Genomic DNA, 72,089 nt, shown 5'->3' with positions numbered 1-72,089 from the left:
GTGACTTCCAAATCAGCCATATTGCATGGGGGACATTGTGCTGGTTGTATTGTATAGGTGACTTCCAAGTCAGCCATATTGCATGGGGGACATTGTGCTGGTTGTCTTGTATAGGTGACTTCCAAGTCAGCCATATTGCTTGGGGGACATTGTGCTGGTTGTATTGTATAGGTGACTTCCAAGTCAGCCATATTGCATGGGGGACATTGTGCTGGTTGCCATGTTGTATAGGTGACTTCCAAGTCAGCCATATTGCATGGGGGATATTGTGCTGGTGGCCATGTTCTATAGGTGACTTCCAAGTCAGCCATATTGCATTTGGGACATTGTGCTGGTTGTATTGTATAGGTGACTTCCAAGTCAGCCATATTGCATGGGGGACATTGTGCTGGTTGTATTGTATAGGTGACTTCCAAGTCAGCCATATTGCATGGGGGACATTGTGCTGGTTGCCATGTTGTATAGGTGACTTCCAAGTCAGCCATATTGCTTGGGGGACATTGTGCTGGTGGCCATGTTCTATAGGTGACTTCCAAGTCAGCCATATTGCATGGGGGACATTGTGCTGGTTGCCATGTCCTATAGGTGACTTCCAAGTCAGCCATATTGCATGGGGGACATTGTGCTGGTTGTCTTGTATAGGTGACTTCCAAGTCAGCCATATTGCTTGGGGGACATTGTGCTGGTTGCCATGTTCTATAGGTGACTTCCAAGTCAGCCATATTGCTTGGGGGACATTGTGCTGGTGGCCATGTTCTATAGGTGACTTCCAAGTCAGCCATATTGCATGGGGGACATTGTGCTGGTGGCCATGTTCTATAGGTGACTTCCAAGTCATCCATATTGCATTTGGGACATTGTGCTGGTTGTCTTGAATAGGTGACTTCCAAGTCAGCCATATTGCATGGGGGACATTGTGCTGGTTGTCTTGTATAGGTGACTTCCAAGTCAGCCATATTGCTTGGGGGACATTGTGCTGGTTGCCATGTTCTATAGGTGACTTCCAAGTCAGCCATATTGCTTGGGGGACATTGTGCTGGTGGCCATGTTCTATAGGTGACTTCCAAGTCAGCCATATTGCATGGGGGACATTGTGCTGGTGGCCATGTTCTATAGGTGACTTCCAAGTCATCCATATTGCATTTGGGACATTGTGCTGGTTGTCTTGTATAGGTGACTTCCAAGTCAGCCATATTGCATGGGGGACATTGTGCTGGTTGTCTTGTATAGGTGACTTCCAAGTCAGCCATATTGCATGGCGGACATTGTGCTGGTTGTGTTGTATAGGTGACTTCCAAATCAGCCATATTGCATGGGGGACATTGTGCTGGTTGTATTGTATAGGTGACTTCCAAGTCAGCCATATTGCATGGGGGACATTGTGCTGGTTGTCTTGTATAGGTGACTTCCAAGTCAGCCATATTGCTTGGGGGACATTGTGCTGCTTGTATTGTATAGGTGACTTCCAAGTCAGCCATATTGCATGGGGGACATTGTGCTGGTTGCCATGTTGTATAGGTGACTTCCAAGTCAGCCATATTGCATGGGGGATATTGTGCTGGTGGCCATGTTCTATAGGTGACTTCCAAGTCAGCCATATTGCATTTGGGACATTGTGCTGGTTGTATTGTATAGGTGACTTCCAAGTCAGCCATATTGCATGGGGGACATTGTGCTGGTTGTATTGTATAGGTGACTTCCAAGTCAGCCATATTGCATGGGGGACATTGTGCTGGTTGCCATGTTGTATAGGTGACTTCCAAGTCAGCCATATTGCTTGGGGGACATTGTGCTGGTGGCCATGTTCTATAGGTGACTTCCAAGTCAGACATATTGCATGGGGGACATTGTGCTGGTTGCCATGTTGTATAGGTGACTTCCAAGTCAGCCATATTGCATGGGGGACATTGTGCTGGTGGCCATGTTCTATAGGTGACTTCCAAGTCAGCCAAATTGCATTTGGGACATTGTGCTGGTTGTCTTGTATAGGTGACTTCCAAGTCAGCCATATTGCTTGGGGGACATTGTGCTGGTGGCCATGTTCTATAGGTGACTTCCAAGTCAGCCATATTGCATGGGGGACATTGTGCTGGTGGCCATGTTCTATAGGTGACTTCCAAGTCATCCATATTGCATTTGGGACATTGTGCTGGTTGTCTTGTATAGGTGACTTCCAAGTCAGCCATATTGCATGGGGGACATTGTGCTGGTTGTCTTGTATAGGTGACTTCCAAGTCAGCCATATTGCTTGGGGGACATTGTGCTGGTTGCCATGTTCTATAGGTGACTTCCAAGTCAGCCATATTGCTTGGGGGACATTGTGCTGGTGGCCATGTTCTATAGGTGACTTCCAAGTCAGCCATATTGCATGGGGGACATTGTGCTGGTGGCCATGTTCTATAGGTGACTTCCAAGTCATCCATATTGCATTTGGGACATTGTGCTGGTTGTCTTGTATAGGTGACTTCCAAGTCAGCCATATTGCATGGGGGACATTGTGCTGGTTGTGTTGTATAGGTGACTTCCAAATCAGCCATATTGCATGGGGGACATTGTGCTGGTTGTTTTGTATAGGTGACTTCCAAGTCAGCCATATTGCATGGGGGACATTGTGCTGGTTGTCTTGTATAGGTGACTTCCAAGTCAGCCATATTGCTTGGGGGACATTGTGCTGGTTGTATTGTATAGGTGACTTCCAAGTCAGCCATATTGCATGGGGGACATTGTGCTGGTTGCCATGTTGTATAGTTGACTTCCAAGTCAGCCATATTGCATGGGGGACATTGTGCTGGTGGCCATGTTCTAGAGGTGACTTCCAAGTCAGCCATATTGCATTTGGGACATTGTGCTGGTTGTATTGTATAGGTGACTTCCAAGTCAGCCATATTGCATGGGGGACATTGTGCTGGTTGTATTGTATAGGTGACTTCCAAGTGAGCCATATTGCTTGGGGGACATTGTGCTGGGGGCCATGTTCTATAGGTGACTTCCAAGTCAGCCATATTGCATGGGGGACATTGTGCTGGTTGCAATGTCCTATAGGTGACTTCCAAGTCAGCCATATTGCATGGGGGACATTGTGCTGGTTGTCTTGTATAGGTGACTTCCAAGTCAGCCATATTGCTTGGGGGACAATGTGCTGGTTGCCATGTTCTATAGGTGACTTCCAAGTCAGCCATATTGCTTGGGGGACATTGTGCTGGTGGCCATGTTCTATAGGTGACTTCCAAGTCAGCCATATTGCTTGGGGGACATTGTGCTGGTTGTATTGTATAGGTGACTTCCAAGTCAGCCATATTGCATGGGGGACATTGTGCTGGTTGTATTGTATAGGTGACTTCCAAGTCAGCCATATTGCATGGGGGACATTGTGCTGGTTGCCATGTTGTATAGGTGACTTCCAAGTCAGCCAAATTGCTTGGGGGACATTGTGCTGGTGGCCATGTTCTATAGGTGACTTCCAAGTCAGCCATATTGCATGGGGGACATTGTGCTGGTTGCCATGTCCTATAGGTGACTTCCAAGTCAGCCATATTGCATGGGGGACATTGTGCTGGTTGTCTTGTATAGGTGACTTCCAAGTCAGCCATATTGCTTGGGGGACATTGTGCTGGTTGCCATGTTCTATAGGTGACTTCCAAGTCAGCCATATTGCTTGGGGGACATTGTGCTGGTGGCCATGTTCTATAGGTGACTTCCAAGTCAGCCATATTGCATGGGGGACATTGTGCTGGTGGCCATGTTCTATAGGTGACTTCCAAGTCATCCATATTGCATTTGGGACATTGTGCTGGTTGTCTTGTATAGGTGACTTCCAAGTCAGCCATATTGCATGGGGGACATTGTGCTGGTTGTGTTGTATAGGTGACTTCCAAATCAGCCATATTGCATGGGGGACATTGTGCTGGTTGTATTGTATAGGTGACTTCCAAGTCAGCCATATTGCATGGGGGACATTGTGCTGGTTGTCTTGTATAGGTGACTTCCAAGTCAGCCATATTGCTTGGGGGACATTGTGCTGGTTGTATTGTATAGGTGACTTCCAAGTCAGCCATATTGCATGGGGGACATTGTGCTGGTTGCCATGTTGTATAGTTGACTTCCAAGTCAGCCATATTGCATGGGGACATTGTGCTGGTGGCCATGTTCTAGAGGTGACTTCCAAGTCAGCCATATTGCATTTGGGACATTGTGCTGGTTGTATTGTATAGGTGACTTCCAAGTCAGCCATATTGCATGGGGGACATTGTGCTGGTTGTATTGTATAGGTGACTTCCAAGTGAGCCATATTGCTTGGGGGACATTGTGCTGGGGGCCATGTTCTATAGGTGACTTCCAAGTCAGCCATATTGCATGGGGGACATTGTGCTGGTTGCCATGTCCTATAGGTGACTTCCAAGTCAGCCATATTGCATGGGGGACATTGTGCTGGTTGTCTTGTATAGGTGACTTCCAAGTCAGCCATATTGCTTGGGGGACATTGTGCTGGTTGCCATGTTCTATAGGTGACTTCCAAGTCAGCCATATTGCTTGGGGGACATTGTGCTGGTGGCCATGTTCTATAGGTGACTTCCAAGTCAGCCATATTGCTTGGGGGACATTGTGCTGGTTGTATTGTATAGGTGACTTCCAAGTCAGCCATATTGCATGGGGGACATTGTGCTGGTTGTATTGTATAGGTGACTTCCAAGTCAGCCATATTGCATGGGGGACATTGTGCTGGTGGCCATGTCCTATAGGTGACTTCCAAGTCAGCCATATTGCATGGGTGACATTGTGCTGGTTGTCTTATATAGGTGACTTCCAAGTCAGCCATATTGCTTGGGGGACATTGTGCTGGTTGTATTGTATAGGTGACTTCCAAGTCAGCCATATTGCCTGGGGGAAATTTTGCTGGTTGCCATGTTGTATAGGTGACTTCCAAGTCAGCCATATTGCATGGGGGACATTGTGCTGGTGGCCATGTTCTATAGGTGACTTCCAAGTCAGCCATATTGCATTTGGGACATTGTGCTGGTTGTCTTGTATAGGTGACTTCCAAGTCAGCCATATTGCATGGGGGACATTGTGCTGGTTGTGTTGTATAGGTGACTTCCAAATCAGCCATATTGCATGGGGGACATTGTGCTGGTTGTATTGTATAGGTGACTTCCAAGTCAGCCATATTGCATGGGGGACATTGTGCTGGTTGTCTTGTATAGGTGACTTCCAAGTCAGCCATATTGCTTGGGGGACATTGTGCTGGTTGTATTGTATAGGTGACTACCAAGTCAGCCGTATTGCATGGGGGACATTGTGCTGGTTGCCATGTTGTATAGGTGACTTCCAAGTCAGCCATATTGCATGGGGGACATTGTGCTAAATGCCATGTTGTATAGGTGACTTCCAAGTGAGCCATATTGCATGGGGGACATTGTGCTGGTTGTGTTGTATAGGTGACTTCCAAGTCAGCCATATTGCATGGGGGACATTGTGCTGGTTGTGCTGTATAGGTGACTTCCAAGTCAGCCATATTGCATGGGGGACATTGTGCTGGTTGTATATTATAGGTGACTTCCAAGTCAGCCATATTGCATGGGGGACATTGTGCTGGTTGTATTGTATAGGTGACTTCCAAGTGAGCCATATTGCTTGGGGGACATTGTGCTGGTGGCCATGTTCTATAGGTGAATTCCAAGTCAGCCATATTGCATGGGGGACATTGTGCTGGTTGCCATGTCCTATAGGTGACTTCCAAGTCAGCCATATTGCATGGGGGACATTGTGCTGGTTGCCATGTTGTATAGGTGACTTCCAAGTGAGCCATATTGCTTGGGGGACATTGTGCTGGTTGTGTTGTATAGGTGACTTCCAAGTCAGCCATATTGCATGGGGGACATTGTGCTGGTTGTCTTGTATAGGTGACTTCCAAGTCAGCCGTGTTGCATGGGGGACATTGTGCTGGTTGTATTGTATAGGTGACTTCCAAGTTAGCCATATTGCATGGGAGGACATTGTGCTGGTGGCCATGTTGTAAAGGTGACTTCCAAGTCAGCCATATTGCATGGGGGACATTGTGCTGGTTGCCATGTTGTATAGGTGACTTCCAAGTCAGCCATATTGCATGGGGGACATTGTACTGGTTGCCATGTTGTATAGGTGATTTCCAAGTCAGCCATATTGCATGGGGGAAATTGTGCTGGTTGTCTTGTATAGGTGACTTCCAAGTCAGCCATATTGCATGGGGGACATTGTGCTGGTTGTATTGTATAGGTGACATCCAAGTCAGCCATATTGCATGGGGGACATTGTGCTGGTTGTATTGTATAGGTGACTTCCAAGTGAGCCATATTGCTTGGGGGACATTGTGCTGGTGGCCATGTTGTATAGGTGACTTCCAAGTCAGCCATATTGCTTGGGGGACATTGTACTGGTTGCCATGTTCTATAGGTGACTTCCAAGTCAGCCATATTGCATGGGGGACATTGTGCTGGTTGTGTTGTATAGGTGACTTCCAAGTCAGCCATATTGCATGGGGGACATTGTGCTGGTTGTGTTGTATAGGTGACTTCCAAGTCAGCCATATTTCATGGGGGACATTGTGCTGGTTGTATTGCATAGGTGACTTCCAAGTCAGCCATATTGCATGGGGGACATTGTGCTGGTTGCCATGTTGTATAGGTGACTTCCAAGTCAGCCATATTGCATGGGGGACATTGTGCTGGTGGCCATGTTCTATAGGTGACTTCCAAGTCAGCCATATTGCATGGGGGACATTGTGCTGGTTGTCTTGTATAGGTGACTTTCAAGTCAGCCATATTGCATGGGGGACATTGTGCTGGTTGTGTTGTATAGGTGACTTACAAATCAGCCATATTGCATGGGGGACATTGTGCTGGTTGTATTGTATAGGTGACTTCCAAGTCAGCCATATTGCACGGGGGACATTGTGCTGGTTGTCTTGTATAGGTGACTTCCAAGTCAGCCGTGTTGCATGGGGGACATTGTGCTGGTGGCCATGTTCTATAGGTGACTTCCAAGTCAGCCATATTGCATGGGGGACATTGTGCTGGTTGCCATGTTGTATAGGTGACTTCCAAGTCAGCCATATTGCATGGGGGACATTGTGCTGGAGGCCATGTTCTATAGGTGACTTCCAAGTCAGCCATATTGCATGGGGACATTGTGCTGGTTGTCTTGTATAGGTGACTTCCAAGTCAGCCATATTGCATGGGGGACATTGTGCTGGTTGCCATGTTGTATAGGTGACTTCCAAGTCAGCCATATTGCATGGGGGACATTGTGCTGGTTGTGTTGTATAGGTGACTTCCAAGTCAGCCATATTGCATGGGGGACATTGTGCTGGTTGTATTGTATAGGTGAGTTCCAAGTCAGCCATATTGCATGGGGGACATTGTGCTGGTTGTATTGTATAGGTGACTTCCAAGTGAGCCATATTGCTTGGGGGACATTGTGCTGGTGGCCATGTTGTATAGGTGACTTCCAAGTCAGCCATATTGCTTGGGGGACATTGTGCTGGTTGCAATGTTCTATAGGTGACTTCCAAGTCAGCCATATTGCATGGGGGACATTGTGCTGGTTGTGTTGTATAGGTGACTTCCAAGTCAGCCATATTGCATGGGGGACATTGTGCTGGTTGTGTTGTATAGGTGACTTCCAAGTCAGCCATATTGCATGGGGGACATTGTGCTGGTTGTATTGCATAGGTGACTTCCAAGTCAGCCATATTGCATGGGGGACATTGTGCTGGTTGCCATGTTGTATAGGTGACTTCCAAGTCAGCCATATTGCATTGGGGACATTGTGCTGGTGGCCATGTTCTATAGGTGACTTCCAAGTCAGCCATATTGCATTTGGGACATTGTGCTGGTTGTCTTGTATAGGTGACTTCCAAGTCAGCCATATTGCATGGGGGACATTGTGCTGGTTGTGTTGTATAGGTGACTTCCAAATCAGCCATATTGCATGGGGGACATTGTGCTGGTTGTATTGTATAGGTGACTTCCAAGTCAGCCATATTGCATGGGGGACATTGTGCTGGTTGTCTTGTATAGGTGACTTCCAAGTCAGCCATAATGCTTGGGGGACATTGTGCTGGTTGTATTGTATAGGTGACTTCCAAGTCAGCCATATTGCATGGGGGACATTGTGCTGGTTGCCATGTTGTATAGGTGACTTCCAAGTCAGCCATATTGCATGGGGGACATTGTGCTGGTGGCCATGTTCTATAGGTGACTTCCAAGTCAGCCATATTGCATTTGGGACATTGTGCTGGTTGTCTTGTATAGGTGACTTCCAAGTCAGCCATATTGCTTGGGGGACATTGTGCTGGTTGCCATGTCCTATAGGTGACTTCCAAGTCAGCCATATTGCATGGGGGACATTGTGCTGGTTGTCTTGTATAGGTGACTTCCAAGTCAGTTATATTGCATGGGGGACATTGTGCTGGTTGCCATGTTGTATAGGTGACTTCCAAGTCAGCCATATTGCATGGGGGACATTGTGCTGGTTGCCATGTTGTATAGGTGACTTCCAAGTGAGCCATATTGCTTGGGGGACATTGTGCTGGTTGTGTTGTATAGGTGACTTCCAAGTCAGCCATATTGCATGGGGGACATTGTGCTGGTTGTGTTGTATAGGTGACTTTCAAGTCAGCCATATTGCATGGGGGACATTGTGCTGGTTGTATTGCATAGGTGACTTCCAAGTCAGCCATATTGCATGGGGGACATTGTGCTGGTTGCCATGTTGTATAGGTGACTTCCAAGTCAGCCATATTGCATGGGGGACATTGTGCTGGTGGCCATGTTCTATAGGTGACTTCCAAGTCAGCCATATTGCATGGGGGACATTGTGCTGGTTGTCTTGTATAGGTGACTTTCAAGTCAGCCATATTGCATGGGGGACATTGTGCTGGTTGTGTTGTATAGGTGACTTACAAATCAGCCATATTGCATGGGGGACATTGTGCTGGTTGTATTGTATAGGTGACTTCCAAGTCAGCCATATTGCATGGGGGACATTGTGCTGGTTGTCTTGTATAGGTGACTTCCAAGTCAGCCGTGTTGCATGGGGGACATTGTGCTGGTGGCCATGTTCTATAGGTGACTTCCAAGTCAGCCATATTGCATGGGGGACATTGTGCTGGTTGCCATGTTGTATAGGTGACTTCCAAGTCAGCCATATTGCATGGGGGACATTGTGCTGGAGGCCATGTTCTATAGGTGACTTCCAAGTCAGCCATATTGCATGGGGACATTGTGCTGGTTGTCTTGTATAGGTGACTTCCAAGTCAGCCATATTGCATGGGGGACATTGTGCTGGTTGCCATGTTGTATAGGTGACTTCCAAGTCAGCCATATTGCATGGGGGACATTGTGCTGGTTGCCATGTTGTATAGGTGACTTCCAAGTCAGCCATATTGCATGGGGGACATTGTGCTGGTTGTGTTGTATAGGTGACTTCCAAGTCAGCCATATTGCATGGGGGACATTGTGCTGGTTGTATTGTATAGGTGAGTTCCAAGTCAGCCATATTGCATGGGGGACATTGTGCTGGTTGTATTGTATAGGTGACTTCCAAGTGAGCCATATTGCTTGGGGAACATTGTGCTGGTGGCCATGTTGTATAGGTGACTTCCAAGTCAGCCATATTGCTTGGGGGACATTGTGCTGGTTGCCATGTTCTATAGGTGACTTCCAAGTCAGCCATATTGCATGGGGGACATTGTGCTGGTTGTGTTGTATAGGTGACTTCCAAGTCAGCCATATTGCATGGGGGACATTGTGCTGGTTGTGTTGTATAGGTGACTTCCAAGTCAGCCATATTGCATGGGGGACATTGTACTGGTTGCCATGTTGTATAGGTGACTTCCAAGTCAGCCATATTGCATGGGGGACATTGTGCAGGTTGCCATGTTGTATAGGTGACTTCCAAGTGAGCCATATTGCTTGGGGGACATTGTGCTGGTTGTGTTGTATAGGTGACTTCCAAGTCAGCCATATTGCATGGGGGACATTGTGCTGGTTGTCTTGTATAGGTGACTTCCAAGTCAGCCGTGTTGCATGGGGGACATTGTGCTGATGGCCATGTTCTATAGGTGACTTCCAAGTCAGCCATATTGCATGGGGAACATTGTGCTGGTTGCCATGTTGTATAGGTGACTTCCAAGTCAGCCATATTGCATGGGGGACATTGTGCTGGTGGCCATGTTCTATAGGTGACTTCCAAGTCAACCATATTGCATTTGGGACATTGTGCTGGTTGTATTGTATAGGTGACTTCCAAGTGAGCCATATTGCTTGGGGGACATTGTGCTGGTGGCCATGTTCTATAGGTGACTTCCAAGTCAGCCATATTGCATGGGGGACATTGTGCTGGTTGCCATGTCCTATAGGTGACTTCCAATTCAGCCATATTGCATGGGGGACATTGTGCTGGTTGTCTTGTATAGGTGACTTCCAAGTCAGCCATATTGCATGGGGGACATTGTGCTGGTTGTCTTGTATATGTGACTTCCAAGTCAGCCATATTGCTTGGGGGACATTGTGCTGGTTGCCATGTTCTATAGGTGACTTCCAAGTCAGCCATATTGCTTGGGGGACATTGTGCTGGTGGCCATGTTCTATAGGTGACTTCCAAGTCAGCCATATTGCTTGGGGGACATTGTGCTGGTTGCCATGTTGTATAGGTGACTTCCAAGTCAGCCATATTGCATGTGGGACATTCTGCTGGAGGCCATGTTCTATAGGTGACTTCCAAGTCAGCCATATTGCATGGGGGACATTGTGCTGGTGGCCATGTTCTATAGGTGACTTCCAAGTCAGCCATATTGCATGGGGGACATTGTGCTGGTTGCCATGTCCTATAGGTGACTTCCAAGTCAGCCATATTGCATGGGGGAAATTGTGCTGGTTGTCTTGTATAGGTGACTTCCAAGTCAGCCATATTGCTTGGGGAACATTGTGCTGGTTGCCATGTTCTATAGGTGACTTCCAAGTCAGCCATATTGCATGGGGGAAATTGTGCTGGTTGTCTTGTATAGGTGACTTCCAAGTCAGCCATATTGCTTGGGGGACATTGTCCTGGTTGCCATGTTCTATAGGTGACTTCCAAGTCAGCCATATTGCATGGGGGACATTGTGCTGGTGGCCATGTTCTATAGGTGACTTCCAAGTCAGCCATATTGCACGGGGGACATTGTGCTGGTTGTCTTGTATAGGTGACTTCCAAGTCAGCCATATTGCATGGGGGACATTGTGCTGGTGGCCAAGTTCTATAGGTGACTTCCAAGTCAGCCATATTGCTTGGGGGACATTGTGCTGGTTGTATTGTATAGGTGACTTCCAAGTCAGCCATATTGCATGGGGGACATTGTGCTGGTTGCCATGTTGTATAGGTGACTTCCAAGTGAGCCATATTGCTTGGGGGACATTGTGCTGGTTGTGTTGTATAGGTGACTTCCAAGTCAGCCATATTGCATGGGGGACATTGTGCTGGTTGTCTTGTATAGGTGACTTCCAAGTCAGCCGTGTTGCATGGGGGACATTGTGCTGGTGGTCTTGTATAGGTGACTTCCAAGTCAGCCATATTGCTTGGGGGACATTGTGCTGGTTGCCATGTTCTGTAGGTGACTTCCAAGTCAGCCATATTGCTTGGGGGACATTGTGCTGGTGGCCATGTTCTATAGGTGACTTCCAAGTCAGCCATATTGCTTGGGGGACATTGTGCTGGTTGCCATGTTGTATAGGTGACTTGCAAGTCAGCCATATTGCATGGGGGACATTGTGCTGGTGGCCATGTTCTATAGGTGACTTCCAAGTCAGCCATATTGCATTTGGGACATTCTGCTAGTTGTCTTGTATAGGTGACTTCCAAGTCAGCCATATTGCTTGGGGGACATTGTGCTGGTGGCCAAGTTCTATAGGTGACTTCCAAGTCAGCCATATTGCTTGGGGGACATTGTGCTGGTTGTATTGTATAGGTGACTTCCAAGTCAGCCATATTGCATGGGGGACATTGTGCTGGTTGCCATGTTGTATAGGTGACTTCCAAGTGAGCCATATTGCTTGGGGGACATTGTGCTGGTTGTGTTGTATAGGTGACTTCCAAGTCAGCCATATTGCATGGGGGACATTGTGCTGGTTGTCTTGTATAGGTGACTTCCAAGTCAGCCGTGTTGCATGGGGGACATTGTGCTGGTGGTCTTGTATAGGTGACTTCCAAGTCAGCCATATTGCTTGGGGGACATTGTGCTGGTTGCCATGTTCTGTAGGTGACTTCCAAGTCAGCCATATTGCTTGGGGGACATTGTGCTGGTGGCCATGTTCTATAGGTGACTTCCAAGTCAGCCATATTGCTTGGGGGACATTGTGCTGGTTGCCATGTTGTATAGGTGACTTGCAAGTCAGCCATATTGCATGGGGGACATTGTGCTGGTGGCCATGTTCTATAGGTGACTTCCAAGTCAGCCATATTGCATTTGGGACATTGTGCTAGTTGTCTTGTATAGGTGACTTCCAAGTCAGCCATATTGCTTGGGGGACATTGTGCTGGTTGCCATGTCCTATAGGTGACTTCCAAGTCAGCCATATTGCATGGGGGACATTGTGCTGGTTGTCTTGTATAGGTGACTTCCACGTCAGCCATATTGCATGGGGGACATTGTGCTGGTGGCCATGTTGTATAGGTGACTTCCAAGTCAGCCATATTGCATGGGGGACATTGTGCTGGTTGCCATGTTGTATAGGTGACTTCCAAGTCAGCCATATTGCATGGGGGACATTGTGCTGGTTGCCATGTTGTATAGGTGACTTCCAAGTCAGCCATATTGCATGGGGGACATTGTGCTGGTTGCCATGTTGTATAGGTGACTTCCAAGTCAGCCATATTGCTTGGGGGACATTGTGCTGGTTGCCATGTTGTATAGGTGACTTCCAAGTCAGCCATATTGCCTGGGGGACATTCTGCTGGTTGTATTGTATAGGTGACTTCCAAGTCAGCCATATTGCATGGGGGACATTGTGCTGGTTGCCATGTTGTATAGGTGACTTCCAAGTCAGCCATATTGCATGGGGGACATTGTGCTGGTTGCCATGTTGTATAGGTGACTTCCAAGTGAGCCATATTGATTGGGGGACATTGTGCTGGTTGTGTTGTATAGGTGACTTCCAAGTCAGCCATATTGCATGGGGGACATTGTGCTGGTTGTCTTGTATAGGTGACTTCCAAGTCAGCCGTGTTGCATGGGGGACATTGTGCTGGTGGCCATGTTCTATAGGTGACTTCCAAGTCAGCCATATTGCATGGGTGACATTGTGCTGGTGGCCATGTTGTATAGGTGACTTCCAAGTCAGCCATATTGCATGGGGACATTGTGCTGGTTGTCTTGTATAGGTGACTTCCAAGTCAGCCATATTGCATGGGGGACATTGTGCTGGTTGCCATGTTGTATAGGTGACTTCCAAGTCAGCCATGTTGCATGGGGGACATTGTGCTGGTTGCCATGTTGTATAGGTGACTTCCAAGTCAGCCATATTGCATGGGGGACATTGTGCTGGTTGTGTTGTATAGGTGACTTCCAAGTCAGCCATTTTGCATGGGGGACATTGTGCTGGTTGTATTGTATAGGTGAATTCCAAGTCAGCCATATTGCATGGGGGACATTGTGCTGGTTGTATTGTATAGGTGACTTCCAAGTGAGCCATATTGCTTGGGGGACATTGTGCTGGTGGCCATGTTGTATAGGTGACTTCCAAGTCAGCCATATTGCTTGGGGGACATTGTGCTGGTTGCCATGTTCTATAGGTGACTTCCAAGTCAGCCATATTGCATGGGGGACATTGTGCTGGTTGTGTTGTATAGGTGACTTCCAAGTCAGCCATATTGCATGGGGGACATTGTGCTGGTTGTGTTGTATAGGTGACTTCCAAGTCAGCCATATTGCATGGGGGACATTGTGCTGGTTGTATTGCATAGGTGACTTCCAAGTCAGCCATATTGCATGGGGGACATTGTGCTGGTTGCAATGTTGTATAGGTGACTTCCAAGTCAGCCATATTGCATGGGGGACATTGTGCTGGTGGCCATGTTCTATAGGTGACTTCCAAGTCAGCCATATTGCATGGGGGACATTGTGCTGGTTGTCTTGTATAGGTGACTTCCAAGTCAGCCATATTGCATGGGGGACATTGTGCTGGTTGTGTTGTATAGGTGACTTACAAATCAGCCATATTGCATGGGGGACATTGTGCTGGTTGTATTGTATAGGTGACTTCCAAGTCAGCCATATTGCATGGGGGACATTGTGCTGGTTGTCTTGTATAGGTGACTTCCAAGTCAGCCGTTAGGCATGGGGGACATTGTCCTGGTGGCCATGTTCTATAGGTGACTTCCAAGTCAGCCATATTGCATGGGGGACATTGTGCTGGTTGCCATGTTGTATAGGTGACTTCCAAGTCAGCCATATTGCATGGGGGACATTGTGCTGGAGGCCATGTTCTATAGGTGACTTCCAAGTCAGCCATATTGCATGGGGACATTGTGCTGGTTGTCTTGTATAGGTGACTTCCAAGTCAGCCATATTGCATGGGGGACATTGTGCTGGTTGCCATGTTGTATAGGTGACTTCCAAGTCAGCCATATTGCATGGGGGACATTGTGCTGGTTGCCATGTTGTATAGGTGACTTCCAAGTCAGCCATATTGCATGGGGGACATTGTGCTGGTTGTGTTGTATAGGTGACTTCCAAGTCAGCCATATTGCATGGGGGACATTGTGCTGGAGGCCATGTTCTATAGGTGACTTCCAAGTCAGCCATATTGCATGGGGGACATTGTGCTGGTTGTGTTGTATAGGTGACTTCCAAGTCAGCCATATTGCATGGGGGACATTGTGCTGGAGGCCATGTTGTATAGGTGACTTCCAAGTCAGCCATATTGCATGTGGGACATTCTGCTGGAGGCCATGTTCTATAGGTGACTTCCAAGTCAGCCATATTGCATGGGGGACATTGTGCTGGTGGCCATGTTCTATAGGTGACTTCCAAGTCAGCCATATTGCATGGGGGACATTGTGCTGGTTGCCATGTCCTATAGGTGACTTCCAAGTCAGCCATATTGCATGGGGGAAATTGTGCTGGTTGTCTTGTATAGGTGACTTCCAAGTCAGCCATATTGCTTGGGGAACATTGTGCTGGTTGCCATGTTCTATAGGTGACTTCCAAGTCAGCCATATTGCATGGGGGAAATTGTGCTGGTTGTCTTGTATAGGTGACTTCCAAGTCAGCCATATTGCTTGGGGGACATTGTGCTGGTTGCCATGTTCTATAGGTGACTTCCAAGTCAGCCATATTGCATGGGGGAAATTGTGCTGGTTGTCTTGTATAGGTGACTTCCAAGTCAGCCATATTGCTTGGGGGACATTGTGCTGGTTGCCATGTTCTATAGGTGACTTCCAAGTCAGCCATATTGCATGGGGGACATTGTGCTGGTTGCCATGTTGTATAGGTGACTTCCAAGTCAGCCATATTGCATGGGGGACATTGTGCTGGTTGCCATGTTGTATAGGTGACTTCCAAGTCAGCCATATTGCATGGGGGACATTGTGCTGGTTGTGTTGTATAGGTGACTTCCAAGTCAGCCATATTGCATGGGGGACATTGTGCTGGAGGCCATGTTCTATAGGTGACTTCCAAGTCAGCCATATTGCATGGGGGACATTGTGCTGGTTGTGTTGTATAGGTGACTTCCAAGTCAGCCATATTGCATGGGGGACATTGTGCTGGAGGCCATGTTGTATAGGTGACTTCCAAGTCAGCCATATTGCATGTGGGACATTCTGCTGGAGGCCATGTTCTATAGGTGACTTCCAAGTCAGCCATATTGCATGGGGGACATTGAGCTGGTGGCCATGTTCTATAGGTGACTTCCAAGTCAGCCATATTGCATGGGGGACATTGTGCTGGTTGCCATGTCCTATAGGTGACTTCCAAGTCAGCCATATTGCATGGGGGAAATTGTGCTGGTTGTCTTGTATAGGTGACTTCCAAGTCAGCCATATTGCTTGGGGAACATTGTGCTGGTTGCCATGTTCTATAGGTGACTTCCAAGTCAGCCATATTGCATGGGGGAAATTGTGCTGGTTGTCTTGTATAGGTGACTTCCAAGTCAGCCATATTGCTTGGGGGACATTGTGCTGGTTGCCATGTTCTATAGGTGACTTCCAAGTCAGCCGTATTGCATGGGGGACATTGTGCTGGTGGCCATGTTCTATAGGTGACTTCCAAGTCAGCCATATTGCATGGGGGACATTGTGCTGGAGGCCATGTTCTATAGGTGACTTCCAAGTCAGCCATATTGCATGGGGGACATTGTGCTGGTTGTGTTGTATAGGTGACTTCCAAGTCAGCCATATTGCATGGGGGACATTGTGCTGGAGGCCATGTTGTATAGGTGACTTCCAAGTCAGCCATATTGCATGTGGGACATTCTGCTGGAGGCCATGTTCTATAGGTGTCTTCCAAGTCAGCCATATTGCATGGGGGACATTGTGCTGGTGGCCATGTTCTATAGGTGACTTCCAAGTCAGCCATATTGCATGGGGGACATTGTGCTGGTTGCCATGTCCTATAGGTGACTTCCAAGTCAGCCATATTGCATGGGGGAAATTGTGCTGGTTGTCTTGTATAGGTGACTTCCAAGTCAGCCATATTGCTTGGGGAACATTGTGCTGGTTGCCATGTTCTATAGGTGACTTCCAAGTCAGCCATATTGCATGGGGGAAATTGTGCTGGTTGTCTTGTATAGGTGACTTCCAAGTCAGCCATATTGCTTGGGGGACATTGTGCTGGTTGCCATGTTCTATAGGTGACTTCCAAGTCAGCCATATTGCATGGGGGACATTGTGCTGGTGGCCATGTTCTATAGGTGACTTCCAAGTCAGCCATATTGCACGGGGGACATTGTGCTGGTTGTCTTGTATAGGTGACTTCCAAGTCAGCCATATTGCATGGGGGACATTGTGCTGGTGGCCAAGTTCTATAAGTGACTTCCAAGTCAGCCATATTGCTTGGGGGACATTGTGCTGGTTGTATTGTATAGGTGACTTCCAAGTCAGCCATATTGCATGGGGGACATTGTGCTGGTTGCCATGTTGTATAGGTGACTTCCAAGTGAGCCATATTGCTTGGGGGACATTGTGCTGGTTGTGTTGTATAGGTGACTTCCAAGTCAGCCATATTGCATGGGGGACATTGTGCTGGTTGTCTTGTATAGGTGACTTCCAAGTCAGCCGTGTTGCATGGGGGACATTGTGCTGGTGGTCTTGTATAGGTGACTTCCAAGTCAGCCATATTGCTTGGGGGACATTGTGCTGGTTGCCATGTTCTGTAGGTGACTTCCAAGTCAGCCATATTGCTTGGGGGACATTGTGCTGGTGGCCATGTTCTATAGGTGACTTCCAAGTCAGCCATATTGCTTGGGGGACATTGTGCTGGTTGCCATGTTGTATAGGTGACTTGCAAGTCAGCCATATTGCATGGGGGACATTGTGCTGGTGGCCATGTTCTATAGGTGACTTCCAAGTCAGCCATATTGCATTTGGGTCATTGTGCTAGTTGTCTTGTATAGGTGACTTCCAAGTCAGCCATATTGCTTGGGGGACATTGTGCTGGTGGCCAAGTTCTATAGGTGACTTCCAAGTCAGCCATATTGCTTGGGGGACATTGTGCTGGTTGTATTGTATAGGTGACTTCCAAGTCAGCCATATTGCATGGGGGACATTGTGCTGGTTGCCATGTTGTATAGGTGACTTCCAAGTCAGCCATATTGCTTGGGGGACATTGTGCTGGTTGCCATGTTCTATAGGTGACTTCCAAGTGAGCCATATTGCTTGGGGGACATTGTGCTGGTTGCCATGTTGTATAGGTGACTTCCAAGTCAGCCATAATGCATGGGGGACATTGTGCTGGTGGCCATGTTCTATAGGTGACTTCCAAGTCAGCCACATTGCATGGGGGACATTGTGCTGGTTTCTTGGATAGGTGACTTCCAAGTCAGCCATATTGCATGGGGGACATTGTGCTGGTTGCCATGTTGTATAGGTGACTTCCAAGTCAGCCATATTGCATGGGGGACATTGTGCTGGTTGCCATGTTGTATAGGTGACTTCCAAGTCAGCCATATTGCATGGGGGACATTGTGCTGGTGGCCATGTTCTATAGGTGACTTCCAAGTCAGCCATATTGCACGGGGGACATTGTGCTGGTTGTCTTGTATAGGTGACTTCCAAGTCAGCCATATTGCATGGGGGACATTGTGCTGGTGGCCAAGTTCTATAGGTGACTTCCAAGTCAGCCATATTGCTTGGGGGACATTGTGCTGGTTGCCATGTCCTATAGGTGACTTCCAAGTCAGCCATATTGCATGGGGGACATTGTGCTGGTTGTCTTGTATAGGTGACTTCCAAGTCAGCCATATTGCATGGGGGACATTGTGCTGGTTGCCATGTTGTATAGGTGACTTCCAAGTCAGCCATATTGCATGGGGGACATTGTGCTGGTTGCCATGTTGTATAGGTGACTTCCAAGTCAGCCATATTGCTTGGGGGACATTGTGCTGGTTGCCATGTCCTATAGGTGACTTCCAAGTCAGCCATATTGCATGGGGGACATTGTGCTGGTTGTCTTGTATAGGTGACTTCCAAGTCAGCCATATTGCATGGGGGACATTGTGCTGGTTGCCATGTTGTATAGGTGACTTCCAAGTCAGCCATATTGCATGGGGGACATTGTGCTGGTTGCCATGTTGTATAGGTGACTTCCAAGTGAGCCATATTGCTTGGGGGACATTGTGCTGGTTGTGTTGTATAGGTGACTTCCAAGTCAGCCATATTGCATGGGGGACATTGTGCTGGTTGTCTTGTATAGGTGACTTCCAAGTCAGCCGTGTTGCATGGGGGACATTGTGCTGGTGGCCATGTTCTATAGGTGACTTCCAAGTCAGCCATATTGCATGGGGGACATTGTGCTGGTTGCCATGTTGTATAGGTGACTTCCAAGTCAGCCATATTGCTTGGGGGACATTGTGCTGGTTGCCATGTTCTATAGGTGACTTCCAAGTGAGCCATATTGCTTGGGGGACATTGTGCTGGTTGCCATGTTGTATAGGTGACTTCCAAGTCAGCCATAATGCATGGGGGACATTGTGCTGGTGGCCATGTTCTATAGGTGACTTCCAAGTCAGCCACATTGCATGGGGGACATTGTGCTGGTTTCTTGGATAGGTGACTTCCAAGTCAGCCATATTGCATGGGGGACATTGTGCTGGTTGCCATGTTGTATAGGTGACTTCCAAGTCAGCCATATTGCATGGGGGACATTGTGCTGGTTGCCATGTTGTATAGGTGACTTCCAAGTCAGCCATATTGCATGGGGGACATTGTGCTGGTGGCCATGTTCTATAGGTGACTTCCAAGTCAGCCATATTGCACGGGGGACATTGTGCTGGTTGTCTTGTATAGGTGACTTCCAAGTCAGCCATATTGCATGGGGGACATTGTGCTGGTGGCCAAGTTCTATAGGTGACTTCCAAGTCAGCCATATTGCTTGGGGGACATTGTGCTGGTTGTATTGTATAGGTGACTTCCAAGTCAGCCATATTGCATGGGGGACATTGTGCTGGTTGCCATGTTGTATAGGTGACTTCCAAGTCAGCCATATTGCTTGGGGGACATTGTGCTGGTTGTGTTGTATAGGTGACTTCCAAGTCAGCCATATTGCATGGGGGACATTGTGCTGGTTGTCTTGTATAGGTGACTTCCAAGTCAGCCGTGTTGCATGGGGGACATTGTGCTGGTGGTCTTGTATAGGTGACTTCCAAGTCAGCCATATTGCTTGGGGGACATTGTGCTGGTTGCCATGTTCTGTAGGTGACTTCCAAGTCAGCCATATTGCTTGGGGGACATTGTGCTGGTGGCCATGTTCTATAGGTGACTTCCAAGTCAGCCATATTGCTTGGGGGACATTGTGCTGGTTGCCATGTTGTATAGGTGACTTGCAAGTCAGCCATATTGCATGGGGGACATTGTGCTGGTGGCCATGTTCTATAGGTGACTTCCAAGTCAGCCATATTGCATTTGGGTCATTGTGCTAGTTGTCTTGTATAGGTGACTTCCAAGTCAGCCATATTGCTTGGGGGACATTGTGCTGGTGGCCAAGTTCTATAGGTGACTTCCAAGTCAGCCATATTGCTTGGGGGACATTGTGCTGGTTGTATTGTATAGGTGACTTCCAAGTCAGCCATATTGCATGGGGGACATTGTGCTGGTTGCCATGTTGTATAGGTGACTTCCAAGTGAGCCATATTGCTTGGGGGACATTGTGCTGGTTGCCATGTTGTATAGGTGACTTCCAAGTGAGCCATATTGCTTGGGGGACATTGTGCTGGTTGCCATGTTGTATAGGTGACTTCCAAGTCAGCCATATTGCATGGGGGACATTGTGCTGGTTGTGTTGTATAGGTGACTTCCAAGTCAGCCATATTGCATGGGGGACATTGTGCTGGTTGTCTTGTATAGGTGACTTCCAAGTCAGCCGTGTTGCATGGGGGACATTGTGCTGGTGGCCATGTTCTATAGGTGACTTCCAAGTCAGCCATATTGCATGGGGGACATTGTGCTGGTTGCCATGTTGTATAGGTGACTTCCAAGTCAGCCATATTGCTTGGGGGACATTGTGCTGGTTGCCATGTTCTATAGGTGACTTCCAAGTGAGCCATATTGCTTGGGGGACATTGTGCTGGTTGCCATGTTGTATAGGTGACTTCCAAGTCAGCCATAATGCATGGGGGACATTGTGCTGGTGGCCATGTTCTATAGGTGACTTCCAAGTCAGCCACATTGCATGGGGGACATTGTGCTGGTTTCTTGGATAGGTGACTTCCAAGTCAGCCATATTGCATGGGGGACATTGTGCTGGTTGCCATGTTGTATAGGTGACTTCCAAGTCAGCCATATTGCATGGGGGACATTGTGCTGGTTGCCATGTTGTATAGGTGACTTCCAAGTCAGCCATATTGCATGGGGGACATTGTGCTGGTGGCCATGTTCTATAGGTGACTTCCAAGTCAGCCATATTGCACGGGGGACATTGTGCTGGTTGTCTTGTATAGGTGACTTCCAAGTCAGCCATATTGCATGGGGGACATTGTGCTGGTGGCCAAGTTCTATAGGTGACTTCCAAGTCAGCCATATTGCTTGGGGGACATTGTGCTGGTTGCCATGTCCTATAGGTGACTTCCAAGTCAGCCATATTGCATGGGGGACATTGTGCTGGTTGTCTTGTATAGGTGACTTCCAAGTCAGCCATATTGCATGGGGGACATTGTGCTGGTTGCCATGTTGTATAGGTGACTTCCAAGTCAGCCATATTGCATGGGGGACATTGTGCTGGTGGCCATGTTCTATAGGTGACTTCCAAGTCAGCCATATTGCACGGGGGACATTGTGCTGGTTGTCTTGTATAGGTGACTTCCAAGTCAGCCATATTGCATGGGGGACATTGTGCTGGTGGCCAAGTTCTATAGGTGACTTCCAAGTCAGCCATATTGCTTGGGGGACATTGTGCTGGTTGTATTGTATAGGTGACTTCCAAGTCAGCCATATTGCATGGGGGACATTGTGCTGGTTGCCATGTTGTATAGGTGACTTCCAAGTCAGCCATATTGCATGGGGGACATTGTGCTGGTGGCCAAGTTCTATAGGTGACTTCCAAGTCAGCCATATTGCTTGGGGGACATTGTGCTGGTTGTATTGTATAGGTGACTTCCAAGTCAGCCATATTGCATGGGGGACATTGTGCTGGTTGCCATGTTGTATAGGTGACTTCCAAGTCAGCCATATTGCATTTGGGACATTGTGCTGGTTGTCTTGTATAGGTGACTTCCAAGTCAGCCATATTGCATGGGGGACATTGTGCTGGTTGTGTTGTATAGGTGACTTCCAAATCAGCCATATTGCATGGGGGACATTGTGCTGGTTGTATTGTATAGGTGACTTCCAAGTCAGCCATATTGCATGGGGGACATTGTGCTGGTTGTCTTGTATAGGTGACTTCCAAGTCAGCCATAATGCTTGGGGGACATTGTGCTGGTTGTATTGTATAGGTGACTTCCAAGTCAGCCATATTGCATGGGGGACATTGTGCTGGTTGTCTTGTATAGGTGACTTCCAAGTCAGCCATATTGCTTGGGGGACATTGTGCTGGTTGCCATGTCCTATAGGTGACTTCCAAGTCAGCCATATTGCATGGGGGACATTGTGCTGGTTGTCTTGTATAGGTGACTTCCAAGTCAGCCATATTGCATGGGGGACATTGTGCTGGTTGCCATGTTGTATAGGTGACTTCCAAGTCAGCCATATTGCATGGGGGACATTGTGCTGGTTGCCATGTTGTATAGGTGACTTCCAAGTGAGCCATATTGCTTGGGGGACATTGTGCTGGTTGTGTTGTATAGGTGACTTCCAAGTCAGCCATATTGCATGGGGGACATTGTGCTGGTTGTCTTGTATAGGTGACTTCCAAGTCAGCCGTGTTGCATGGGGGACATTGTGCTGGTGGCCATGTTCTATAGGTGACTTCCAAGTCAGCCATATTGCATGGGGGACATTGTGCTGGTTGCCATGTTGTATAGGTGACTTCCAAGTCAGCCATATTGCTTGGGGGACATTGTGCTGGTTGCCATGTTCTATAGGTGACTTCCAAGTGAGCCATATTGCTTGGGGGACATTGTGCTGGTTGCCATGTTGTATAGGTGACTTCCAAGTCAGCCATAATGCATGGGGGACATTGTGCTGGTGGCCATGTTCTATAGGTGACTTCCAAGTCAGCCACATTGCATGGGGGACATTGTGCTGGTTTCTTGGATAGGTGACTTCCAAGTCAGCCATATTGCATGGGGGACATTGTGCTGGTTGCCATGTTGTATAGGTGACTTCCAAGTCAGCCATATTGCATGGGGGACATTGTGCTGGTTGCCATGTTGTATAGGTGACTTCCAAGTCAGCCATATTGCATGGGGGACATTGTGCTGGTGGCCATGTTCTATAGGTGACTTCCAAGTCAGCCATATTGCACGGGGGACATTGTGCTGGTTGTCTTGTATAGGTGACTTCCAAGTCAGCCATATTGCATGGGGGACATTGTGCTGGTGGCCAAGTTCTATAGGTGACTTCCAAGTCAGCCATATTGCTTGGGGGACATTGTGCTGGTTGCCATGTCCTATAGGTGACTTCCAAGTCAGCCATATTGCATGGGGGACATTGTGCTGGTTGTCTTGTATAGGTGACTTCCAAGTCAGCCATATTGCATGGGGGACATTGTGCTGGTTGCCATGTTGTATAGGTGACTTCCAAGTCAGCCATATTGCATGGGGGACATTGTGCTGGTTGCCATGTTGTATAGGTGACTTCCAAGTCAGCCATATTGCATGGGGGACATTGTGCTGGTTGCCATGTTGTATAGGTGACTTCCAAGTCAGCCATATTGCATGGGGGACATTGTGCTGGTGGCCATGTTCTATAGGTGACTTCCAAGTCAGCCATATTGCACGGGGGACATTGTGCTGGTTGTCTTGTATAGGTGACTTCCAAGTCAGCCATATTGCATGGGGGACATTGTGCTGGTGGCCAAGTTCTATAGGTGACTTCCAAGTCAGCCATATTGCTTGGGGGACATTGTGCTGGTTGTATTGTATAGGTGACTTCCAAGTCAGCCATATTGCATGGGGGACATTGTGCTGGTTGCCATGTTGTATAGGTGACTTCCAAGTCAGCCATATTGCATGGGGGACATTGTGCTGGTGGCCATGTTCTATAGGTGACTTCCAAGTCAGCCATATTGCACGGGGGACATTGTGCTGGTTGTCTTGTATAGGTGACTTCCAAGTCAGCCATATTGCATGGGGGACATTGTGCTGGTGGCCAAGTTCTATAGGTGACTTCCAAGTCAGCCATATTGCTTGGGGGACATTGTGCTGGTTGTATTGTATAGGTGACTTCCAAGTCAGCCATATTGCATGGGGGACATTGTGCTGGTTGCCATGTTGTATAGGTGACTTCCAAGTCAGCCATATTGCATTTGGGAAATTGTGCTGGTTGTCTTGTATAGGTGACTTCCAAGTCAGCCATATTGCATGGGGGACATTGTGCTGGTTGTGTTGTATAGGTGACTTCCAAATCAGCCATATTGCATGGGGGACATTGTGCTGGTTGTATTGTATAGGTGACTTCCAAGTCAGCCATATTGCATGGGGGACATTGTGCTGGTTGTCTTGTATAGGTGACTTCCAAGTCAGCCATAATGCTTGGGGGACATTGTGCTGGTTGTATTGTATAGGTGACTTCCAAGTCAGCCATATTGCATGGGGGACATTGTGCTGGTTGTCTTGTATAGGTGACTTCCAAGTCAGCCATATTGCTTGGGGGACATTGTGCTGGTTGCCATGTCCTATAGGTGACTTCCAAGTCAGCCATATTGCATGGGGGACATTGTGCTGGTTGTCTTGTATAGGTGACTTCCAAGTCAGCCATATTGCATGGGGGACATTGTGCTGGTTGCCATGTTGTATAGGTGACTTCCAAGTCAGCCATATTGCATGGGGGACATTGTGCTGGTTGCCATGTTGTATAGGTGACTTCCAAGTGAGCCATATTGCTTGGGGGACATTGTGCTGGTTGTGTTGTATAGGTGACTTCCAAGTCAGCCATATTGCATGGGGGACATTGTGCTGGTTGTCTTGTATAGGTGACTTCCAAGTCAGCCGTGTTGCATGGGGGACATTGTGCTGGTGGCCATGTTCTATAGGTGACTTCCAAGTCAGCCATATTGCATGGGGGACATTGTGCTGGTTGCCATGTTGTATAGGTGACTTCCAAGTCAGCCATATTGCTTGGGGGACATTGTGCTGGTTGCCATGTTCTATAGGTGACTTCCAAGTGAGCCATATTGCTTGGGGGACATTGTGCTGGTTGCCATGTTGTATAGGTGACTTCCAAGTCAGCCATAATGCATGGGGGACATTGTGCTGGTGGCCATGTTCTATAGGTGACTTCCAAGTCAGCCACATTGCATGGGGGACATTGTGCTGGTTTCTTGGATAGGTGACTTCCAAGTCAGCCATATTGCATGGGGGACATTGTGCTGGTTGCCATGTTGTATAGGTGACTTCCAAGTCAGCCATATTGCATGGGGGATATTGTGCTGGTTGCCATGTTGTATAGGTGACTTCCAAGTCAGCCATATTGCATGGGGGACATTGTGCTGGTGGCCATGTTCTATAGGTGACTTCCAAGTCAGCCATATTGCACGGGGGACATTGTGCTGGTTGTCTTGTATAGGTGACTTCCAAGTCAGCCATATTGCATGGGGGACATTGTGCTGGTGGCCAAGTTCTATAGGTGACTTCCAAGTCAGCCATATTGCTTGGGGGACATTGTGCTGGTTGCCATGTCCTATAGGTGACTTCCAAGTCAGCCATATTGCATGGGGGACATTGTGCTGGTTGTCTTGTATAGGTGACTTCCAAGTCAGCCATATTGCATGGGGGACATTGTGCTGGTTGCCATGTTGTATAGGTGACTTCCAAGTCAGCCATATTGCATGGGGGACATTGTGCTGGTTGCCATGTTGTATAGGTGACTTCCAAGTCAGCCATATTGCTTGGGGGACATTGTGCTGGTTGCCATGTCCTATAGGTGACTTCCAAGTCAGCCATATTGCATGGGGGACATTGTGCTGGTTGTCTTGTATAGGTGACTTCCAAGTCAGCCATATTGCATGGGGGACATTGTGCTGGTTGCCATGTTGTATAGGTGACTTCCAAGTCAGCCATATTGCATGGGGGACATTGTGCTGGTTGCCATGTTGTATAGGTGACTTCCAAGTGAGCCATATTGCTTGGGGGACATTGTGCTGGTTGTGTTGTATAGGTGACTTCCAAGTCAGCCATATTGCATGGGGGACATTGTGCTGGTTGTCTTGTATAGGTGACTTCCAAGTCAGCCGTGTTGCATGGGGGACATTGTGCTGGTGGCCATGTTCTATAGGTGACTTCCAAGTCAGCCATATTGCATGGGGGACATTGTGCTGGTTGCCATGTTGTATAGGTGACTTCCAAGTCAGCCATATTGCTTGGGGGACATTGTGCTGGTTGCCATGTTCTATAGGTGACTTCCAAGTGAGCCATATTGCTTGGGGGACATTGTGCTGGTTGCCATGTTGTATAGGTGACTTCCAAGTCAGCCATAATGCATGGGGGACATTGTGCTGGTGGCCATGTTCTATAGGTGACTTCCAAGTCAGCCACATTGCATGGGGGACATTGTGCTGGTTTCTTGGATAGGTGACTTCCAAGTCAGCCATATTGCATGGGGGACATTGTGCTGGTTGCCATGTTGTATAGGTGACTTCCAAGTCAGCCATATTGCATGGGGGACATTGTGCTGGTTGCCATGTTGTATAGGTGACTTCCAAGTCAGCCATATTGCATGGGGGACATTGTGCTGGTGGCCATGTTCTATAGGTGACTTCCAAGTCAGCCATATTGCACGGGGGACATTGTGCTGGTTGTCTTGTATAGGTGACTTCCAAGTCAGCCATATTGCATGGGGGACATTGTGCTGGTGGCCAAGTTCTATAGGTGACTTCCAAGTCAGCCATATTGCTTGGGGGACATTGTGCTGGTTGTATTGTATAGGTGACTTCCAAGTCAGCCATATTGCATGGGGACATTGTGCTGGTTGCCATGTTGTATAGGTGACTTCCAAGTGAGCCATATTGCTTGGGGGACATTGTGCTGGTTGTGTTGTATAGGTGACTTCCAAGTCAGCCATATTGCATGGGGGACATTGTGCTGGTTGTCTTGTATAGGTGACTTCCAAGTCAGCCGTGTTGCATGGGGGACATTGTGCTGGTGGTCTTGTATAGGTGACTTCCAAGTCAGCCATATTGCTTGGGGGACATATGTGCTGGTTGCCATGTTCTGTAGGTGACTTCCAAGTCAGCCATATTGCTTGGGGGACATTGTGCTGGTGGCCATGTTCTATAGGTGACTTCCAAGTCAGCCATATTGCTTGGGGGACATTGTGCTGGTTGCCATGTTGTATAGGTGACTTGCAAGTCAGCCATATTGCATGGGGGACATTGTGCTGGTGGCCATGTTCTATAGGTGACTTCCAAGTCAGCCATATTGCATTTGGGTCATTGTGCTAGTTGTCTTGTATAGGTGACTTCCAAGTCAGCCATATTGCTTGGGGGACATTGTGCTGGTGGCCAAGTTCTATAGGTGACTTCCAAGTCAGCCATATTGCTTGGGGGACATTGTGCTGGTTGTATTGTATAGGTGACTTCCAAGTCAGCCATATTGCATGGGGGACATTGTGCTGGTTGCCATGTTGTATAGGTGACTTCCAAGTGAGCCATATTGCTTGGGGGACATTGTGCTGGTTGTGTTGTATAGGTGACTTCCAAGTCAGCCATATTGCATGGGGGACATTGTGCTGGTTGTCTTGTATAGGTGACTTCCAAGTCAGCCGTGTTGCATGGGGGACATTGTGCTGGTGGTCTTGTATAGGTGACTTCCAAGTCAGCCATATTGCTTGGGGGACATTGTGCTGGTTGCCATGTTCTGTAGGTGACTTCCAAGTCAGCCATATTGCTTGGGGGACATTGTGCTGGTGGCCATGTTCTATAGGTGACTTCCAAGTCAGCCATATTGCTTGGGGGACATTGTGCTGGTTGCCATGTTGTATAGGTGACTTGCAAGTCAGCCATATTGCATGGGGGACATTGTGCTGGTGGCCATGTTCTATAGGTGACTTCCAAGTCAGCCATATTGCATTTGGGACATTGTGCTAGTTGTCTTGTATAGGTGACTTCCAAGTCAGCCATATTGCTTGGGGGACATTGTGCTGGTTGCCATGTCCTATAGGTGACTTCCAAGTCAGCCATATTGCATGGGGGACATTGTGCTGGTTGTCTTGTATAGGTGACTTCCACGTCAGCCATATTGCATGGGGGACATTGTGCTGGTGGCCATGTTGTATAGGTGACTTCCAAGTCAGCCATATTGCATGGGGGACATTGTGCTGGTTGCCATGTTGTATAGGTGACTTCCAAGTCAGCCATATTGCATGGGGGACATTGTGCTGGTTGCCATGTTGTATAGGTGACTTCCAAGTCAGCCATATTGCATGGGGGACATTGTGCTGGTTGCCATGTTGTATAGGTGACTTCCAAGTCAGCCATATTGCTTGGGGGACATTGTGCTGGTTGCCATGTTGTATAGGTGACTTCCAAGTCAGCCATATTGCATGGGGGACATTCTGCTGGTTGTATTGTATAGGTGACTTCCAAGTCAGCCATATTGCATGGGGGACATTGTGCTGGTTGCCATGTTGTATAGGTGACTTCCAAGTTAGCCATATTGCATGGGGGACATTGTGCTGGTTGCCATGTTGTATAGGTGACTTCCAAGTGAGCCATATTGATTGGGGGACATTGTGCTGGTTGTGTTGTATAGGTGACTTCCAAGTCAGCCATATTGCATGGGGGACATTGTGCTGGTTGTCTTGTATAGGTGACTTCCAAGTCAGCCGTGTTGCATGGGGGACATTGTGCTGGTGGCCATGTTCTATAGGTGACTTCCAAGTCAGCCATATTGCATGGGGGACATTGTGCTGGTTGCCATGTTGTATAGGTGACTTCCAATTCAGCCATATTGCATGGGTGACATTGTGCTGGTGGCCATGTTGTATAGGTGACTTCCAAGTCAGCCATATTGCATGGGGACATTGTGCTGGTTGTCTTGTATAGGTGACTTCCAAGTCAGCCATATTGCATGGGGGACATTGTGCTGGTTGCCATGTTGTATAGGTGACTTCCAAGTCAGCCATATTGCATGGGGGACATTGTGCTGGTTGCCATGTTGTATAGGTGACTTCCAAGTCAGCCATATTGCATGGGGGACATTGTGCTGGTTGTGTTGTATAGGTGACTTCCAAGTCAGCCATATTGCATGGGGGACATTGTGCTGGTTGTATTGTATAGGTGAATTCCAAGTCAGCCATATTGCATGGGGGACATTGTGCTGGTTGTATTGTATAGGTGACTTCCAAGTGAGCCATATTGCTTGGGGGACATTGTGCTGGTGGCCATGTTGTATAGGTGACTTCCAAGTCAGCCATATTGCTTGGGGGACATTGTGCTGGTTGCCATGTTCTATAGGTGACTTCCAAGTCAGCCATATTGCATGGGGGACATTGTGCTGGTTGTGTTGTATAGGTGACTTCCAAGTCAGCCATATTGCATGGGGGACATTGTGCTGGTTGTGTTGTATAGGTGACTTCCAAGTCAGCCATATTGCATGGGGGACATTGTGCTGGTTGTATTGCATAGGTGACTTCCAAGTCAGCCATATTGCATGGGGGACATTGTGCTGGTTGCCATGTTGTATAGGTGACTTCCAAGTCAGCCATATTGCATGGGGGACATTGTGCTGGTGGCCATGTTCTATAGGTGACTTCCAAGTCAGCCATATTGCATGGGGGACATTGTGCTGGTTGTCTTGTATAGGTGACTTCCAAGTCAGCCATATTGCATGGGGGACATTGTGCTGGTTGTGTTGTAAAGGTGACTTACAAATCAGCCATATTGCATGGGGGACATTGTGCTGGTTGTATTGTATAGGTGACTTCCAAGTCAGCCATATTGCATGGGGGACATTGTGCTGGTTGTCTTGTATAGGTGACTTCCAAGTCAGCCGTTAGGCATGGGGGACATTGTCCTGGTGGCCATGTTCTATAGGTGACTTCCAAGTCAGCCATATTGCATGGGGGACATTGTGCTGGTTGCCATGTTGTATAGGTGACTTCCAAGTCAGCCATATTGCATGGGGGACATTGTGCTGGAGGCCATGTTCTATAGGTGACTTCCAAGTCAGCCATATTGCATGGGGACATTGTGCTGGTTGTCTTGTATAGGTGACTTCCAAGTCAGCCATATTGCATGGGGGACATTGTGCTGGTTGCCATGTTGTATAGGTGACTTCCAAGTCAGCCATATTGCATGGGGGACATTGTGCTGGTTGCCATGTTGTATAGGTGACTTCCAAGTCAGCCATATTGCATGGGGGACATTGTGCTGGTTGTGTTGTATAGGTGACTTCCAAGTCAGCCATATTGCATGGGGGACATTGTGCTGGTTGTGTTGTATAGGTGACTTCCAAGTCAGCCATATTGCATGGGGGACATTGTGCTGGTTGTGTTGTATAGGTGACTTCCAAGTCAGCCATATTGCATGGGGGACATTGTGCTGGTTGTATTGCATAGGTGACTTCCAAGTCAGCCATATTGCATGGGGGACATTGTGCTGGTTGCCATGTTGTATAGGTGACTTCCAAGTCAGCCATATTGCATTGGGGACATTGTGCTGGTGGCCATGTTCTATAGGTGACTTCCAAGTCAGCCATATTGCATTTGGGACATTGTGCTGGTTGTCTTGTATAGGTGACTTCCAAGTCAGCCATATTGCATGGGGGACATTGTGCTGGTTGTGTTGTATAGGTGACTTCCAAATCAGCCATATTGCATGGGGGACATTGTGCTGGTTGTATTGTATAGGTGACTTCCAAGTCAGCCATATTGCATGGGGGACATTGTGCTGGTTGTCTTGTATAGGTGACTTCCAAGTCAGCCATAATGCTTGGGGGACATTGTGCTGGTTGTCTTGTATAGGTGACTTCCAAGTCAGCCATATTGCATGGGGGACATTGTGCTGGTTGCCATGTTGTATAGGTGACTTCCAAGTCAGCCATATTGCATGGGGGACATTGTGCTGGTTGCCATGTTGTATAGGTGACTTCCAAGTCAGCCATATTGCATGGGGGACATTGTGCTGGTTGTGTTGTATAGGTGACTTCCAAGTCAGCCATATTGCATGGGGGACATTGTGCTGGTTGTGTTGTATAGGTGACTTCCAAGTCAGCCATATTGCATGGGGGACATTGTGCTGGTTGTGTTGTATAGGTGACTTCCAAGTCAGCCATATTGCATGGGGGACATTGTGCTGGTTGTATTGCATAGGTGACTTCCAAGTCAGCCATATTGCATGGGGGACATTGTGCTGGTTGTCATGTTGTATAGGTGACTTCCAAGTCAGCCATATTGCATTGGGGACATTGTGCTGGTGGCCATGTTCTATAGGTGACTTCCAAGTCAGCCATATTGCATTTGGGACATTGTGCTGGTTGTCTTGTATAGGTGACTTCCAAGTCAGCCATATTGCATGGGGGACATTGTGCTGGTTGTGTTGTATAGGTGACTTCCAAATCAGCCATATTGCATGGGGGACATTGTGCTGGTTGTATTGTATAGGTGACTTCCAAGTCAGCCATATTGCATGGGGGACATTGTGCTGGTTGTCTTGTATAGGTGACTTCCAAGTCAGCCATAATGCTTGGGGGACATTGTGCTGGTTGTATTGTATAGGTGACTTCCAAGTCGGCCATATTGCATGGGGGACATTGTGCTGGTTGTCTTGTATAGGTGACTTCCAAGTCAGCCATATTGCTTGGGGGACATTGTGCTGGTTGCCATGTCCTATAGGTGACTTCCAAGTCAGCCATATTGCATGGGGGACATTGTGCTGGTTGTCTTGTATAGGTGACTTCCAAGTCAGCCATATTGCATGGGGGACATTGTGCTGGTTGCCATGTTGTATAGGTGACTTCCAAGTCAGCCATATTGCATGGGGGACATTGTGCTGGTTGCCATGTTGTATAGGTGACTTCCAAGTGAGCCATATTGCTTGGGGGACATTGTGCTGGTTGTGTTGTATAGGTGACTTCCAAGTCAGCCATATTGCATGGGGGACATTGTGCTGGTTGTCTTGTATAGGTGACTTCCAAGTCAGCCGTGTTGCATGGGGGACATTGTGCTGGTGGCCATGTTCTATAGGTGACTTCCAAGTCAGCCATATTGCATGGGGGACATTGTGCTGGTTGCCATGTTGTATAGGTGACTTCCAAGTCAGCCATATTGCTTGGGGGACATTGTGCTGGTTGCCATGTTCTATAGGTGACTTCCAAGTGAGCCATATTGCTTGGGGGACATTGTGCTGGTTGCCATGTTGTATAGGTGACTTCCAAGTCAGCCATAATGCATGGGGGACATTGTGCTGGTGGCCATGTTCTATAGGTGACTTCCAAGTCAGCCACATTGCATGGGGGACATTGTGCTGGTTTCTTGGATAGGTGACTTCCAAGTCAGCCATATTGCATGGGGGACATTGTGCTGGTTGCCATGTTGTATAGGTGACTTCCAAGTCAGCCATATTGCATGGGGGACATTGTGCTGGTTGCCATGTTGTATAGGTGACTTCCAAGTCAGCCATATTGCATGGGGGACATTGTGCTAAATGCCATGTTGTATAGGTGACTTCCAAGTGAGCCATATTGCATGGGGGACATTGTGCTGGTTGTGTTGTATAGGTGACTTCCAAGTCAGCCATATTGCATGGGGGACATTGTGCTGGTTGTGTTGTATAGGTGACTTCCAAGTCAGCCATATTGCATGGGGGACATTGTGCTGGTTGTATTGTATAGGTGACTTCCAAGTCAGCCATATTGCATGGGGGACATTGTGCTGGTTGTATTGTATAGGTGACTTCCAAGTGAGCCATATTGCTTGGGGGACATTGTGCTGGTGGCCATGTTCTATAGGTGACTTCCAAGTCAGCCATATTGCATGGGGGACATTGTGCTGGTTGCCATGTCCTATAGGTGACTTCCAAGTCAGCCATATTGCATGGGGGACATTGTGCTGGTTGCCATGTTGTATAGGTGACTTCCAAGTGAGCCATATTGCTTGGGGGACATTGTGCTGGTTGTGTTGTATAGGTGACTTCCAAGTCAGCCATATTGCATGGGGGACATTGTGCTGGTTGTCTTGTATAGGTGACTTCCAAGTCAGCCGTGTTGCATGGGGGACATTGTGCTGGTTGTATTGTATAGGTGACTTCCAAGTTAGCCATATTGCATGGGGGACATTGTGCTGGTGGCCATGTTGTAAAGGTGACTTCCAAGTCAGCCATATTGCATGGGGGACATTGTGCTGGTTGCCATGTTGTATAGGTGACTTCCAAGTCAGCCATATTGCATGGGGGACATTGTACTGGTTGCCATGTTGTATAGGTGATTTCCAAGTCAGCCATATTGCATGGGGGAAATTGTGCTGGTTGTCTTGTATAGGTGACTTCCAAGTCAGCCATATTGCATGGGGGACATTGTGCTGGTTGTATTGTATAGGTGACTTCCAAGTCAGCCATATTGCATGGGGGACATTGTGCTGGTTGTATTGTATAGGTGACTTCCAAGTGAGCCATATTGCTTGGGGGACATTGTGCTGGTGGCCATGTTGTATAGGTGACTTCCAAGTCAGCCATATTGCTTGGGGGACATTGTGCTGGTTGCCATGTTCTATAGGTGACTTCCAAGTCAGCCATATTGCATGGGGGACATTGTGCTGGTTGTCTTGTATAGGTGACTTCCAAGTCAGCCATATTGCATGGGGGACATTGTGCTGGTTGCCATGTTGTATAGGTGACTTCCAAGTCAGCCATATTGCATGGGGGACATTGTGCTGGTTGCCATGTTGTATAGGTGACTTCCAAGTGAGCCATATTGCTTGGGGGACATTGTGCTGGTTGTGTTGTATAGGTGACTTCCAAGTCAGCCATATTGCATGGGGGACATTGTGCTGGTTGTCTTGTATAGGTGACTTCCAAGTCAGCCGTGTTGCATGGGTGACATTGTGCTGGTGGCCATGTTCTATAGGTGACTTCCAAGTCAGCCATATTGCATGGGGGACATTGTGCTGGTTGCCATGTTGTATAGGTGACTTCCAAGTCAGCCATATTGCTTGGGGGACATTGTGCTGGTTGCCATGTTCTATAGGTGACTTCCAAGTGAGCCATATTGCTTGGGGGACATTGTGCTGGTTGCCATGTTGTATAGGTGACTTCCAAGTCAGCCATAATGCATGGGGGACATTGTGCTGGTGGCCATGTTCTATAGGTGACTTCCAGGTCAGCCACATTGCATGGGGGACATTGTGCTGGTTTCTTGGATAGGTGACTTCCAAGTCAGCCATATTGCATGGGGACATTGTGCTGGTTGCCATGTTGTATAGGTGACTTCCAAGTCAGCCATATTGCATGGGGGACATTGTGCTGGTTGCCATGTTGTATAGGTGACTTCCAAGTCAGCCATATTGCATGGGGGACATTGTGCTAAATGCCATGTTGTATAGGTGACTTCCAAGTGAGCCATATTGCATGGGGGACATTGTGCTGGTTGTGTTGTATAGGTGACTTCCAAGTCAGCCATATTGCATGGGGGACATTGTGCTGGTTGTGTTGTATAGGTGACTTCCAAGTCAGCCATATTGCATGGGGGACATTGTGCTGGTTGTATTGTATAGGTGACTTCCAAGTCAGCCATATTGCATGGGGGACATTGTGCTGGTTGTATTGTATAGGTGACTTCCAAGTGAGCCATATTGCTTGGGGGACATTGTGCTGGTGGCCATGTTCTATAGGTGACTTCCAAGTCAGCCATATTGCATGGGGGACATTGTGCTGGTTGCCATGTCCTATAGGTGACTTCCAAGTCAGCCATATTGCATGGGGGACATTGTGCTGGTTGCCATGTTGTATAGGTGACTTCCAAGTGAGCCATATTGCTTGGGGGACATTGTGCTGGTTGTGTTGTATAGGTGACTTCCAAGTCAGCCATATTGCATGGGGGACATTGTGCTGGTTGTCTTGTATAGGTGACTTCCAAGTCAGCCGTGTTGCATGGGGGACATTGTGCTGGTTGTATTGTATAGGTGACTTCCAAGTTAGCCATATTGCATGGGGGACATTGTGCTGGTGGCCATGTTGTAAAGGTGACTTCCAAGTCAGCCATATTGCATGGGGGACATTGTGCTGGTTGCCATGTTGTATAGGTGACTTCCAAGTCAGCCATATTGCATGGGGGACATTGTACTGGTTGACATGTTGTATAGGTGATTTCCAAGTCAGCCATATTGCATGGGGGAAATTGTGCTGGTTGTCTTGTATAGGTGACTTCCAAGTCAGCCATATTGCATGGGGGACATTGTGCTGGTTGTATTGTATAGGTGACTTCCAAGTCAGCCATATTGCATGGGGGACATTGTGCTGGTTGTATTGTATAGGTGACTTCCAAGTGAGCCATATTGCTTGGGGGACATTGTGCTGGTGGCCATGTTGTATAGGTGACTTCCAAGTCAGCCATATTGCTTGGGGGACATTGTGCTGGTTGCCATGTTCTATAGGTGACTTCCAAGTCAGCCATATTGCATGGGGGACATTGTGCTGGTTGTGTTGTATAGGTGACTTCCAAGTCAGCCATATTGCATGGGGGACATTGTGCTGGTTGTGTTGTATAGGTGACTTCCAAGTCAGCCATATTTCATGGGGGACATTGTGCTGGTTGTATTGCATAGGTGACTTCCAAGTCAGCCATATTGCATGGGGGACATTGTGCTGGTTGCCATGTTGTATAGGTGACTTCCAAGTCAGCCATATTGCATGGGGGACATTGTGCTGGTGGCCATGTTCTATAGGTGACTTCCAAGTCAGCCATATTGCATGGGGGACATTGTGCTGGTTGTCTTGTATAGGTGACTTTCAAGTCAGCCATATTGCATGGGGGACATTGTGCTGGTTGTGTTGTATAGGTGACTTACAAATCAGCCATATTGCATGGGGGACATTGTGCTGGTTGTATTGTATAGGTGACTTCCAAGTCAGCCATATTGCATGGGGGACATTGTGCTGGTTGTCTTGTATAGGTGACTTCCAAGTCAGCCGTGTTGCATGGGGGACATTGTGCTGGTGGCCATGTTCTATAGGTGACTTCCAAGTCAGCCATATTGCATGGGGGACATTGTGCTGGTTGCCATGTTGTATAGGTGACTTCCAAGTCAGCCATATTGCATGGGGGACATTGTGCTGGAGGCCATGTTCCATAGGTGACTTCCAAGTCAGCCATATTGCATGGGGACATTGTGCTGGTTGTCTTGTATAGGTGACTTCCAAGTCAGCCATATTGCATGGGGGACATTGTGCTGGTTGCCATGTTGTATAGGTGACTTCCAAGTCAGCCATATTGCATGGGGGACATTGTGCTGGTTGCCATGTTGTATAGGTGACTTCCAAGTCAGCCATATTGCATGGGGGACATTGTGCTGGTTGTGTTGTATAGGTGACTTCCAAGTCAGCCATATTGCATGGGGGACATTGTGCTGGTTGTATTGTATAGGTGAGTTCCAAGTCAGCCATATTGCATGGGGGACATTGTGCTGGTTGTATTGTATAGGTGACTTCCAAGTGAGCCATATTGCTTGGGGGACATTGTGCTGGTGGCCATGTTGTATAGGTGACTTCCAGGTCAGCCATATTGCTTGGGGGACATTGTGCTGGTTGCCATGTTCTATAGGTGACTTCCAAGTCAGCCATATTGCATGGGGGACATTGTGCTGGTTGTGTTGTATAGGTGACTTCCAAGTCAGCCATATTGCATGGGGGACATTGTGCTGGTTGTGTTGTATAGGTGACTTCCAAGTCAGCCATATTGCATGGGGGACATTGTGCTGGTTGTATTGCATAGGTGACTTCCAAGTCAGCCATATTGCATGGGGGACATTGTGCTGGTTGCCATGTTGTATAGGTGACTTCCAAGTCAGCCATATTGCATTGGGGACATTGTGCTGGTGGCCATGTTCTATAGGTGACTTCCAAGTCAGCCATATTGCATTTGGGACATTGTGCTGGTTGTCTTGTATAGGTGACTTCCAAGTCAGCCATATTGCATGGGGGACATTGTGCTGGTTGTGTTGTATAGGTGACTTCCAAATCAGCCATATTGCATGGGGGACATTGTGCTGGTTGTATTGTATAGGTGACTTCCAAGTCAGCCATATTGCATGGGGGACATTGTGCTGGTTGTCTTGTATAGGTGACTTCCAAGTCAGCCATAATGCTTGGGGGACATTGTGCTGGTTGTATTGTATAGGTGACTTCCAAGTCAGCCATATTGCATGGGGGACATTGTGCTGGTTGCCATGTTGTATAGGTGACTTCCAAGTCAGCCATATTGCATGGGGGACATTGTGCTGGTGGCCATGTTCTATAGGTGACTTCCAAGTCAGCCATATTGCATTTGGGACATTGTGCTGGTTGTCTTGTATAGGTGACTTCCAAGTCAGCCATATTGCTTGGGGGACATTGTGCTGGTTGCCATGTCCTATAGGTGACTTCCAAGTCAGCCATATTGCATGGGGGACATTGTGCTGGTTGTCTTGTATAGGTGACTTCCAAGTCAGCCATATTGCATGGGGGACATTGTGCTGGTTGCCATGTTGTATAGGTGACTTCCAAGTCAGCCATATTGCATGGGGGACATTGTGCTGGTTGCCATGTTGTATAGGTGACTTCCAAGTGAGCCATATTGCTTGGGGACATTGTGCTGGTTGTGTTGTATAGGTGACTTCCAAGTCAGCCATATTGCATGGGGGACATTGTGCTGGTTGTGTTGTATAGGTGACTTCCAAGTCAGCCATATTGCATGGGGGACATTGTGTTGGTTGTATTGTATAGGTGACTTCCAAGTGAGCCATATTGCTTGGGGGACATTGTGCTGGTGGCCATGTTGTATAGGTGACTTCCAAGTCAGCCATATTGCTTGGGGGACATTGTGCTGGTTGCCATGTTCTATAGGTGACTTCCAAGTCAGCCATATTGCATGGGGGACATTGTGCTGGTTGTGTTGTATAGGTGACTTCCAAGTCAGCCATATTGCATGGGGGACATTGTGCTGGTTGTGTTGTATAGGTGACTTCCAAGTCAGCCATATTTCATGGGGGACATTGTGCTGGTTGTATTGCATAGGTGACTTCCAAGTCAGCCATATTGCATGGGGGACATTGTGCTGGTTGCCATGTTGTATAGGTGACTTCCAAGTCAGCCATATTGCATGGGGGACATTGTGCTGGTGGCCATGTTCTATAGGTGACTTCCAAGTCAGCCATATTGCATGGGGGACATTGTGCTGGTTGTCTTGTATAGGTGACTTTCAAGTCAGCCATATTGCATGGGGGACATTGTGCTGGTTGTGTTGTATAGGTGACTTACAAATCAGCCATATTGCATGGGGGACATTGTGCTGGTTGTATTGTATAGGTGACTTCCAAGTCAGCCATATTGCATGGGGGACATTGTGCTGGTTGTCTTGTATAGGTGACTTCCAAGTCAGCCGTGTTGCATGGGGGACATTGTGCTGGTGGCCATGTTCTATAGGTGACTTCCAAGTCAGCCATATTGCATGGGGGACATTGTGCTGGTTGCCATGTTGTATAGGTGACTTCCAAGTCAGCCATATTGCATGGGGGACATTGTGCTGGAGGCCATGTTCTATAGGTGACTTCCAAGTCAGCCATATTGCATGGGGACATTGTGCTGGTTGTCTTGTATAGGTGACTTCCAAGTCAGCCATATTGCATGGGGGACATTGTGCTGGTTGCCATGTTGTATAGGTGACTTCCAAGTCAGCCATATTGCATGGGGGACATTGTGCTGGTTGCCATGTTGTATAGGTGACTTCCAAGTCAGCCATATTGCATGGGGGACATTGTGCTGGTTGTGTTGTATAGGTGACTTCCAAGTCAGCCATATTGCATGGGGGACATTGTGCTGGTTGTCTTGTATAGGTGACTTCCAAGTCAGCCGTGTTGCATGGGGGACATTGTGCTGGTGGCCATGTTCTATAGGTGACTTCCAAGTCAGCCATATTGCATGGGGGACATTGTGCTGGTTGTGTTGTATAGGTGACTTCCAAATCAGCCATATTGCATGGGGGACATTGTGCTGGTTGTATTGTATAGGTGACTTCCAAGTCAGCCATATTGCATGGGGGACATTGTGCTGGTTGTCTTGTATAGGTGACTTCCAAGTCAGCCATAATGCTTGGGGGACATTGTGCTGGTTGTATTGTATAGGTGACTTCCAAGTCAGCCATATTGCATGGGGGACATTGTGCTGGTTGCCATGTTGTATAGGTGACTTCCAAGTCAGCCATATTGCATGGGGGACATTGTGCTGGTGGCCATGTTCTATAGGTGACTTCCAAGTCAGCCATATTGCATTTGGGACATTGTGCTGGTTGTCTTGTATAGGTGACTTCCAAGTCAGCCATATTGCTTGGGGGACATTGTGCTGGTTGCCATGTCCTATAGGTGACTTCCAAGTCAGCCATATTGCATGGGGGACATTGTGCTGGTTGTCTTGTATAGGTGACTTCCAAGTCAGCCATATTGCATGGGGGACATTGTGCTGGTTGCCATGTTGTATAGGTGACTTCCAAGTCAGCCATATTGCATGGGGGACATTGTGCTGGTTGCCATGTTGTATAGGTGACTTCCAAGTGAGCCATATTGCTTGGGGACATTGTGCTGGTTGTGTTGTATAGGTGACTTCCAAGTCAGCCATATTGCATGGGGGACATTGTGCTGGTTGTGTTGTATAGGTGACTTCCAAGTCAGCCATATTGCATGGGGGACATTGTGTTGGTTGTATTGTATAGGTGACTTCCAAGTGAGCCATATTGCTTGGGGGACATTGTGCTGGGGGCCATGTTGTATAGGTGACTTCCAAGTCAGCCATATTGCATGGGGGACATTGTGCTGGTTGCCATGTTGTATAGGTGACTTCCAAGTCAGCCATATTGCATGGGGGACATTGTGCTGGTGGCCATGTTCTATAGGTGACTTCCAAGTCAGCCATATTGCATGGGGGACATTGTGCTGGTTGTCTTGTATAGGTGACTTTCAAGTCAGCCATATTGCATGGGGGACATTGTGCTGGTTGTGTTGTATAGGTGACTTACAAATCAGCCATATTGCATGGGGGACATTGTGCTGGTTGTATTGTATAGGTGACTTCCAAGTCAGCCATATTGCATGGGGGACATTGTGCTGGTTGTCTTGTATAGGTGACTTCCAAGTCAGCCGTGTTGCATGGGGGACATTGTGCTGGTGGCCATGTTCTATAGGTGACTTCCAAGTCAGCCATATTGCATGGGGGACATTGTGCTGGTTGCCATGTTGTATAGGTGACTTCCAAGTCAGCCATATTGCATGGGGGACATTGTGCTGGAGGCCATGTTCTATAGGTGACTTCCAAGTCAGCCATATTGCATGGGGACATTGTGCTGGTTGTCTTGTATAGGTGACTTCCAAGTCAGCCATATTGCATGGGGGACATTGTGCTGGTTGCCATGTTGTATAGGTGACTTCCAAGTCAGCCATATTGCATGGGGGACATTGTGCTGGTTGCCATGTTGTATAGGTGACTTCCAAGTCAGCCATATTGCATGGGGGACATTGTGCTGGTTGTGTTGTATAGGTGACTTCCAAGTCAGCCATATTGCATGGGGGACATTGTGCTGGTTGTCTTGTATAGGTGACTTCCAAGTCAGCCGTGTTGCATGGGGGACATTGTGCTGGTGGCCATGTTCTATAGGTGACTTCCAAGTCAGCCATATTGCATGGGGGACATTGTGCTGGTTGTGTTGTATAGGTGACTTCCAAATCAGCCATATTGCATGGGGGACATTGTGCTGGTTGTATTGTATAGGTGACTTCCAAGTCAGCCATATTGCATGGGGGACATTGTGCTGGTTGTCTTGTATAGGTGACTTCCAAGTCAGCCATAATGCTTGGGGGACATTGTGCTGGTTGTATTGTATAGGTGACTTCCAAGTCAGCCATATTGCATGGGGGACATTGTGCTGGTTGCCATGTTGTATAGGTGACTTCCAAGTCAGCCATATTGCATGGGGGACATTGTGCTGGTGGCCATGTTCTATAGGTGACTTCCAAGTCAGCCATATTGCATTTGGGACATTGTGCTGGTTGTCTTGTATAGGTGACTTCCAAGTCAGCCATATTGCTTGGGGGACATTGTGCTGGTTGCCATGTCCTATAGGTGACTTCCAAGTCAGCCATATTGCATGGGGGACATTGTGCTGGTTGTCTTGTATAGGTGACTTCCAAGTCAGCCATATTGCATGGGGGACATTGTGCTGGTTGCCATGTTGTATAGGTGACTTCCAAGTCAGCCATATTGCATGGGGGACATTGTGCTGGTTGCCATGTTGTATAGGTGACTTCCAAGTGAGCCATATTGCTTGGGGACATTGTGCTGGTTGTGTTGTATAGGTGACTTCCAAGTCAGCCATATTGCATGGGGGACATTGTGCTGGTTGTGTTGTATAGGTGACTTCCAAGTCAGCCATATTGCATGGGGGACATTGTGTTGGTTGTATTGTATAGGTGACTTCCAAGTGAGCCATATTGCTTGGGGGACATTGTGCTGGGGGCCATGTTGTATAGGTGACTTCCAAGTCAGCCATATTGCTTGGGGGACATTGTGCTGGTTGCCATGTTCTATAGGTGACTTCCAAGTCAGCCATATTGCATGGGGGACATTGTGCTGGTTGTGTTGTATAGGTGACTTCCAAGTCAGCCATATTGCATGGGGGACATTGTGCTGGTTGTGTTGTATAGGTGACTTCCAAGTCAGCCATATTTCATGGGGGACATTGTGCTGGTTGTATTGCATAGGTGACTTCCAAGTCAGCCATATTGCATGGGGGACATTGTGCTGGTTGCCATGTTGTATAGGTGACTTCCAAGTCAGCCATATTGCATGGGGGACATTGTGCTGGTGGCCATGTTCTATAGGTGACTTCCAAGTCAGCCATATTGCATGGGGGACATTGTGCTGGTTGTCTTGTATAGGTGACTTTCAAGTCAGCCATATTGCATGGGGGACATTGTGCTAGTTGTGTTGTATAGGTGACTTACAAATCAGCCATATTGCATGGGGGACATTGTGCTGGTTGTATTGTATAGGTGACTTCCAAGTCAGCCATATTGCATGGGGGACATTGTGCTGGTTGTCTTGTATAGGTGACTTCCAAGTCAGCCGTGTTGCATGGGGGACATTGTGCTGGTGGCCATGTTCTATAGGTGACTTCCAAGTCAGCCATATTGCATGGGGGACATTGTGCTGGTTGCCATGTTGTATAGGTGACTTCCAAGTCAGCCATATTGCATGGGGGACATTGTGCTGGAGGCCATGTTCTATAGGTGACTTCCAAGTCAGCCATATTGCATGGGGACATTGTGCTGGTTGTCTTGTATAGGTGACTTCCAAGTCAGCCATATTGCATGGGGGACATTGTGCTGGTTGCCATGTTGTATAGGTGACTTCCAAGTCAGCCATATTGCATGGGGGACATTGTGCTGGTTGTCTTGTATAGGTGACTTCCAAGTCAGCCATATTGCATGGGGGACATTGTGCTGGTTGCCGTGTTGTATAGGTGACTTCCAAGTCAGCCATATTGCATGGGGGACATTGTGCTGGTTGCCATGTTGTATAGGTGACTTCCAAGTCAGCCATATTGCTTGGGGGACATTGTGCTGGTTGCCATGTTCTATAGGTGACTTCCAAGTCAGCCATATTGCATGGGGGACATTGTGCTGGTTGTGTTGTATAGGTGACTTCCAAGTCAGCCATATTGCATGGGGGACATTGTGCTGGTTGTGTTGTATAGGTGACTTCCAAGTCAGCCATATTTCATGGGGGACATTGTGCTGGTTGTATTGCATAGGTGACTTCCAAGTCAGCCATATTGCATGGGGGACATTGTGCTGGTTGCCATGTTGTATAGGTGACTTCCAAGTCAGCCATATTGCATGGGGGACATTGTGCTGGTGGCCATGTTCTATAGGTGACTTCCAAGTCAGCCATATTGCATGGGGGACATTGTGCTGGTTGTCTTGTATAGGTGACTTTCAAGTCAGCCATATTGCATGGGGGACATTGTGCTGGTTGTGTTGTATAGGTGACTTACAAATCAGCCATATTGCATGGGGGACATTGTGCTGGTTGTATTGTATAGGTGACTTCCAAGTCAGCCATATTGCATGGGGGACATTGTGCTGGTTGTCTTGTATAGGTGACTTCCAAGTCAGCCGTGTTGCATGGGGGACATTGTGCTGGTGGCCATGTTCTATAGGTGACTTCCAAGTCAGCCATATTGCATGGGGGACATTGTGCTGGTTGCCATGTTGTATAGGTGACTTCCAAGTCAGCCATATTGCATGGGGGACATTGTGCTGGAGGCCATGTTCTATAGGTGACTTCCAAGTCAGCCATATTGCATGGGGACATTGTGCTGGTTGTCTTGTATAGGTGACTTCCAAGTCAGCCATATTGCATGGGGGACATTGTGCTGGTTGCCATGTTGTATAGGTGACTTCCAAGTCAGCCATATTGCATGGGGGACATTGTGCTGGTTGCCATGTTGTATAGGTGACTTCCAAGTCAGCCATATTGCATGGGGGACATTGTGCTGGTTGTGTTGTATAGGTGACTTCCAAGTCAGCCATATTTCATGGGGGACATTGTGCTGGTTGTCTTGTATAGGTGACTTCCAAGTCAGCCGTGTTGCATGGGGGACATTGTGCTGGTGGCCATGTTCTATAGGTGACTTCCAAGTCAGCCATATTGCATGGGGGACATTGTGCTGGTTGCCATGTTGTATAGGTGACTTCCAAGTCAGCCATATTGCTTGGGGGACATTGTGCTGGTTGCCATGTTCTATAGGTGACTTCCAAGTGAGCCATATTGCTTGGGGGACATTGTGCTGGTTGCCATGTTGTATAGGTGACTTCCAAGTCAGCCATAATGCATGGGGGACATTGTGCTGGTGGCCATGTTCTATAGGTGACTTCCAAGTCAGCCACATTGCATGGGGGACATTGTGCTGGTTTCTTGGATAGGTGACTTCCAAGTCAGCCATATTGCATGGGGGACATTGTGCTGGTTGCCATGTTGTATAGGTGACTTCCAAGTCAGCCATATTGCATGGGGGACATTGTGCTGGTTGTATTGTATAGGTGACTTCCAAGTCAGCCATATTGCATGGGGGACATTGTGCTGGTTGTCTTGTATAGGTGACTTCCAAGTCAGCCGTGTTGCATGGGGGACATTGTGCTGGTGGCCATGTTCTATAGGTGACTTCCAAGTCAGCCATATTGCATGGGGGACATTGTGCTGGTTGCCATGTTGTATAGGTGACTTCCAAGTCAGCCATATTGCATGGGGGACATTGTGCTGGAGGTCATGTTCTATAGGTGACTTCCAAGTCAGCCATATTGCATGGGGACATTGTGCTGGTTGTCTTGTATAGGTGACTTCCAAGTCAGCCATATTGCATGGGGGACATTGTGCTGGTTGCCATGTTGTATAGTTGACTTCCAAGTCAGCCATATTGCATGGGGGACATTGTGCTGGTTGCCATGTTGTATAGGTGACTTCCAAGTCAGCCATATTGCATGGGGGACATTGTGCTGGTTGTGTTGTATAGGTGACTTCCAAGTCAGCCGTGTTGCATGGGGGACATTGTGCTGGTGGCCATGTTCTATAGGTGACTTCCAAGTCAGCCATATTGCATGGGGGACATTGTGCTGGTTGCCATGTTGTATAGGTGACTTCCAAGTCAGCCATATTGCTTGGGGGACATTGTGCTGGTTGCCATGTTCTATAGGTGACTTCCAAGTGAGCCATATTGCTTGGGGGACATTGTGCTGGTTGCCATGTTGTATAGGTGACTTCCAAGTCAGCCATAATGCATGGGGGACATTGTGCTGGTGGCCATGTTCTATAGGTGACTTCCAAGTCAGCCACATTGCATGGGGGACATTGTGCTGGTTTCTTGGATAGGTGACTTCCAAGTCAGCCATATTGCATGGGGGACATTGTGCTGGTTGCCATGTTGTATAGGTGACTTCCAAGTCAGCCATATTGCATGGGGGACATTGTGCTGGTTGCCATGTTGTATAGGTGACTTCCAAGTCAGCCATATTGCATGGGGGACATTGTGCTAAATGCCATGTTGTATAGGTGACTTCCAAGTGAGCCATATTGCATGGGGGACATTGTGCTGGTTGTATTGTATAGGTGACTTCCAAGTCAGCCATATTGCATGGGGGACATTGTGCTGGTTGTATTGTATAGGTGACTTCCAAGTGAGCCATATTGCTTGGGGGACATTGTGCTGGTGGCCATGTTCTATAGGTGACTTCCAAGTCAGCCATATTGCATGGGGGACATTGTGCTGGTTGCCATGTCCTATAGGTGACTTCCAAGTCAGCCATATTGCATGGGGGACATTGTGCTGGTTGCCATGTTGTATAGGTGACTTCCAAGTGAGCCATATTGCTTGGGGGACATTGTGCTGGTTGTGTTGTATAGGTGACTTCCAAGTCAGCCATATTGCATGGGGGACATTGTGCTGGTTGTCTTGTATAGGTGACTTCCAAGTCAGCCGTGTTGCATGGGGGACATTGTGCTGGTTGTATTGTATAGGTGACTTCCAAGTTAGCCATATTGCATGGGGGACATTGTGCTGGTGGCCATGTTGTAAAGGTGACTTCCAAGTCAGCCATATTGCATGGGGGACATTGTGCTGGTTGCCATGTTGTATAGGTGACTTCCAAGTCAGCCATATTGCATGGGGGACATTGTACTGGTTGCCATGTTGTATAGGTGATTTCCAAGTCAGCCATATTGCATGGGGGAAATTGTGCTGGTTGTCTTGTATAGGTGACTTCCAAGTCAGCCATATTGCATGGGGGACATTGTGCTGGTTGTATTGTATAGGTGACTTCCAAGTCAGCCATATTGCATGGGGGACATTGTGCTGGTTGTATTGTATAGGTGACTTCCAAGTGAGCCATATTGCTTGGGGGACATTGTGCTGGTGGCCATGTTGTATAGGTGACTTCCAAGTCAGCCATATTGCTTGGGGGACATTGTGCTGGTTGCCATGTTCTATAGGTGACTTCCAAGTCAGCCATATTGCATGGGGGACATTGTGCTGGTTGTGTTGTATAGGTGACTTCCAAGTCAGCCATATTGCATGGGGGACATTGTGCTGGTTGTGTTGTATAGGTGACTTCCAAGTCAGCCATATTTCATGGGGGACATTGTGCTGGTTGTATTGCATAGGTGACTTCCAAGTCAGCCATATTGCATGGGGGACATTGTGCTGGTTGCCATGTTGTATAGGTGACTTCCAAGTCAGCCATATTGCATGGGGGACATTGTGCTGGTGGCCATGTTCTATAGGTGACTTCCAAGTCAGCCATATTGCATGGGGGACATTGTGCTGGTTGTCTTGTATAGGTGACTTTCAAGTCAGCCATATTGCATGGGGGACATTGTGCTGGTTGTGTTGTATAGGTGACTTACAAATCAGCCATATTGCATGGGGGACATTGTGCTGGTTGTATTGTATAGGTGACTTCCAAGTCAGCCATATTGCATGGGGGACATTGTGCTGGTTGTCTTGTATAGGTGACTTCCAAGTCAGCCGTGTTGCATGGGGGACATTGTGCTGGTGGCCATGTTCTATAGGTGACTTCCAAGTCAGCCATATTGCATGGGGGACATTGTGCTGGTTGCCATGTTGTATAGGTGACTTCCAAGTCAGCCATATTGCATGGGGGACATTGTGCTGGAGGCCATGTTCTATAGGTGACTTCCAAGTCAGCCATATTGCATGGGGACATTGTGCTGGTTGTCTTGTATAGGTGACTTCCAAGTCAGCCATATTGCATGGGGGACATTGTGCTGGTTGCCATGTTGTATAGGTGACTTCCAAGTCAGCCATATTGCATGGGGGACATTGTGCTGGTTGCCATGTTGTATAGGTGACTTCCAAGTCAGCCATATTGCATGGGGGACATTGTGCTGGTTGTGTTGTATAGGTGACTTCCAAGTCAGCCATATTGCATGGGGGACATTGTGCTGGTTGTATTGTATAGGTGAGTTCCAAGTCAGCCATATTGCATGGGGGACATTGTGCTGGTTGTATTGTATAGGTGACTTCCAAGTGAGCCATATTGCTTGGGGGACATTGTGCTGGTGGCCATGTTGTATAGGTGACTTCCAAGTCAGCCATATTGCTTGGGGGACATTGTGCTGGTTGCCATGTTCTATAGGTGACTTCCAAGTCAGCCATATTGCATGGGGGACATTGTGCTGGTTGTGTTGTATAGGTGACTTCCAAGTCAGCCATATTGCATGGGGGACATTGTGCTGGTTGTGTTGTATAGGTGACTTCCAAGTCAGCCATATTGCATGGGGGACATTGTGCTGGTTGTATTGCATAGGTGACTTCCAAGTCAGCCATATTGCATGGGGGACATTGTGCTGGTTGCCATGTTGTATAGGTGACTTCCAAGTCAGCCACATTGCATTGGGGACATTGTGCTGGTGGCCATGTTCTATAGGTGACTTCCAAGTCAGCCATATTGCATTTGGGACATTGTGCTGGTTGTCTTGTATAGGTGACTTCCAAGTCAGCCATATTGCATGGGGGACATTGTGCTGGTTGTGTTGTATAGGTGACTTCCAAATCAGCCATATTGCATGGGGGACATTGTGCTGGTTGTATTGTATAGGTGACTTCCAAGTCAGCCATATTGCATGGGGGACATTGTGCTGGTTGTCTTGTATAGGTGACTTCCAAGTCAGCCATAATGCTTGGGGGACATTGTGCTGGTTGTATTGTATAGGTGACTTCCAAGTCAGCCATATTGCATGGGGGACATTGTGCTGGTTGCCATGTTGTATAGGTGACTTCCAAGTCAGCCATATTGCATGGGGGACATTGTGCTGGTGACCATGTTCTATAGGTGACTTCCAAGTCAGCCATATTGCATTTGGGACATTGTGCTGGTTGTCTTGTATAGGTGACTTCCAAGTCAGCCATATTGCTTGGGGGACATTGTGCTGGTTGCCATGTCCTATAGGTGACTTCCAAGTCAGCCATATTGCATGGGGGACATTGTGCTGGTTGTCTTGTATAGGTGACTTCCAAGTCAGCCATATTGCATGGGGGACATTGTGCTGGTTGCCATGTTGTATAGGTGACTTCCAAGTCAGCCATATTGCATGGGGGACATTGTGCTGATTGCCATGTTGTATAGGTGACTTCCAAGTGAGCCATATTGCTTGGGGGACATTGTGCTGGTTGTGTTGTATAGGTGACTTCCAAGTCAGCCATATTGCATGGGGGACATTGTGCTGGTTGTGTTGTATAGGTGACTTCCAAGTCAGCCATATTGCATGGGGGACATTGTGCTGGTTGTATTGTATAGGTGACTTCCAAGTGAGCCATATTGCTTGGGGGACATTGTGCTGGTGGCCATGTTGTATAGGTGACTTCCAAGTCAGCCATATTGCTTGGGGGACATTGTGCTGGTTGCCATGTTCTATAGGTGACTTCCAAGTCAGCCATATTGCATGGGGGACATTGTGCTGGTTGTGTTGTATAGGTGACTTCCAAGTCAGCCATATTGCATGGGGGACATTGTGCTGGTTGTGTTGTATAGGTGACTTCCAAGTCAGCCATATTTCATGGGGGACATTGTGCTGGTTGTATTGCATAGGTGACTTCCAAGTCAGCCATATTGCATGGGGGACATTGTGCTGGTTGCCATGTTGTATAGGTGACTTCCAAGTCAGCCATATTGCATGGGGGACATTGTGCTGGTGGCCATGTTCTATAGGTGACTTCCAAGTCAGCCATATTGCATGGGGGACATTGTGCTGGTTGTCTTGTATAGGTGACTTTCAAGTCAGCCATATTGCATGGGGGACATTGTGCTGGTTGTGTTGTATAGGTGACTTGCAAATCAGCCATATTGCATGGGGGACATTGTGCTGGTTGTATTGTATAGGTGACTTCCAAGTCAGCCATATTGCATGGGGGACATTGTGCTGGTTGTCTTGTATAGGTGACTTCCAAGTCAGCCGTGTTGCATGGGGGACATTGTGCTGGTGGCCATGTTCTATAGGTGACTTCCAAGTCAGCCATATTGCATGGGGGACATTGTGCTGGTTGCCATGTTGTATAGGTGACTTCCAAGTCAGCCATATTGCATGGGGGACATTGTGCTGGAGGCCATGTTCTATAGGTGACTTCCAAGTCAGCCATATTGCATGGGGACATTGTGCTGGTTGTCTTGTATAGGTGACTTCCAAGTCAGCCATATTGCATGGGGGACATTGTGCTGGTTGCCATGTTGTATAGGTGACTTCCAAGTCAGCCATATTGCATGGGGGACATTGTGCTGGTTGCCATGTTGTATAGGTGACTTCCAAGTCAGCCATATTGCATGGGGGACATTGTGCTGGTTGTGTTGTATAGGTGACTTCCAAGTCAGCCATATTGCATGGGGGACATTGTGCTGGTTGTATTGTATAGGTGAGTTCCAAGTCAGCCATATTGCATGGGGGACATTGTGCTGGTTGTATTGTATAGGTGACTTCCAAGTGAGCCATATTGCTTGGGGGACATTGTGCTGGTGGCCATGTTGTATAGTTGACTTCCAAGTCAGCCATATTGCTTGGGGGACATTGTGCTGGTTGCCATGTTCTATAGGTGACTTCCAAGTCAGCCATATTGCATGGGGGACATTGTGCTGGTTGTGTTGTATAGGTGACTTCCAAGTCAGCCATATTGCATGGGGGACATTGTGCTGGTTGTGTTGTATAGGTGACTTCCAAGTCAGCCATATTGCATGGGGGACATTGTGCTGGTTGTATTGCATAGGTGACTTCCAAGTCAGCCATATTGCATGGGGGACATTGTGCTGGTTGCCATGTTGTATAGGTGACTTCCAAGTCAGCCATATTGCATTGGGGACATTGTGCTGGTGGCCATGTTCTATAGGTGACTTCCAAGTCAGCCATATTGCATTTGGAACATTGTGCTGGTTGTCTTGTATAGGTGACTTCCAAGTCAGCCATATTGCATGGGGGACATTGTGCTGGTTGTGTTGTATAGGTGACTTCCAAGTCAGCCATATTGCATGGGGGACATTGTGCTGGTTGTATTGCATAGGTGACTTCCAAGTCAGCCATATTGCATGGGGGACATTGTGCTGGTTGCCATGTTGTATAGGTGACTTCCAAGTCAGCCATATTGCATTGGGGACATTGTGCTGGTGGCCATGTTCTATAGGTGACTTCCAAGTCAGCCATATTGCATTTGGGACATTGTGCTGGTTGTCTTGTATAGGTGACTTCCAAGTCAGCCATATTGCATGGGGGACATTGTGCTGGTTGTGTTGTATAGGTGACTTCCAAATCAGCCATATTGCATGGGGGACATTGTGCTGGTTGTATTGTATAGGTGACTTCCAAGTCAGCCATATTGCATGGGGGACATTGTGCTGGTTGTCTTGTATAGGTGACTTCCAAGTCAGCCATAATGCTTGGGGGACATTGTGCTGGTTGTATTGTATAGGTGACTTCCAAGTCAGCCATATTGCATGGGGGACATTGTGCTGGTTGCCATGTTGTATAGGTGACTTCCAAGTCAGCCATATTGCATGGGGGACATTGTGCTGGTGACCATGTTCTATAGGTGACTTCCAAGTCAGCCATATTGCATTTGGGACATTGTGCTGGTTGTCTTGTATAGGTGACTTCCAAGTCAGCCATATTGCTTGGGGGACATTGTGCTGGTTGCCATGTCCTATAGGTGACTTCCAAGTCAGCCATATTGCATGGGGGACATTGTGCTGGTTGTCTTGTATAGGTGACTTCCAAGTCAGCCATATTGCATGGGGGACATTGTGCTGGTTGCCATGTTGTATAGGTGACTTCCAAGTCAGCCATATTGCATGGGGGACATTGTGCTGATTGCCATGTTGTATAGGTGACTTCCAAGTGAGCCATATTGCTTGGGGGACATTGTGCTGGTTGTGTTGTATAGGTGACTTCCAAGTCAGCCATATTGCATGGGGGACATTGTGCTGGTTGTGTTGTATAGGTGACTTCCAAGTCAGCCATATTGCATGGGGGACATTGTGCTGGTTGTATTGTATAGGTGACTTCCAAGTGAGCCATATTGCTTGGGGGACATTGTGCTGGTGGCCATGTTGTATAGGTGACTTCCAAGTCAGCCATATTGCTTGGGGGACATTGTGCTGGTTGCCATGTTCTATAGGTGACTTCCAAGTCAGCCATATTGCATGGGGGACATTGTGCTGGTTGTGTTGTATAGGTGACTTCCAAGTCAGCCATATTGCATGGGGGACATTGTGCTGGTTGTGTTGTATAGGTGACTTCCAAGTCAGCCATATTTCATGGGGGACATTGTGCTGGTTGTATTGCATAGGTGACTTCCAAGTCAGCCATATTGCATGGGGGACATTGTGCTGGTTGCCATGTTGTATAGGTGACTTCCAAGTCAGCCATATTGCATGGGGGACATTGTGCTGGTGGCCATGTTCTATAGGTGACTTCCAAGTCAGCCATATTGCATGGGGGACATTGTGCTGGTTGTCTTGTATAGGTGACTTTCAAGTCAGCCATATTGCATGGGGGACATTGTGCTGGTTGTGTTGTATAGGTGACTTACAAATCAGCCATATTGCATGGGGGACATTGTGCTGGTTGTATTGTATAGGTGACTTCCAAGTCAGCCATATTGCATGGGGGACATTGTGCTGGTTGTCTTGTATAGGTGACTTCCAAGTCAGCCGTGTTGCATGGGGGACATTGTGCTGGTGGCCATGTTCTATAGGTGACTTCCAAGTCAGCCATATTGCATGGGGGACATTGTGCTGGTTGCCATGTTGTATATGTGACTTCCAAGTCAGCCATATTGCATGGGGGACATTGTGCTGGAGGCCATGTTCTATAGGTGACTTCCAAGTCAGCCATATTGCATGGGGACATTGTGCTGGTTGTCTTGTATAGGTGACTTCCAAGTCAGCCATATTGCATGGGGGACATTGTGCTGGTTGCCATGTTGTATAGGTGACTTCCAAGTCAGCCATATTGCATGGGGGACATTGTGCTGGTTGCCATGTTGTATAGGTGACTTCCAAGTCAGCCATATTGCATGGGGGACATTGTGCTGGTTGTGTTGTATAGGTGACTTCCAAGTCAGCCATATTGCATGGGGGACATTGTGCTGGTTGTATTGTATAGGTGAGTTCCAAGTCAGCCATATTGCATGGGGGACATTGTGCTGGTTGTATTGTATAGGTGACTTCCAAGTGAGCCATATTGCTTGGGGGACATTGTGCTGGTGGCCATGTTGTATAGTTGACTTCCAAGTCAGCCATATTGCTTGGGGGACATTGTGCTGGTTGCCATGTTCTATAGGTGACTTCCAAGTCAGCCATATTGCATGGGGGACATTGTGCTGGTTGTGTTGTATAGGTGACTTCCAAGTCAGCCATATTGCATGGGGGACATTGTGCTGGTTGTGTTGTATAGGTGACTTCCAAGTCAGCCATATTGCATGGGGGACATTGTGCTGGTTGTATTGCATAGGTGACTTCCAAGTCAGCCATATTGCATGGGGGACATTGTGCTGGTTGCCATGTTGTATAGGTGACTTCCAAGTCAGCCATATTGCATTGGGGACATTGTGCTGGTGGCCATGTTCTATAGGTGACTTCCAAGTCAGCCATATTGCATTTGGAACATTGTGCTGGTTGTCTTGTATAGGTGACTTCCAAGTCAGCCATATTGCATGGGGGACATTGTGCTGGTTGTGTTGTATAGGTGACTTCCAAATCAGCCATATTGCATGGGGGACATTGTGCTGGTTGTATTGTATAGGTGACTTCCAAGTCAGCCATATTGCATGGTGGACATTGTGCTGGTTGTCTTGTATAGGTGACTTCCAAGTCAGCCATATTGCATGGGGGACATTGTGCTGGTGGCCATGTTCTATAGGTGACTTCCAAGTCAGCCATATTGCATGGGGGACATTGTGCTGGTTGTGTTGTATAGGTGACTTCCAAGTCAGCCATATTGCATGGGGGACATTGTGCTGGTGGCCATGTTCTATAGGTGACTTCCAAGTCAGCCATATTGCATGGGGGACATTGTGCTGGTTGTGTTGTATAGGTGACTTCCAAGTCAGCCATATTGCATGGGGGACATTGTGCTGGTGGCCATGTTCTATAGGTGACTTCCAAGTCAGCCATATTGCATGGGGGACATTGTGCTGGTTGTGTTGTATAGGTGACTTCCAAGTCAGCCATATTGCATGGGGGACATTGTGCTGGTGGCCATGTTCTATAGGTGACTTCCAAGTCAGCCATATTGCATGGGGGACATTGTGCTGGTTGTGTTGTATAGGTGACTTCCAAGTCAGCCATATTGCATGGGGGACATTGTGCTGGTTGTGTTGTATGGGTGACTTCCAAGTCAGCCATATTGCATGGGGGACATTGTGCTGGTGGCCATGTTCTATAGGTGACTTCCAAGTCAGCCATATTGCATGGGGGACATTGTGCTGGTTGTGTTCTATAGGTGACTTCCAAGTCAGCCATATTGCATTTGGGACATTGTGCTGGTTGTCTTGTATAGGTGACTTCCAAGTCAGCCATATTGCATGGGGGACATTGTGCTGGTTGTGTTGTATAGGTGACTTCCAAATCAGCCATATTGCATGGGGGACATTGTGCTGGTTGTATTGTATAGGTGACTTCCAAGTCAGCCATATTGCATGGGGGACATTGTGCTGGTTGTCTTGTATAGGTGACTTCCAAGTCAGCCATATTGCATGGGGGACATTGTGCTGGTGGCCATGTTCTATAGGTGACTTCCAAGTCAGCCATATTGCATGGGGGACATTGTGCTGGTTGTGTTGTATAGGTGACTTCCAAGTCAGCCATATTGCATGGGGGACATTGTGCTGGTTGTGTTGTATAGGTGACTTCCAAGTCAGCCATATTTCATGGGGGACATTGTGCTGGTTGTATTGCATAGGTGACTTCCAAGTCAGCCATATTGCATGGGGGACATTGTGCTGGTTGCCATGTTGTATAGGTGACTTCCAAGTCAGCCATATTGCATGGGGGACATTGTGCTGGTGGCCATGTTCTATAGGTGACTTCCAGGTCAGCCATATTGCATGGGGGACATTGTGCTGGTTGTCTTGTATAGGTGACTTTCAAGTCAGCCATATTGCATGGGGGACATTGTGCTGGTTGTATTGTATTGGTGACTTCCAAGTCAGCCATATTGCATGGGGGACATTTATCTGGTTGTCTTGTATAGGTGACTTCCAAGTCAGCCTTGTTGCATGGGGGACATTGTGCTGGTGGCCATGTTCTATAGGTGACTTCCAAGTCAGCCATATTGCATGGGGGACATTGTGCTGGTTGCCATGTTGTATAGGTGACTTCCAAGTCAGCCATATTGCATGGGGGACATTGTGCTGGTTGTCTTGTATAGGTGACTTCCAAGTCAGCCGTGTTGCATGGGGGACATTGTGCTGGTGGCCATGTTCTATAGGTGACTTCCAAGTCAGCCATATTGCATGGGGGACATTGTGCTGGTTGCCATGTTGTATAGGTGACTTCCAAGTCAGCCATATTGCATGGGGGACATTGTGCTGGAGGCCATGTTCTATAGGTGACTTCCAAGTCAGCCATATTGCATGGGGACATTGTGCTGGTTGTATTGTATAGGTGACTTCCAAGTCAGCCATATTGCATGGGGGACATTGTGCTGGTTGTCTTGTATAGGTGACTTCCAAGTCAGCCATATTGCTTGGGGGACATTGTGCTGGTGGCCATGTTCTATAGGTGACTTCCAAGTCAGCCATATTGCATGGGGGACATTGTGCTGGTTGTATTGTATAGGTGACTTCCAAGTCAGCCATATTGCATGGGGGACATTGTGCTGGTTGTGTTGTATAGGTGACTTCCAAGTCAGCCATATTTCATGGGGGACATTGTGCTGGTTGTATTGCATAGGTGACTTCCAAGTCAGCCATATTGCATGGGGGACATTGTGCTGGTTGCCATGTTGTATAGGTGACTTCCAAGTCAGCCATATTGCATTGGGGACATTGTGCTGGTGGCCATGTTCTATAGGTGACTTCCAAGTCAGCCATATTGCATGGGGGACATTGTGCTGGTGGCCATGTTCTATAGGTGACTCCAAGTCAGCCATATTGCATGGGGGACATTGTGCTGGTTGTCTTGTATTGGTGACTTTCAAGTCAGCCATATTGCATGGGGGACATTGTGCTGGTTGTGTTGTATAGGTGACTTCCAAGTCAGCCATATTGCATGGGGGACATTGTGCTGGTTGTATTGCATAGGTGACTTCCAAGTCAGCCATATTGCATGGGGGACATTGTGCTGGTTGCCATGTTGTATAGGTGACTTCCAAGTCAGCCATATTGCATTGGGGACATTGTGCTGGTGGCCATGTTCTATAGGTGACTTCCAAGTCAGCCATATTGCATTTGGGACATTGTGCTGGTTGTCTTGTATAGGTGACTTCCAAGTCAGCCATATTGCATGGGGGACATTGTGCTGGTTGTGTTGTATAGGTGACTTCCAAATCAGCCATATTGCATGGGGGACATTGTGCTGGTTGTATTGTATAGGTGACTTCCAAGTCAGCCATATTGCATGGGGGACATTGTGCTGGTTGTCTTGTATAGGTGACTTCCAAGTCAGCCATAATGCTTGGGGGACATTGTGCTGGTTGTATTGTATAGGTGACTTCCAAGTCAGCCATATTGCATGGGGGACATTGTGCTGGTTGCCATGTTGTATAGGTGACTTCCAAGTCAGCCATATTGCATGGGGGACATTGTGCTGGTGGCCATGTTCTATAGGTGACTTCCAAGTCAGCCATATTGCATTTGGGACATTGTGCTGGTTGTCTTGTATAGGTGACTTCCAAGTCAGCCATATTGCTTGGGGGACATTGTGCTGGTTGCCATGTCCTATAGGTGACTTCCAAGTCAGCCATATTGCATGGGGGTCATTGTGCTGGTTGTCTTGTATAGGTGACTTCCAAGTCAGCCATATTGCATGGGGGACATTGTGCTGGTTGCCATGTTGTATAGGTGACTTCCAAGTCAGCCATATTGCATGGGGGACATTGTGCTGGTTGCCATGTTGTATAGGTGACTTCCAAGTGAGCCATATTGCTTGGGGGACATTGTGCTGGTTGTGTTGTATAGGTGACTTCCAAGTCAGCCATATTGCATGGGGGACATTGTGCTGGTTGTGTTGTATAGGTGACTTTCAAGTCAGCCATATTGCATGGGGGACATTGTGCTGGTTGTATTGCATAGGTGACTTCCAAGTCAGCCATATTGCATGGGGGACATTGTGCTGGTTGCCATGTTGTATAGGTGACTTCCAAGTCAGCCATATTGCATGGGGGACATTGTGCTGGTGGCCATGTTCTATAGGTGACTTCCAAGTCAGCCATATTGCATGGGGGACATTGTGCTGGTTGTCTTGTATAGGTGACTTTCAAGTCAGCCATATTGCATGGGGGACATTGTGCTGGTTGTGTTGTATAGGTGACTTACAAATCAGCCATATTGCATGGGGGACATTGTGCTGGTTGTATTGTATAGGTGACTTCCAAGTCAGCCATATTGCATGGGGGACATTGTGCTGGTTGTCTTGTATAGGTGACTTCCAAGTCAGCCGTGTTGCATGGGGGACATTGTGCTGGTGGCCATGTTCTATAGGTGACTTCCAAGTCAGCCATATTGCATGGGGGACATTGTGCTGGTTGCCATGTTGTATAGGTGACTTCCAAGTCAGCCATATTGCATGGGGGACATTGTGCTGGAGGCCATGTTCTATAGGTGACTTCCAAGTCAGCCATATTGCATGGGGACATTGTGCTGGTTGTCTTGTATAGGTGACTTCCAAGTCAGCCATATTGCATGGGGGACATTGTGCTGGTTGCCATGTTGTATAGGTGACTTCCAAGTCAGCCATATTGCATGGGGGACATTGTGCTGGTTGCCATGTTGTATAGGTGACTTCCAAGTCAGCCATATTGCATGGGGGACATTGTGCTGGTTGTGTTGTATAGGTGACTTCCAAGTCAGCCATATTGCATGGGGGACATTGTGCTGGTTGTATTGTATAGGTGAGTTCCAAGTCAGCCATATTGCATGGGGGACATTGTGCTGGTTGTATTGTATAGGTGACTTCCAAGTCAGCCATATTGCATTGGGGACATTGTGCTGGTGGCCATGTTCTATAGGTGACTTCCAAGTCAGCCATATTGCATTTGGGACATTGTGCTGGTTGTCTTGTATAGGTGACTTCCAAGTCAGCCATATTGCATGGGGGACATTGTGCTGGTTGTGTTGTATAGGTGACTTCCAAATCAGCCATATTGCATGGGGGACATTGTGCTGGTTGTATTGTATAGGTGACTTCCAAGTCAGCCATATTGCATGGGGGACATTGTGCTGGTTGTCTTGTATAGGTGACTTCCAAGTCAGCGATAATGCTTGGGGGACATTGTGCTGGTTGTATTGTATAGGTGACTTCCAAGTCAGCCATATTGCATGGGGGACATTGTGCTGGTTGCCATGTTGTATAGGTGACTTCCAAGTCAGCCATATTGCATGGGGGACATTGTGCTGGTGGCCACGTTCTATAGGTGACTTCCAAGTCAGCCATATTGCATTTGGGACATTGTGCTGGTTGTCTTGTATAGGTGACTTCCAAGTCAGCCATATTGCTTGGGGGACATTGTGCTGGTTGCCATGTCCTATAGGTGACTTCCAAGTCAGCCATATTGCATGGGGGACATTGTGCTGGTTGTCTTGTATAGGTGATTTCCAAGTCAGCCATATTGCATGGGGGACATTGTGCTGGTTGCCATGTGGTATAGGTGACTTCCAAGTCAGCCATATTGCATGGGGGACATTGTGCTGGTTGCCATGTTGTATAGGTGACTTCCAAGTGAGCCATATTGCTTGGGGGACATTGTGCTGGTTGTGTTGTATAGGTGACTTCCAAGTCAGCCATATTGCATGGGGGACATTGTGCTGGTTGTCTTGTATAGGTGACTTCCAAGTCAGCCGTGTTGCATGGGGGACATTGTGCTGGTGGCCATGTTCTATAGGTGACTTCCAAGTGAGCCATATTGCATGGGGGACATTGTGCTGGTTGCCATGTTGTATAGGTGACTTCCAAGTCAGCCATATTGCTTGGGGGACATTGTGCTGGTTGCCATGTTCTATAGGTGACTTCCAAGTCAGCCATATTGCATGGGGGACATTGTGCTGGTTGTGTTGTATAGGTGACTTCCAAGTCAGCCATATTGCATGGGGGACATTGTGCTGGTTGTGTTGTATAGGTGACTTCCAAGTCAGCCATATTGCATGGGGGACATGTGCTGGTTGTATTGCATAGGTGACTTCCAAGTCAGCCATATTGCATGGGGGACATTGTGCTGGTTGCCATGTTGTATAGGTGACTTCCAAGTCAGCCATATTGCATGGGGGACATTGTGCTGGTGGCCATGTTCTATAGGTGACTTCCAAGTCAGCCATATTGCATGGGGGACATTGTGCTGGTTGTCTTGTATAGGTGACTTTCAAGTCAGCCATATTGCATGGGGGACATTGTGCTGGTTGTGTTGTATAGGTGACTTACAAATCAGCCATATTGCATGGGGGACATTGTGCTGGTTGTATTGTATAGGTGACTTCCAAGACAGCCATATTGCATGGGGGACATTGTGCTGGTTGTCTTGTATAGGTGACTTCCAAGTCAGCCGTGTTGCATGGGGGACATTGTGCTGGTGGCCATGTTCTATAGGTGACTTCCAAGTCAGCCATATTGCATGGGGGACATTGTGCTGGTTGCCATGTTGTATAGGTGACTTCCAAGTCAGCCATATTGCATGGGGGACATTGTGCTGGAGGCCATGTTCTATAGGTGACTTCCAAGTCAGCCATATTGCATGGGGACATTGTGCTGGTTGTCTTGTATAGGTGACTTCCAAGTCAGCCATATTGCATGGGGGACATTGTGCTGGTTGCCATGTTGTATAGGTGACTTCCAAGTCAGCCATATTGCATGGGGGACATTGTGCTGGTTGCCATGTTGTATAGGTGACTTCCAAGTCAGCCATATTGCATGGGGGACATTGTGCTGGTTGTGTTGTATAGGTGACTTCCAAGTCAGCCATATTGCATGGGGGACATTGTGCTGGTTGTATTGTATATGTGAGTTCCAAGTCAGCCATATTGCATTGGGGACATTGTGCTGGTTGTGTTGTATAGGTGACTTCCAAATCAGCCATATTGCATGGGGGACATTGTGCTGGTTGTATTGTATAGGTGACTTCCAAGTCAGCCATATTGCATGGGGGACATTGTGCTGGTTGTCTTGTATAGGTGACTTCCAAGTCAGCCATAATGCTTGGGGGACATTGTGCTGGTTGTATTGTATAGGTGACTTCCAAGTCAGCCATATTGCATGGGGGACATTGTGCTGGTTGCCATGTTGTATAGGTGACTTCCAAGTCAGCCATATTGCATGGGGGACATTGTGCTGGTTGAATTGCATAGGTGACTTCCAAGTCAGCCATATTGCATGGGGGACATTGTGCTGGTTGCCATGTTGTATAGGTGACTTCCAAGTCAGCCATATTGCATTGGGGACATTGTGCTGGTGGCCATGTTCTATAGGTGACTTCCAAGTCAGCCATATTGCATTTGGGACATTGTGCTGGTTGTCTTGTATAGGTGACTTCCAAGTCAGCCATATTGCATGGGGGACATTGTGCTGGTTGTGTTGTATAGGTGACTTCCAAATCAGCCATATTGCATGGGGGACATTGTGCTGGTTGTATTGTATAGGTGACTTCCAAGTCAGCCATATTGCATGGGGGACATTGTGCTGGTTGTCTTGTATAGGTGACTTCCAAGTCAGCCATAATGCTTGGGGGACATTGTGCTGGTTGTATTGTATAGGTGACTTCCAAGTCAGCCATATTGCATGGGGGACATTGTGCTGGTTGCCATGTTGTATAGGTGACTTCCAAGTCAGCCATATTGCATGGGGGACATTGTGCTGGTGGCCATGTTCTATAGGTGACTTCCAAGTCAGCCATATTGCATTTGGGACATTGTGCTGGTTGTCTTGTATAGGTGACTTCCAAGTCAGCCATATTGCTTGGGGGACATTGTGCTGGTTGCCATGTCCTATAGGTGACTTCCAAGTCAGCCATATTGCATGGGGGACATTGTGCTGGTTGTCTTGTATAGGTGACTTCCAAGTCAGCCATATTGCATGGGGGACATTGTGCTGGTTGCCATGTTGTATAGGTGACTTCCAAGTCAGCCATATTGCATGGGGGACATTGTGCTGGTTGCCATGTTGTATAAGTGACTTCCAAGTGAGCCATATTGCTTGGGGGACATTGTGCTGGTTGTGTTGTATAGGTGACTTCCAAGTCAGCCATATTGCATGGGGGACATTGTGCTGGTTGTGTTGTATAGGTGACTTTCAAGTCAGCCATATTGCATGGGGGACATTGTGCTGGTTGTATTGCATAGGTGACTTCCAAGTCAGCCATATTGCATGGGGGACATTGTGCTGGTTGCCATGATGTATAGGTGACTTCCAAGTCAGCCATATTGCATGGGGGACATTGTGCTGGTGGCCATGTTCTATAGGTGACTTCCAAGTCAGCCATATTGCATGGGGGACATTGTGCTGGTTGTCTTGTATAGGTGACTTTCAAGTCAGCCATATTGCATGGGGGACATTGTGCTGGTTGTATTGCATAGGTGACTTCCAAGTCAGCCATATTGCATGGGGGACATTGTGCTGGTTGCCATGATGTATAGGTGACTTCCAAGTCAGCCATATTGCATGGGGGACATTGTGCTGGTGGCCATGTTCTATAGGTGACTTCCAAGTCAGCCATATTGCATGGGGGACATTGTGCTGGTTGTGTTGTATAGGTGACTTACAAATCAGCCATATTGCATGGGGGACATTGTGCTGGTTGTATTGTATAGGTGACTTCCAAGTCAGCCATATTGCATGGGGGACATTGTGCTGGTTGCCATGTTGTATAGGTGACTTCCAAGTCAGCCATATTGCATGGGGGACATTGTGCTGGTTGCCATGTTGTATAGGTGACTTTCAAGTCAGCCATATTGCATGGGGGACATTGTGCTGGTTGTATTGTATAGGTGAGTTCCAAGTCAGCAATATTGCATGGGGGACATTGTGCTGGTTGTATTGTATAGGTGACTTCCAAGTGAGCCATATTGCTTGGGGAACATTGTGCTGGTGGCCATGTTGTATAGGTGACTTCCAAGTCAGCCATATTGCTTGGGGGACATTGTGCTGGTTGCCATGTTCTATAGGTGACTTCCAAGTCAGCCATATTGCATGGGGGACATTGTGCTGGTTGTGTTGTATAGGTGACTTCCAAGTCAGCCATATTGCATGGGGGACATTGTGCTGGTTGTGTTGTATAGGTGACTTCCAAGTCAGCCATATTGCATGGGGGACATTGTGCTGGTTGTATTGCATAGGTGACTTCCAAGTCAGCCATATTGCATGGGGGACATTGTGCTGGTTGCCATGTTGTATAGGTGACTTCCCAGTCAGCCATATTGCATTGGGGACATTGTGCTGGTGGCCATGTTCTATAGGTGACTTCCAAGTCAGCCATATTGCATTTGGGACATTGTGCTGGTTGTCTTGTATAGGTGACTTCCAAGTCAGCCATATTGCATGGGGGACATTGTGCTGGTTGTGTTGTATAGGTGACTTCCAAATCAGCCATATTGCATGGGGGACATTGTGCTGGTTGTATTGTATAGGTGACTTCCAAGTCAGCCATATTGCATGGGGGACATTGTGCTGGTTGTCTTGTATAGGTGACTTCCAAGTCAGCCATAATGCTTGGGGGACATTGTGCTGGTTGTATTGTATAGGTGACTTCCAAGTCAGCCATATTGCATGGGGGACATTGTGCTGGTTGCCATGTTGTATAGGTGACTTCCAAGTCAGCCATATTGCATGGGGGACATTGTGCTGGTGGCCATGTTCTATAGGTGACTTCCAAGTCAGCCATATTGCATTTGGGACATTGTGCTGGTTGTCTTGTATAGGTGACTTCCAAGTCAGCCATATTGCTTGGGGGACATTGTGCTGGTTGCCATGTCCTATAGGTGACTTCCAAGTCAGCCATATTGCATGGGGGACATTGTGCTGGTTGTCTTGTATAGGTGACTTCCAAGTCAGCCATATTGCATGGGGGACATTGTGCTGGTTGCCATGTTGTATAGGTGACTTCCAAGTCAGCCATATTGCATGGGGGACATTGTGCTGGTTGCCATGTTGTATAGGTGACTTCCAAGTGAGCCATATTGCTTGGGGGACATTGTGCTGGTTGTGTTGTATAGGTGACTTCCAAGTCAGCCATATTGCATGGGGGACATTGTGCTGGTTGTCTTGTATAGGTGACTTCCAAGTCAGCCGTGTTGCATGGGGGACATTGTGCTGGTGGCCATGTTCTATAGGTGACTTCCAAGTCAGCCATATTGCATGGGGGACATTGTGCTGGTTGCCATGTTGTATAGGTGACTTCCAAGTCAGCCATATTGCTTGGGGGACATTGTGCTGGTTGCCATGTTCTATAGGTGACTTCCAAGTGAGCCATATTGCTTGGGGGACATTGTGCTGGTTGCCATGTTGTATAGGTGACTTCCAAGTCAGCCATATTGCATGGGGGACATTGTGCTGGTGGCCATGTTCTATAGGTGACTTCCAAGTCAGCCACATTGCATGGGGGACATTGTGCTGGTTTCTTGTATAGGTGACTTCCAAGTCAGCCATATTGCATGGGGGACATTGTGCTGGTTGCCATGTTGTATAGGTGACTTCCAAGTCAGCCATATTGCATGGGGGACATTGTGCTGGTTGCCATGTTGTATAGGTGACTTCCAAGTCAGCCATATTGCATGGGGGACATTGTGCTAAATGCCATGTTGTATAGGTGACTTCCAAGTGAGCCATATTGCATGGGGGACATTGTGCTGGTTGTGTTGTATAGGTGACTTCCAAGTCAGCCATATTGCATGGGGGACATTGTGCTGGTTGTGTTGTATAGGTGACTTCCAAGTCAGCCATATTGCATGGGGGACATTGTGCTGGTTGTATTGTATAGGTGACTTCCAAGTCAGCCATATTGCATGGGGGACATTGTGCTGGTTGTATTGTATAGGTGACTTCCAAGTGAGCCATATTGCTTGGGGGACATTGTGCTGGTGGCCATGTTCTATAGGTGACTTCCAAGTCAGCCATATTGCATGGGGGACATTGTGCTGGTTGCCATGTCCTATAGGTGACTTCCAAGTCAGCCATATTGCATGGGGGACATTGTGCTGGTTGCCATGTTGTATAGGTGACTTCCAAGTGAGCCATATTGCTTGGGGGACATTGTGCTGGTTGTGTTGTATAGGTGACTTCCAAGTCAGCCATATTGCATGGGGGACATTGTGCTGGTTGTCTTGTATAGGTGACTTCCAAGTCAGCCGTGTTGCATGGGGGACATTGTGCTGGTTGTATTGTATAGGTGACTTCCAAGTTAGCCATATTGCATGGGGGACATTGTGCTGGTGGCCATGTTGTAAAGGTGACTTCCAAGTCAGCCATATTGCATGGGGGACATTGTGCTGGTTGCCATGTTGTATAGGTGACTTCCAAGTCAGCCATATTGCATGGGGGACATTGTACTGGTTGCCATGTTGTATAGGTGATTTCCAAGTCAGCCATATTGCATGGGGGAAATTGTGCTGGTTGTCTTGTATAGGTGACTTTTAAGTCAGCCATATTGCTTGGAGGACATTGTGCTGGTTGCCATGTTCTATAGGTGATTTCCAAGTCAGCCATATTGCTTGGGGGACATTGTGCTGGTTGCCATGTTGTATAGGTGACTTCCAAGTCAGCCATATTGCTTGGGGGACATTGTGCTGGTTGCCATGTTGTATAGGTGACTTCCAAGTCAGCCATATTGCATGGGGGACATTGTGCTGGTGGCCATGTTCTATAGGTGACTTCCAAGTCAGCCATATTGCATGGGGGACATTGTGCTGGTTGTCTTGTATAGGTGACTTCCAAGTCAGCCATATTGCATGGGGGACATTGTGCTGGTTGTGTTGTATAGGTGACTTCCAAATCAGCCATATTGCATGGGGGACATTGTTCTGGTTGTATTGTATAGGTGACTTCCAAGTCAGCCATATTGCATGGGGGACATTGTGCTGGTTGTATTGTATAGGTGACTTCCAAGTCAGCCATATTGCATGGGGGACATTGTGCTGGTGGCCATGTCCTATAGGTGACTTCCAAGTCAGCCATATTGCATGGGGGACATTGTGCTGGTTGTCTTGTATAGGTGACTTCCAAGTCAGCCATATTGCATGGGGGACATTGTGCTGGTTGCCATGTTGTATAGGTGACTTCCAAGTCAGCCATATTGCATGGGGGACATTGTGCTGGCGGCCATGTTCTATAGCTGACTTCCAAGTCAGCCATATTGCATTTGGGACATTGTGCTGGTTGTCTTGTATAGGTGACTTCCAAGTCAGCCATATTGCATGGGGGACATTGTGCTGGTTGTGTTGTATAGGTGACTTCCAAATCAGCCATATTGCATGGGGGACATTGTGCTGGTTGTATTGTATAGGTGACTTCCAAGTCAGCCATATTGCATGGGGGACATTGTGCTGGTTGTCTTGTATAGGTGACTTCCAAGTCAGCCATATTGCTTGGGGGACATTGTGCTGGTTGTATTGTATAGGTGACTTCCAAGTCAGCCATATTGCATGGGGGACATTGTGCTGGTTGCCATGTTGTATAGGTGACTTCCAAGTCAGCCATATTGCATGGGGGACATTGTGCTGGTGGCCATGTTCTATAGGTGACTTCCAAGTCAGCCATATTGCATGGGGGACATTGTTCTGGTTGTATTGTATAGGTGACTTCCAAGTCAGCCATATTGCATGGGGGACATTGTGCTGGTTGTATTGTATAGGTGACTTCCAAGTCAGCCATATTGCATGCGGGACATTGTGCTGGTGGCCATGTCCTATAGGTGACTTCCAAGTCAGCCATATTGCATGGGGGACATTGTGCTGGTTGTCTTGTATAGGTGACTTCCAAGTCAGCCATATTGCATGGGGGACATTGTGCTGGTTGCCATGTTGTATAGGTGACTTCCAAGTCAGCCATATTGCATGGGGGACATTGTGCTGGCGGCCATGTTCTATAGGTGACTTCCAAGTCAGCCATATTGCATTTGGGACATTGTGCTGGTTGTCTTGTATAAGTGACTTCCAAGTCAGCCATATTGCATGGGGGACATTGTGCTGGTTGTATTGTATAGGTGACTTCCAAATCAGCCATATTGCATGGGGGACATTGTGCTGGTGGCCATGTTCTATAGGTGACTTCCAAGTCAGCCATATTGCATTTGGGACATTGTGCTGGTTGTCTTGTATAGGTGACTTCCAAGTCAGCCATATTGCATGGGGGACATTGTGCTGGTTGTGTTGTATAGGTGACTTCCAAATCAGCCATATTGCATGGGGGACATTGTGCTGGTTGTATTGTATAGGTGACTTCCAAGTGAGCCATATTGCTTGGGGGACATTGTGCTGGTGGCCATGTTCTATAGGTGACTTCCAAGTCAGCCATATTGCATGGGGGACATTGTGCTGGTTGCCATGTCCTATAGGTGACTTCCAAGTCAGCCATATTGCATGGGGGACATTGTGCTGGTGGCCATGTTCTATAGGTGACTTCCAAGTCAGCCATATTGCATTTGGGACATTGTGCTGGTTGTATTGTATAGGTGACTTCCAAGTCAGCCATATTGCATGGGGGACATTGTGCTGGTTGTATTGTATAGGTGACTTCCAAGTGAGCCATATTGCTTGGGGGACATTGTGCTGGTGGCCATGTTCTATAGGTGACTTCCAAGTCAGCCATATTGCATGGGGGACATTGTGCTGGTTGCCATGTCCTATAGGTGACTTCCAAGTCAGCCATATTGCATGGGGGACATTGTGCTGGTTGTCTTGTATAGGTGACTTCCAAGTCAGCCATATTGCTTGGGGGACATTGTGCTGGTTGCCATGTTCTATAGGTGGCTTCCAAGTCAGCCAAATTGCTTGGGGGACATTGTGCTGGTGGCCATGTTCTATAGGTGACTTCCAAGTCAGCCATATTGCTTGGGGGACATTGTGCTGGTTGTATTGTATAGGTGACTTCCAAGTCAGCCATATTGCATGGGGGACATTGTGCTGGTTGTATTGTATAGGTGACTTCCAAGTCAGCCATATTGCATGGGGGACATTGTGCTGGTGGCCATGTCCTGTAGGTGACTTCCAAGTCAGCCATATTGCATGGGGGACATTGTGCTGGTTGTCTTGTATAGGTGACTTCCAAGTCAGCCATATTGCTTGGGGGACATTGTGCTGGTTGTATTGTATAGGTGACTTCCAAGTCAGCCATATTGCATTGGGGAAATTGTGCTGGTTGCCATGTTGTATAGGTGACTTCCAAGTCAGCCATATTGCATGGGGGACATTGTGCTGGTGGCCATGTTCTATAGGTGACTTCCAAGTCAGCCATATTGCATTTGGGACATTGTGCTGGTTGTCTTGTATAGGTGACTTCCAAGTCAGCCATATTGCATGGGGGACATTGTGGTGGTTGTGTTGTATAGGTGACTTCCAAATCAGCCATATTGCTTGGGGGACATTGTGCTGGTTGTATTGTATAGGTGACTTCCAAGTCAGCCATATTGCATGGGGGACATTATGCTGGTTGTCTTGTATAGGTGACTTCCAAGTCAGCCATATTGCATGGGGGACATTGTGCTGGTTGTATTGTATAGGTGACTTCCAAGTGAGCCATATTGCTTGGGGGACATTGTGCTGGTGGCCATGTTGTATAGGTGACTTCCAAGTCAGCCATATTGCTTGGGGGACATTGTGCTGGTTGTATTGTATAGGTGACTTCCAAGTCAGCCATATTGCATGGGGGACATTGTGCTGGTTACCATGTCCTATAGGTGACTTCCAAGTCAGCCATATTGCATGGGGGACATTGTGCTGGTTGCCATGTTGTATAGGTGACTTCCAAGTGAGCCATATTGCTTGGGGGACATTGTGCTGGTTGTGTTGTATAGGTGAGTTCCAAGTCAGCCATATTGCATGGGGGACATTGTGCTGGTTGTCTTGTATAGGTGACTTCCAAGTCAGCCGTGTTGCATGGGGGACATTGTGCTGGTTGTCTTGTATAGGTGACTTCCAAGTCAGCCATATTGCATGGGGGACATTGTGCTGGTTGTCTTGTATAGGTGACTTCCAAGTCAGCCATATTGCATGGGGGACATTGTGCTGGTTGCCATGTTGTATAGGTGACTTCCAAGTCAGCCATATTACATGGGGGACATTGTGCTGGCGGCCATGTTCTATAGGTAACTTCCAAGTCAGCCATATTGCATTTGTGACATTGTGCTGGTTGTCTTGTATAGGTGACTTCCAAGTCAGCCATATTGCATGGGGGACATTGTGCTGGTTGTGTTGTATAGGTGACTTCCAAATCAGCCATATTGCATGGGGGACATTGTGCTGGTTGTATTGTATAGGTGACTTCCAAGTCAGCCATATTGCATGGGGGACATTGTGCTGGTTGCCATGTTGTATAGGTGACTTCCAAGTCAGCCATATTGCATGGGGGACATTGTGCTGGTGGCCATGTTCTATAGGTGACTTCCAAGTCAGCCATATTGCATTTGGGACATTGTGCTGGTTGTATTGTATAGGTGACTTCCAAGTCAGCCATATTGCATGGGGGACATTGTTCTGGTTGTATTGTATAGGTGACTTCCAAGTCAGCCATATTGCATGGGGGACATTGTGCTGGTTGTATTGTATAGGTGACTTCCAAGTCAGCCATATTGCATGGGGGACATTGTGCTGGTGGCCATGTCCTATAGGTGACTTCCAAGTCAGCTATATTGCATGGGGGACATTGTGCTGGTTGTCTTGTATAGGTGACTTCCAAGTCAGCCATATTGCATGGGCGACATTGTGCTGGTTGCCATGTTGTATAGGTGACATCCAAGTCGGCCATATTGCATGGGGGACATTGTGCTGGCGGCCATGTTCTATAGGTGACTTCCAAGTCAGCCATATTGCATTTGGGACAATGTGCTCGTTGTCTTGTATAGGTGACTTCCAAGTCAGCCATATTGCATGGGGGACATTGTGCTGGTTGTGTTGTATAGGTGACTTCCAAATCAGCCATATTGCATGGGGGACATTGTGCTGGTTGTATTGTATAGGTGACTTCCAAGTCAGCCATATTGCATGGGGGACATTGTGCTGGTTGTCTTGTATAGGTGACTTCCAAGTCAGCCATATTGCTTGGGGGACATTGTGCTGGTTGTATTGTATAGGTGACTTCCAAGTCAGCCATATTGCATGGGGGACATTGTGCTGGTTGCCATGTCCTATAGGTGACTTCCAAGTCAGCCATATTGCATGGGGGACATTGTGCTGGTTGCCATGTTGTATAGGTGACTTCCAAGTGAGCCATATTGCTTGGGGGACATTGTGCTGGTTGTGTTGTATAGGTGACTTCCAAGTCAGCCATATTGCATGGGGGACATTGTGCTGGTTGTCTTGTATAGGTGACTTCCAAGTCAGCCATGTTGCATGGGGGACATTGTGCTGGTGGCCATGTCCTATAGGTGACTTCCAAGTCAGCCATATTGCATGGGGGACATTGTGCTGGTTGTCTTGTATAGGTGACTTCCAAGTCAGCCATATTGCATGGGGGACATTGTGCTGGTTGCCATGTTGTATAGGTGACTTCCAAGTCAGCCATATTGCATGGGGGACATTGTGCTGGCGGCCATGTTCTATAGGTGACTTCCAAGTCAGCCATATTGCATTTGGGACATTGTGCTGGTTGTCTTGTATAGGTGACTTCCAAGTCAGCCATATTGCTTGGGGGACATTGTGCTGGTTGTGTTGTATAGGTGACTTCCAAATCAGCCATATTGCATGGGGGACATTGTGCTGGTTGTATTGTATAGGTGACTTCCAAGTCAGCCATATTGCATGGGGGACATTGTGCTGGTTGTCTTGTATAGGTGACTTCCAAGTCAGCCATATTGCATGGGGGACATTGTGCTGGTTGTGTTGTATAGGTGACTTCCAAATCAGCCATATTGCATGGGGGACATTGTGCTGGTTGTATTGTATAGGTGACTTCCAAGTCAGCCATATTGCATGGGGGACATTGTGCTGGTTGTCTTGTATAGGTGACTTCCAAGTCAGCCATATTGCTTGGGGGACATTGTGCTGGTTGTATTGTATAGGTGACTTCCAAGTCAGCCATATTGCATGGGGGACATTGTGCTGGTTGCCATGTTGTATAGGTGACTTCCAAGTCAGCCATATTGCATGGGGGACATTGTGCTGGTGGCCATGTTCTATAGGTGACTTCCAAGTCAGCCATATTGCATTTGGGACATTGTGCTGGTTGTATTGTATAGGTGACTTCCAAGTCAGCCATATTGCATGGGGGACATTGTTCTGGTTGTATTGTATAGGTGACTTCCAAGTCAGCCATATTGCATGGGGGACATTGTGCTGGTTGTATTGTATAGGTGACTTCCAAGTCAGCCATATTGCATGGGGGACATTGTGCTGGTGGCCATGTCCTATAGGTGACTTCCAAGTCAGCTATATTGCATGGGGGACATTGTGCTGGTTGTCTTGTATAGGTGACTTCCAAGTCAGCCATATTGCATGGGGGACATTGTGCTGGTTACCATGTCCTATAGGTGACTTCCAAGTCAGCCATATTGCATGGGGGACATTGTGCTGGTTGCCATGTTGTATAGGTGACTTCCAAGTGAGCCATATTGCTTGGGGGACATTGTGCTGGTTGTGTTGTATAGGTGAGTTCCAAGTCAGCCATATTGCATGGGGGACATTGTGCTGGTTGTCTTGTATAGGTGACTTCCAAGTCAGCCGTGTTGCATGGGGGACATTGTGCTGGTTGTCTTGTATAGGTGACTTCCAAGTCAGCCATATTGCATGGGGGACATTGTGCTGGTTGTCTTGTATAGGTGACTTCCAAGTCAGCCATATTGCATGGGTGACATTGTGCTGGTTGCCATGTTGTATAGGTGACTTCCAAGTCAGCCATATTACATGGGGGACATTGTGCTGGCGGCCATGTTCTATAGGTAACTTCCAAGTCAGCCATATTGCATTTGTGACATTGTGCTGGTTGTCTTGTATAGGTGACTTCCAAGTCAGTCATATTGCATGGGGGACATTGTGCTGGTTGTGTTGTATAGGTGACTTCCAAATCAGCCATATTGCATGGGGGACATTGTGCTGGTTGTATTGTATAGGTGACTTCCAAGTCAGCCATATTGCATGGGGGACATTGTGCTGGTTGTCTTGTATAGGTGACTTCCAAGTCAGCCATATTGCTTGGGGGACATTGTGCTGGTTGTATTGTATAGGTGACTTCCAAGTCAGCCATATTGCATGGGGGACATTGTGCTGGTTGCCATGTTGTATAGGTGACTTCCAAGTCAGCCATATTGCATGGGGGACATTGTGCTGGTGGCCATGTTCTATAGGTGACTTCCAAGTCAGCCATATTGCATTTGGGACATTGTGCTGGTTGTATTGTATAGGTGACTTCCAAGTCAGCCATATTGCATGGGGGACATTGTTCTGGTTGTATTGTATAGGTGACTTCCAAGTCAGCCATATTGCATGGGGGACATTGTGCTGGTTGTATTGTATAGGTGACTTCCAAGTCAGCCATATTGCATGGGGGACATTGTGCTGGTGGCCATGTCCTATAGGTGACTTCCAAGTCAGCTATATTGCATGGGGGACATTGTGCTGGTTGTCTTGTATAGGTGACTTCCAAGTCAGCCATATTGCATGGGCGACATTGTGCTGGTTGCCATGTTGTATAGGTGACATCCAAGTCGGCCATATTGCATGGGGGACATTGTGCTGGCGGCCATGTTCTATAGGTGACTTCCAAGTCAGCCATATTGCATTTGGGACAATGTGCTCGTTGTCTTGTATAGGTGACTTCCAAGTCAGCCATATTGCATGGGGGACATTGTGCTGGTTGTGTTGTATAGGTGACTTCCAAATCAGCCATATTGCATGGGGGACATTGTGCTGGTTGTATTGTATAGGTGACTTCCAAGTCAGCCATATTGCATGGGGGACATTGTGCTGGTTGTCTTGTATAGGTGACTTCCAAGTCAGCCATATTGCTTGGGGGACATTGTGCTGGTTGTATTGTATAGGTGACTTCCAAGTCAGCCATATTGCATGGGGGACATTGTGCTGGTTGCCATGTCCTATAGGTGACTTCCAAGTCAGCCATATTGCATGGGGGACATTGTGCTGGTTGCCATGTTGTATAGGTGACTTCCAAGTGAGCCATATTGCTTGGGGGACATTGTGCTGGTTGTGTTGTATAGGTGACTTCCAAGTCAGCCATATTGCATGGGGGACATTGTGCTGGTTGTCTTGTATAGGTGACTTCCAAGTCAGCCATATTGCATGGGGGACATTGTGCTGGTGGCCATGTCCTATAGGTGACTTCCAAGTCAGCCATATTGCATGGGGGACATTGTGCTGGTTGTCTTGTATAGGTGACTTCCAAGTCAGCCATATTGCATGGGGGACATTGTGCTGGTTGCCATGTTGTATAGGTGACTTCCAAGTCAGCCATATTGCATGGGGGACATTGTGCTGGCGGCCATGTTCTATAGGTGACTTCCAAGTCAGCCATATTGCATTTGGGACATTGTGCTGGTTGTCTTGTATAGGTGACTTCCAAGTCAGCCATATTGCTTGGGGGACATTGTGCTGGTTGTGTTGTATAGGTGACTTCCAAATCAGCCATATTGCATGGGGGACATTGTGCTGGTTGTATTGTATAGGTGACTTCCAAGT

Source organism: Petromyzon marinus, unplaced genomic scaffold (genome assembly GCF_048934315.1).
Source record: "Petromyzon marinus isolate PM22_M1 ecotype Great Lakes invasive population unplaced genomic scaffold, UKy_Petmar_22M1.pri1.0 PM_G_Scaffold_1, whole genome shotgun sequence".
Classification (NCBI taxonomy): Eukaryota; Metazoa; Chordata; class Hyperoartia; order Petromyzontiformes; family Petromyzontidae; genus Petromyzon; species Petromyzon marinus.
The sequence above is the reverse complement of the archived record's forward strand: the minus strand, read 5'-3'. Positions refer to the sequence as shown.